The sequence below is a fragment of the Cyclopterus lumpus genome, chromosome 15 (assembly GCF_009769545.1).
Source record: "Cyclopterus lumpus isolate fCycLum1 chromosome 15, fCycLum1.pri, whole genome shotgun sequence".
Taxonomy (NCBI): Eukaryota; Metazoa; Chordata; class Actinopteri; order Perciformes; family Cyclopteridae; genus Cyclopterus; species Cyclopterus lumpus.
Window position 1 is genome coordinate 5,952,111 of NC_046980.1, and position 71,050 is coordinate 6,023,160.

A 71,050-nucleotide genomic window follows, 5' to 3' on the forward strand; every position below is an offset into this window, starting at 1 on the left:
GCTGCCAGTAGAGCATTATGTCATATTTCTATTCCAGAAAAGCACATGTGGCTCAGTGTCACACACACACACACATACGCACGCACACAGAGACACACACAGACACACACACACACACATACGCACGCACACACACACACACACACACACACACACACACACACACACACACACGCCTCTCAACATCTCAGATGATGTGATGGGAATATCTATTTTGGCTCGTAGCCATTTTTAGATCTAAATTACACGTATGTTTTTATTTCTGTCCACCGCTACTTTGGTCTTAAATTAAAACATTACGCATTTGTTGAAATAGTTGAATTGTATTTAACAGTCTTACAGATAAGCTCTCTTTAACGACTACTCTATTGTAAACTGTGTGTGCAGTACGTCACTACTCATAATGATGCACCTAAAAAAGAAAAAAGGACATCTGAAGGCAGCATTTGCATCTCTTTGCCTTGGAAAACCCAGGCTAAACAAATCATCTTAACCTGTGAGTGAAAGTCACATGAAACAAAACCAAAGTAACTTTGTGAAGAATAACAAATATGCTTGATTAAAAGTTGGGCAAAAAGGTAAACAAATGAAATCTCTCTTGAAGGCTCCGGCCCCAGTATCCAATCAGCAAGGACAGCTCCTTGTGGAATGTGGTTCTTTATTCACAATTCAAACTCCACGAGAGTGAGCGAGCCCCTCTTTCAACTCTAAATCATCCAGAAGCCCATTTTTTTTGCACAATTCATTTCGGACTCTCAGGACATGATAGCGCCTCCTCTGAGACAGTAAACACCAACAACTTATACCGTCGTGAGAGGACAAGTAGTTACCGAGCTCATGTGAAAGGGTTCCAGTTATTTGTTTCAGTTTACAGCCAGTTACCGAGAACCCTGACGAAGAGGGTGTCATCAGAGGAGAGACCATCACGGGCACGGAGAACAGCTGATCCAATCGTAGGTGGCAATTTTTTATTTTTTTCCTTTCTTTTTCTTTCGAAGGCACCTAATTATAGTTTTAAAGTCGACTCGTGAGCTCATGCTTACAGTTAAAGTGCTCATAGATGTCCTCCACCCACTCCATGAGTCACACATGCACTTAAATGTATCAAAAATCACACACACGGCAGGCTCTCTCTCTCTCTCTCTCTCTCTCTCGTGCACTTTATCGTCCGCCACCCTGTTAAATCTGAATGACCTCTGACCTGCATGCAGTCACTCCTCTGGCATCCTGGACCGCCGGCTACAAGTAGCTGGCTCCGTACACCTATCACGACATTCCCACAAATGGCCGCCGTTTGTTGAGCCACGTGCTGAGTCGACGGGCCCTGCTTGTCACCGCGATCGTAGCCGACGCTCTCCCGGTATGTCCTCGCGTACGGGAATAGGCAGAATGACGTCATGTCAGTTTTTAATGTAAGGAACTCAAGCTGTCAGAAATGCGACCGGGTAAATATTTCCACCAGACACAAAGTATTCTTAAGTGCAGTGCTTCAGGCCTGAGGAATGTGAGTGACTCTCTTCACCTCAGGTGTGAGCTGTGACATCAGAGAACCCCCCCCCCTCCCCCCTCTTCGAGGGTTGATTTCGGTGTCAGAATCAATTCCAGTTAACAAGCCAGTTAGCTGCAGCTCCGGGTCAGAGATGAAACGTGGAACGAACCCGAGTATGCCGGATCCGATTCTGGTGCATCATCTATCACGAGCCTGACATGTCTCTGGCAACCGTCCGAGTGCCAGATGTAGGCCATTCTCGTATTGGGCCATTTTGGCCATCGACGATTTATAACGAGGCATGTTATACATGCAAAAAGATAATAAAAATGTAAGTAGGTTTTTTTATTTGTAGCACCCAACCTCTTTAGTACCCTTAAACACACACACGAACATGCGTGTCTCGTAAATATGTTTGCACATAAACTGAAGCAGACGGTTTGACCTTAACTTACAGTCACACCTGGGTCTGCATGACACACATTCATCGGATACATATTGCAGCACTGGCACAGAATTACACATAATCACATGTACATCAAACACAAATGTCCAAAGTTAATCCTAAAATGCTCTCACGTCTAAAAATGTCCTCACGTTACAAAAATGTCCTCATCCACTTCAAATTGGACCTTAAATAGACAGAAGTACACACGCACACACACACACACACACACACATCTCCTGTATTGTCACTTGTGAAAATAACTTACATGTTCATCTTATAAATAGCACATGCCTCATCCCACCAGAATGATGTAGTCATCTTTTGTTTGACCTTCAATCAGAATCCACGATAGAATCATCTTTCATCATCCGTTGACGTTTATTTCACAATAGAAATGAATCTGAAATCAAAAGTGGATCAAAATGTACGACCTCTGGAGACGTCGGTTGTCTGTCACAAGTGCTACTGCAGAAGTCAAAGGCAAATATTTATAACACTCCCACTTAGGGATCAGCAGGCCCGGCCCGGGAATACACACTGCCGCTTGCAGAGACTTCCTGTGTTCTTATTTCTTGGTGGATTTTTGGACTTACAAGAAGAGAAATGAGAACATTTTCATAAAGAATACTCAGTAATTTGAAGATATTTTTTGCATGAAAAAATAAAATAAAATATGAATAATCAACACGGGTTCAATGCACTTTTCATTTCACTTTGTCTTTAATAGACCGTATTCTGCAGCGATCCAACCGACCAAGGTAATATTTAATCAGACAGCTGAATATTTCTTCAATCAGTTACAATATACATGTAACAGACATAACCATCACACAAGGAACGCTAGCTTAGGTCACGTGATACCTCCAACCTCAAGAACAAACCTCCTCAAATGTACAGTTCGTGCAATTAATTTACTACCTCATCATATATCTCATACACGTAATAATTTGTCATAATTGGGGCACCTTGGGGCATCAACCACTTGACATTAACTACTTGACATTTTCCATCACTTTTGTAGTCATCTGACCTTTCTCTGTATAAATTACTGACGTACTGCACACTATACATCGTAGTCCTCGACTGCACTTTATTTATTTGTTATTATTCTGTTTGTACTATTTTTTAACTGTTTGTTTCACGCCATGTTTTGCATGTTTGTGTGTATTACATGTTGTCCTTTCTGTGGCTCCTGGGAAGATTAGCGGCCGCTAAGGCGTCAGCTAACGGGGAACCAGTTAATAAACTAAACTAAACGCGGTGTGAACGTGCGCTCGCGATTCCTTCGCCGTCGCCCACGTCGCCGGCCCTCGCAGCGGGGTCCTGCCGGCTGCTGTTCGTCTAAGCGGACTCGGTGTCAGCTCCGCTCTGGCCGCGGGACGTCCCGTACCATCTGTTTGTTTCAACTCGGCCCGACCTTTCACGCGCGGCGGTATCCGTGTCGAGTGTCGATACCCAGCGGTGGGGATTGGTCTCAGGGTGAGGTAGCAACCGTGACACACACACTTCCTCTGATGTCACAGTGTGGGCAACGTCCCGACGATTGCTTGTTTTCCTAATGCTCCGAATGGAAATGTGATTAATATCAGTTGGGTCAGTAAGGCCCCGTCAGATTTTAATTATTCCAAGTGCAGTAATTAGTGAATTTGTTTTGGTGGACGAAGTGACTCATTTTTTTCCCCCTCAAGTTCCACTTTAATGAGCCTCAAATATGAACTGTTGAGCAATGGACCCTCATGCAGTGCATGTCGGCAGCTGAAGGGGCGTTCAACCAGACGTGTTAGCGACCATTAAACGTTCAGCTTGCTTACTGTTAACAGCATCAGAAGGTCTGGTTTTCTGCGTGTTCAGGCATCAATATTCCAACAGCGTGATGGCGATCGCTTTGGGGCAGCAGGTGTTTCAGTTTAACGAGTGACTGCGTTAGCCGGTGACTGTGTCTGCGGTTGCTATCGGTAGTTTAGCTAAACGGCCGCGACCGTTGGTGCTTAACGCCTTTGCATCAACCTTGCTAGACAATCTATTGTTGCACTTCCAACGCCAATGCATTTTGCCTACTGAACTCGTTATATAATCAATATTACTCTTACAAATAACTTGTGACTCTGTGTGCACATGTAGCTCGCTCTTTGTGAAACCGTTATCTGTGTCAACACTCTTTGCAGATTATGCTAAGCAGTGTGTCCCAAGGTCAAGAACGAACTTTAAATCCCGACTGACAAATGTGTTATTCAGCCTTACATTTATGGCAGAATCACACTGAGGATAATATATTCATGAGACTAAAAGGGACACGGCTGGATGCAAGGTTGAAGCTCGGATGTGGCTGCTGCTGCTGCTGCCGCCGGCGGTCCACCTGAGCTGCGGGGATGAGACAACGTCGCATCTCGTGCCAGACGCCGTTCGCCTTCAATATCACTGATGTCACGGGCATTGTTCCTCTTTTTCCGAGAGACTGGCGAGAGTCCAGAGCTGAAGGACTCAGAGGAGGCTTCGGCCTCCAGCGGGATGTGACAAAGGAAGTCTTTTAGAAACTGGACTGAGTTCAGTCGGAGGTATTCCTTCATCAGAACAGACCGGCGAGGTGGTGGTGGTCCAGAGATGACTCCTGTTCACATATTGGTTGTTTTAGTTGTTTAAAGTCAAATTTAGAAGCACTAACTTGGTCTTGAGTGAAGAAATGTGCATTATCTTCTGTTGCCTCCTACATTTAATATCATAAATGCAGTGTCCTTTTCTATATGGTTGCTTTTGTGTGCTCTGCATAGTAATTAAACATGATTTTATCATAGTAAAACAAACAAATATAAAAGTATATATTGTTGTATTTCAAGGGTGATGTGAAATTAGATATAATGTAACAAGCAGATCTTAACTTAAGGTCTACTTACTGGTTTTCTCCCACAGTCTTCATTAGTTATTTGAGTCAGTTGCATCCAATTATCACAAAGTAAGGAACATCTCCATGATAACTGGGAGAAATGTATGTGCTGGTGAAGACCATAACTGATGAAGACCATGATAACCGAGATAAATTCATGTGCTGATGAAGACCATAACTGATAAAGACCATGATAACTGATGAAGACCATGATAACTGATGAAGACCATGATAACTGATGAAGACTATGTTAACTGGTTTAAAGCTCTGGAAAAAGCGAGTGAATGAGTTACGTCAGGTTACAAAGTGTGTTTTCTGCTCCTTTTGAAGCCAGGTGGATTCTCAAAGATATATATATTATTATATCAATAATTCAATGAATCAATGTATTTATTCACGGCTGTCTTATATGTTTTGCGTCGATGTTGAGCTACAGCTCGGCTTACGGCTGAGTACTCGTGTGAACTGTCGTTTATCGATTCATTTCTCGTCAGTGCTTTGTTAGAAAATGGTGTCCGACCGCGTTTCTATACGTCATCGATACAAAGTGTCCGTTTCGGTTTTTCACCCAATTCCTTTGTTGTATTCCAACAGGAAGAAGTGAAACTCATGCAGCAGTTTCACTGAAGCAGACTGCGGGTGGTGTTCTGAGTGCGGGGACAGAAAGTCGTCCTCCAGACGGAAAAACCATTGCTTTGGTTGTTGTTACTTTCAGTATTAATAAAGCTCAGTATCACTCTCCACACACACACACACACACACACACACACACACACACATTCAGATAACATTACTCCAGCAGACACAGAGAAGTTCACACCCCCACACAAGGCCGACAGAATTGAAAATGAATCATTTCATTGTTTAAACGTAATTCAAATTTGATTACGATTTGTTTTTTAGGAAATTCCAAGCACTTTGAGTCATTCAGTAATTATAATTTTGGTTGGGTTTGGACTGTTGACGTGAGACCCAGCAATTTGTTGAATTTCATTGTTTCAGTACTTCACGTGTACTGTGCAATGGAAAGTTTAATTTAATCAAAAAAAGGTAGTATTGGCAGTGACAAAATCAACTGATGAAATGGACTCAAATGTACAGTAAATAACTGTAAACACATTTTAAAGACAAATTACGCAAAGAATACCTTTGTTTTATATTGTTTTTCTACATATTTATTTGTTTGCTTTGGTATCTGGAAAAGGGAATATGAAAAATAAAGTATAAACAAATAAATGATAAATAAGATTGCTGAGCGATTTGATAAAGAAAGTATTTATACTTAAGCACAACCCTAAATATTATTGTGTAGCCTCACAGGTGGAAAAGTGATCAATTCCATTGTCTGTATCATATTCTACATCAGTTACTTATTCATTTTATTGGAAGTGAGATATAAAACTAAAGACTTCACGTTTTTCATGGTTGCACCATTCTATCTGATAGAAATACTGTCGTGTGCTTCATTTTATACATTTTGGCCAAATTCAGCCTGGCATATTCTATATATTGTGGGACATTTTGGGAACTTGAGATGAAAGTCCTGTGGTCTAAATCCAGCTGCACAGCTGGAGTCTGGACTCATTGACTCCCCTGGTGGGTCCGTGTGGTTTATGGGTTCCAGAAGTTTCTACTTTTGCCTTCCATTCAACTTTCACACAACCCCAGTGGGTATTGCAACATCGAGGAACACTGATTCCTCTTCCTGTAAAGAACCGCAGGGACCTGTGGTCGACGCAACCGGCACGAAAAAAACAACAACAACTGCAAGGGCAAGACCAACAGCTGGAAGGACGAGTGTGTGTATGTGTGTATGTGTGTGTGTGTGTGTGCGTGTTTGAGCAAAGCTCAGATATGAGCCTGCCAAGGTGTGTGCAGTATGCATGCGTGTGAGTGTGCATTCGCAAAATTGTAGGTGTACATAACGGATGCTATGGTCTACTGCGGTGTATATATAGGTCGTCTTGAAGTGTGTGTGTGTGTGTGTGTGTGTGTTTGTGCGTGAAATTCAGACACCAACATATTTCACCTTGTGACTGTTTAGTGAGCAGACAGTGTGTCTAACCCTGCCCACTTAACACATGTTGTCTGTCTGTGTGTGTGTATGTGTGTGAGTGTGTCTGTGTGTGTGTATTTGCATTCATTCCAAGGTAAAAACTGTATTATTTTACTGTCGCTTTTACAAAATGACCTCACGCCTCTCGGTGAGAGCATAGACAGCTTAAAATAGGGACATAAATGATTTTTGGCCTTTTCAATGGAAAGAGATGCGCTGTCTGTCACTAAATAAATAAGGTCATTTATTGTGCAAGTGTTACAGCATCCGTATCAGTACTAGACGTGCGCCTTTTATTTGGACTTTCTTCTTCTTGAAATCTTTTAAATCATGGAGGAATACTGGTTAATAAATACGTTTGATGTGTTTGTTTTTTTAAGTTCCAAAAAATATATATTATATATTCGTTATCGTCCTTTTTATTTGCTTTTAAATGGCAGTGGTGCAATATCGTACAATAGCGTACAATATCTGCTATGCGGTGAGACTCTGCTCACATTTAGCCACATTTTTGAAATCATATACAGTATAGGTATTACGAAATACCTATTCCGACACCCGGCTTACCCTTACAGAAGGGTATGCTATGATATGACAAGCCCCGCCCACAATTTGACTGGATTGATTTCTTAGGGATGTGACTCATGACGCACTGGCTGGCTGACTGTTTCTAAGACTCATTAGTACTCTGCAGGGTGTAAAGGCACAACCATGGGGCTTATTTTCCTCATAATGTGATATAAAAAAACACCATATGGGCATATCAACAAGGTTAAAAACTGGATTTTCATTGGAGGGGGTGTCTTAGAAAAGATCTCGGATTGATATGATGTGTCAGATCCAGATACAGTTCAAGCTTTAGGCTGACAGCTTTAGTTTTATTATCCACACCTTCAGATAGTGAGAGTGAACAGGCATAAAAACAGCCGTCAACAGTAGAAAATCAACATTTATTCTACAGAGTTAGACAGGCAAAGTGAAGATATGGTCATACTTCATTTGATCTCGACAAGTTTTTAGGCACAGGGACAAACATTTAAAAATATCATATATAATAGCATATATTATTCTATGTAGCATAAAACCTCTTTACCATGACAACGTATGCACTTCATCATTGGCTGTACAAAAATACATTTAAATCTCTCTCTTTCTCTGCACATTGTGGGCATGTTTGCATTTGTGTAATGTTTTCTGTACTTGTTATGTATGTCTGAATATGTGTGTGTGTGTGTGCGTGTACATATATGTGTGTGTCTGTGTGTGTGTGTGTGTGGTCCTCTTCTTGCAGCTGTGGTTCAGCCAAAGTCGATTCGCGGGCGGTACTCAAGAACCATGGGGTGTGTCTGAGGGAGAGACAGAAAAACAACAACAAACTGTTTCAGAGAATAGAATCTGTCTTTTTGGTCTTCACACCGTAAAACGTTCACGACCGGTCTGCTGGGACGCTGAGGGGAAAAATGAAATATTAAAACACTAAAGCTAGAACATCCTGTAGTCCGGTTACCGTTTATTGAACAGGCTTTTTTATGAAATAACAGTTGTTACATCAGCAACATGTATGTTCAACCCAATTCCACATGACACAAGCACACACACACACACATACATACGCACGCAGACACACACACACACACAGCCAATAAAACCAGGTGACACCTGACGTCAAACTGCAGGTTTTCATGAATTCGAATAAGAGAGGAGCGAAGCCAAGTGTCTGATGCAGAGGAGTCATATATGAAAAAAAAATAAATGAAAAAAAATAAAAGTAATAAAAGGCTGCTGCTCGCTCTGCTGAAGCTCAATTGAAAAGTTTATCATTTCGATATCCGTGGCATACACAGGGCTTGTGTAACGAGCCACTCTTTCTATTTGGAGCATCTTTTCAAATCTGAATCCAGAAGCACGTGTATCACAATGTATTTAAGATTTAGAACTATATGTTTGCACATCAGTGCTTTTCATAAAAATACACAGTCTCCGATTTCTTAAGCGATTTAAATGGGCCTGTTGTTGTGCTTCAAAGTAACAGCTGTTTCTGTCAGCGGAAAAAGAAAGAAACGGTCGACCAATCAGAGCCTTGTTTGAGGGATTTAGAATGGGGACATCAATGTGATCAATGCCTGAGTCCTTGAATCAAAATCAGTCAATTAACATTAATTTATTTACCAAACTCTATAGCCACCTATGTCACAAATACCTCGCTCATTTACGGAATTCGGCAAGTTGAGAAATATTACCAACGCGGCTCGCATCAATAAAATGTTCACGAACATATTCGTATCATTATGTATGTAATTTCCTTAATGACATCGTGTTAATTCAACGCTTCCCTACCGACAAGGCAATGAGTAGAATGAGTGCAAACATGTCAACAAATAGCCCGATCTGCTCCCTGCTAACTTCCTACAGGCCAAACGCAACTCGTTCTGATGATGACGTCATCATCTGCCACGTCGTCATGCTGAAAAGTTCAGGTTGCGCCGTCACTTTTTTTCACAAAAGCGAACACTCTCTCTTCGTATTAATTCGACGGCTCGGCCCGGGAGGAGCCTCGACCTCGCAGCGCTTCATCCATTATTCTGGATGACTAACAGGGATGTCAAGGAGGGACTACTTGTACATCTCGCCTCCTTTGGTTGTGAAGCTCACTTGAGAGAGTGAAAAAGATGTGAGCCGTACCCCTTTTTATAAAAGCAGCAGCTGCAAAGCGAAGACCCCGTCTCCTGGTTTTTTTCGGAGCCCGTCTCGACTATTTCTGGCAGCTCCAGGCTGCTGCTGGTGCAGCGGAGCACAGCTGCTGCCGTCTCCTCCGGCTTTCTGCATTCTGCTGCATCATGACTCGGAAATAAAGAACAACACTGAGTCCAACCTGAGCTTGCGCCTTAGTGTCTGCGTCTCTTACACAATTTGAATCATACACGTTGTCCTCCTCAGCTGTCAGCGACTTTTAAGGGATTTTGTCCTCCGTGTCGACTGTTAAATGTAGAATTGTGCGGCGCCAGCAAAACACTGAAAATACTTAAAACCACATTTGCTGTCAAATATTTGTTTGGTGCAGCTAAAAATTACAGAATTAACTGACCCGTACTTTTCCATTGTCTATTTGCTACAGTAATATGTGGTTATTGGACTTAATGCAAATATATTCTACTTTAATGTGTCCCCTCTGGCGTCACACTTAATTCTAAAATCTAATTATATTCCACCTAACTATTCACAACAAATCAGTCTTTGCAATCTTTCCTTATGAACCAAAGTGAGGGTCAATGCTAAAAGAAAGGGGGTCGACACAATCCTTTGCAATCATCCTTTAGAGTCCTGAAGAGCAGCACTCCCCCTCCCGTGAGTTCAACGTGGACCTCGAGTCAGAGAAAGCAATGATTCACCGACTTAATGTGAGACTGATCTCATGTATCCTCTGTTCTTGGGAAGACACGGGACATGATTCAGGGGAAGGTTCTCATTCCAGTGAGGTGGCCTGTCGAGATGGTTTAACCAGAGTAGAAACAATGTAGGGGTTAAGGCCGGGGTCTTGGAGGAATATAAGGCTGCTCAAAGGTTCGTTATTCAAGAGTTAGAGAATGATGTCACCCGTCAGAGGGCTCGGTAGATTTATGACGACACAGCCCCGAACCCTTTTTAGTGTGCCGTGTTTGAGGTTCGGCTTTCTCTGGAGGGAGCATTCATGTTTCATAAGAAAGTCCTTCTCGTGAACAAATGGCGCCGACACATGAAACGGATTTGTGCTAACGAGGTGAGAAGCTAACGCTGCTCAATAAAAAACGACTTTAATAAGTGACTTTGTCTGATCTCAGAAACACCGTTGGAGGTTTAAAAACAACGTGAGTGCTTTCTAATCTAATCTGAGAGGGATTTGACCTTCGTCTGAACAGAGTAAACAGAGAGGGGCTATGTGGGACGGCTCTGCCCATCCAACACGACCATCTGACATTTAGACTTTCAGTATGTCGTCATCTGAACAACAAGTCGTCTATTGGATCATACGACAAGAGTTTGTGTAATTCTGAACTCCACAGATGAGCATCTTTGTCACTTATTGCGCAGTCCAAAATAATGTAATCAAAAAGGCCTCAACACACCGGGGGGGTGTGTGAAGAAGGAACGACACAAAAATACAAACTACTCAAACTACTATTACATATCTGGGGCTTTTATTGAAGAATAATAAAGACACTTAACCCCAAATTGCTCCCGCAAGCAGTGTATGAATGGTTAGTTAGAGTCCTGATGGGCAGGTGGCTCCTCCCATCAGTGTATGAATGGTTAGTTAGAGTCCTGATGGGCAGGTGGCTCCTCCCATCAGTGTATGAATGGTTAGTTAGAGTCCTGATGGGCAGGTGGCTCCTCCCATTAGCGTATGAATGGTTAGTTAGAGTCCTGATGGGCAGGTGGCTCCTCCCATTAGCGTATGAATGGTTAGTTAGAGTCCTGATGGGCAGGTGGCTCCTCCCATCAGTGTATGAATGGTTAGTTAGAGTCCTGATGGGCAGGTGGCTGCTCCCATTAGCGTATGAATGGTTAGTTAGAGTCCTGATGGGCAGGTGGCTCCTCCCATTAGCGTATGAATGGTTAGTTAGAGTCCTGATGGGCAGGTGGCTGCTCCCATTAGCGTATGAATGGTTAGTTAGAGTCCTGATGGGCAGGTGGCTCCTCCCATCAGTGTATGAATGGTTAGTTAGAGTCCTGATGGGCAGGTGGCTCCTCCCATTAGCGTATGAATGGTTAGTTAGAGTCCTGATGGGCAGGTGGCTCCTCTCTTAAGCGTATGAATGCATGTGAATGAGTGAATGATGACCTGTAGTGTTGAAGCACTTTGAGTGGTACCATCTGATACTGTCAGGGTCTCAGGTCTGGTCTTGAATCCTCGGGTGAAGACCTCTAGACCGGATAGCAATTAAGTTTTTACCCAAAACATATTTGCGTTTGAGTTGCTGAGGGCAAATGATTCAATGGTCGAATGTCTTGGTGATGCAATTTAAAAAAAAAATGAATGACAATTTATTTATCTAAATCACATTTCTGGGGACGAGCGATGACAGTTAATTTAAACAGAAATCAAACTGAACAAACATCAATATGAATAACTGCCAGTCAACAATAACAGGCATCAGGAATGTGTTCATTACCCAGTCAGCACAGACAACAGGACTTCCCACGCACACATTTTGAGCGAGTGTGCCTCGGCGTCGGAGGGAGAAAATCAAGTCAAGCTGCGTCAGTGACTCGTCTCTTCTTTCTCTCCCTCTTCTGTCTCCATTCCTGACTTTCATGCTTTTGAAATCTGTCTCTTTCACCCTCTCCCGTCACTCCTCTCTTTATCTTATCCTCAACCGGACAGGGCTTCTTGGTGTTTTTCCCTCTGACTCACCGGACATAAATAATTTCCGACGGACGGATTTCTGTCTGTTGTTTTGGAAGCGTTGAGAGTTGTGGGCAAAAGTGGGGATGGAGGAAAATACTGCGGGAAGGACAGATTGTGCTCATAAAGAAGCTGTATGATGACACACTTTTAATAACGTGTTTTTACGTCAAACAAGCCGTCTTCACGTATTTTAAATTCAGAGCCTTCACCTCGAGTGAATGTGATTCCTGCACAAACCATCAGGAGTTCCTCGTCCTCGTGGAGTATGACGGGCCACGTTTACACATCTAAACTAACTCATGAAGACTTATTTTTAGGTTACAACTGTGCTAAAGGTTTTTTTTAAAGGTTACATTATATCACACCTGTTTTTCCATGTAAAGCAACTCTTAGCTACACATTAGACCTATTTTTACCCAGATGCGTTTTAACAATTCTTACATTTTAGTCTATTTCACAATAGTCACTGTTGTAACACAATGTTTGCATAATGTGTGTCCACAGCTTTCCATATGGGATAAAGGTCCAGATGGAAAATGACATGACCTACAATTCTGACAATGTGTGTACACTGAGACAATCTGTATCTCATTATTACATAAGAAGGATGTCAGATCCAACTGGATTATTATAATTGTTTAGATCAGTGCAACACTTTATAAAATAGCAATTTGAAGTTTGTTGATTCATCTGCACGCACGCACGCAAATGAATCGATAAACAAGTCCCCATATGCAAGAATGAACGCACTGTTCCCGAGCAAGTACACACACACACAGTATACTGTAAATCCAGATGATGGTGACCACACAAACACACACACGCACACACATACACACACAGAATGGACCCAAAAGTCTGAGAACAGGACAACTCCTCCTGGTAGTGTGTGTGTGCTAAGTGTGTGTGTGTGTGAGAGAGTTATTGTGCTTCTATCTTTGTGAGGACCAATTAACATGTTAGACCTTGAACCACAGAGTGGACAAATGACCCTAAAGTCTGAGGACAGGACGACTCCTCCTGGACTTTCATTCTTACCAATAAATGAACCGGACTGCAACTTTAACCGCAAAGCTGATCTGTACTTCATATTCTAAAGATTCCTTTTTGTGGAGGCGAGTCCCAACAACAAGAAAATGCTTTCCTGCACACCAGTGCATCTACACACGAGCATGCAGACGCGCACACACAAACAGGAAGTGAAGGGCGACGGCCTTACATTCTCTCCGTGTAGCCTCCATCGGGTCATGTAGATGAACTCCAGAGTGTGATCTCTTCCCATGATCTCTCCGTTACACAGCACATCCAGCTGGACGCGGCAGAAGAAGAAAAATATGATCAGGAATAAATTCAATTAGGTGCCAAAACTTCAAAGGATGATGACACATGAATTGACAAAGGAAATGACATTTCTTCTTTCTTTAAAAAAAAAAAAAAATCTTAGTCCTAATGCAGAAAATGAAAGAAAAGGGGAAGTTCACTGCGGTAATGAGTGGGAGGCTGCACTGCACAAGTGACAGACTGTTTGAGATTCAGTACAAACTCAGTCTTAAGTAAATGTGGAAGCCATCAGTTTTTAATCCAAGCTGACAGATTTTTTTTTTTTCACTCTTTCGTTTAATTTCTCAAAGTGGGACATTTGTTGGTTATTTTACTTGAAATGAATTTTTTGTGTTATCTTAGAATTGACACGTATACTTATTGGATTTGCCGTTTCTTTGCTCTGTGTGGCAGCTTGATAACGTTTTGGGTCTTTTGGGGGTTTTTCGAGTCTGTAGCTAGCTAATAATAAAGCGCATAAATGTTCCTTATTGTGCTTTAAACTCACTTTGTTTAGGCAACGTTGCTGGTGCTCAAGTCACCCAGTCACTTAGCCATGTCTGACAATAATGGTCAATGCACTGGAGGCTGCATTAGACCAGTTCAATCATAGTATTTGATTAACAAACTCGGTGCATTTGCATCAGCCGTGTGACGACATCACCAGCAGGACTGCCCTAAACCGCAGTCGGCAAAACAACACGCTGTCTTTAGAGTGAACTTAGCAACTTTACATAGATGTTAATCACAATATGCCTTTGTAAAAGATTGAATGTATTATTTTCATACATTTGTTTTAGGTACATCCCATTTTAATTCTAGAGGTGCCTCTATTTAACTCTAACCATATAGAAGGTATGCCAGTAACTGACTTGACGTTACTCTTATGATCTGTGATGTTCTTAACTATAGATATATATATTTGTTTTAAATATTTTTGTCTATCATATATGTGCTTTTCTTAATAAACATGCAACATGACTGTGTTTTGTGTGGGTTGTATGAATCACCGGTAATATCATGTGATTGTGTATTTAAAGATGGCGCCTCTGTTGATATTATAAGTGTGAAGAAGAGCAATAGCTCGACATATCAGTGGTTTATGTGCTAATAGATTGCACTTAAGGGAGCAACAGTGTGCAGACCTTCATTTAAATGCTCATGGACTCTGTTCCTTACCTCATAGGAGCTGGGCAGCTTTAGTTTAAGACTGAGAAACTTCTTAATTGTTCCCACTGTGACTCGACTGGAGCAGCGGATGAACCTCTTCATCAAATCCTAAGCGGGCGAGAGACAAATCCCATTACACTAAACCTAATGAGAGAGGTAACTAAAAGATCGTTGTACATTTTTACAGGAAAAGAACCCAAAAACACATTCAAACCTTTGCGAGAGACACTTCTTGATGAAAAGGTTGCACATATATAAAACACACACACACACACACACACACACACACACCGTAACAGTGCTCTCCCCCGACTGTCCCGTGTTGCGTAGGCAGTCCAGACAGATGGCTATCTGAGGGTCACTCCTGTGGTAATCTTCATCGCCGCCATCGTCATCATCATCACCACCTCCACCGCCGCCACCACCACCATCATCATCATCATCATCATAATCGCCTCCAACATCAGGCAGCCCAAACCGCTGACACCGCACAGTTTCTGGTATGAGACGAGCATACACGCACACACGCGCACACACACACACACACACACACACACACGCACACACACGGGTTAATAAGTGAGATGTGATCCACTAAAATCTTTTTTTGAATAGGAAGTTTCAATTTAGGCAAACTTTAAATTATTAAAGTATCAAATCGCCATCATAATGATGCGATTAAAAGTTGATAAATGACAATACTGAATTATCGCCCTCTACAAAGCTTGTGTGGGTTGTAAATGAGCAGGAAATTCTCTGATGTCTCACATGTTGATGAATCACAAACTTCCCTCATCTATTGATTTTACTTCTGCCTACTCTAAGCATGAGAGGAAGAAGATAAAAACGGTGGCATGATACACAATATCTGACATTGTTACACATCGCAGGGGGTTCTCCTATTACTAACAGGCAAATAGTAACTGTATTAGTCAAAATAAAGTTCATAAAGGTTCAATTATATTCCCGGTCTAAGTGAGACAGCTTACCTTGGCCATTTGCTCTGGGTTGGTTCTTCTTCCAGAATTCCACTTCATGCTGTTCCTCTTCTGGTTCACATAAACAGATAAAATGAATGACAGGAAGAAAAAAAACAAGTGTTATAAAGCAGCATATAAAGAAGGAAGGGTGGATCTGATGTTGCATTAGCTCGACAGAGACCGTGTGTTTGAGTATTTGAGTTTCTGCTCATTGAACGGGAGTGTTCAATTCAAGTTCTTTGCAGTGTAATGGAAGAATTTGGGAAGGTTCATCATAATTATCGATGCATACGAGCTCCTTTGCACACCGCTCTAGAGGAAGAGACCCCAGACCAACGCAAGCTGAAAATAATGGCTTTCAGTATGGATTCTGTCCATAAATGAGTTATCTTATTTGAGTTACCTTCACTCATTCGACAATACAAAATATAAAGCACGGTCTAACGACCCCGGAAGCATATGGCTAATATCATTTGTGTTGTTGTTCATGTCTCTTGTGGTCAGTCACACGTCAATGTTGTGTTCATACTGATTTCCGTGAATACCATTAGTTGTATTTCCACACTCTGTATGAAGTATGTCCTCGCCTCTAAAGAACAATGAAAATTGAGTGGAAAGAAATCCTCTGCATGGACATGCCATGTGTGAGGTACAAAGAAAACAACAGTCTGCTCTTTAAAAAACATAAAACAGAATATGTATGTGATACAATTTTTTTTTTACGCGCCGAGCGCCATGAGCGCCACTAAAGCATGATACGTCTGTTCCATCAAGCAGCTGCCAGAGTGCTCCGTCACCGGAGGTGAAGTTATGGAGTCATAAAATTATATCGCCATCACAGCTTTAGTTAGACATGTTGGCTTGGCTTCTTGGTTCAAAACTGCAGAGCAGTGCCCAGGAGCTTGTTTTGCTCAAAGGCGCTTCAACAGGGTGTATGCTTTTCAGCCATGCGGGTTTGAACCCAGCTCTCCCTTTTGAGACTATTGGGTCATTATCTTCTATACTGTACAGTGTGAATATAAAATGAGGACAGGCATGTTGTGTTACTGCAATGTAATCCGGATATATACGTAGCGGTGTCCAGTACAGTTCCTGCCTTTTATGGAAGTAGAAAGAAAAAAATCTGTTTGAATATTAAACATAGAATGACAACACCAAAAGAAAAAAAGAAATAAGAACATAACCACGATGTTTTGCGTTCACAGCAAGTTTTTTTTTTGCTAAGAGGTTGCTCGGGCGTCACTTCGGTGGTGGCTGGGTTCACTTGGAGATTGTTGATGCTGCTTGGTTTCCATATGTTTGGGGGAGGGGAGGGGGGGGGGGGGGGGGGGGGGGGGGGGTAGGTGATTATGTGGTTGCTGAGGTGTTTCGGTCAGTTGCTAGGGTCTTGCTAAATTATTGCGAAGGCATTCTTTGTGATGGTGTTGCCCAGTGGTTGCTAAGATGTTCTTGGGGATTACTAAAGTGTTGCTAGGTGGTTGCTACTGTGTATGCATTGTAAAAAAAAAAAAATTAAATTAAAAACCGATGTAATGGGAGTACTGTTGTTTATTAAAATAAATGTCTACCCACCAATGAATAGTCATATAATCAAACATGGACTGATGAAACCATCCGGCAAACTTACTTTCTCTGAGTCCAGGCACCAGCTTGAAAATGATCTCCTCCAGGGTGTTGTCCAACCTGAGAATATGGAGAGAGGAGAGTGAGGAGCAGGTGGAGGGAGAGAACGGTGACAAGGAGGTGATTTAAAGTGACAGGAGTTTAAGGAGTGGAGGTAGAGGAGAGAGGGGTCAGGTGGGCGGAAAGCAAAGACAAGAAGTGAAGAGGGAATAAAAGATTTGGAGAAAAAAGGGAAGATACAAGAGAGAGAATGAGTTGGTGCAACAGATGAGTATCTGTGATATAAGACAAAACAGATGTCAAATCAGAATGAAACATGAATGAAGAACAGGTAGTAAATAAGATAAGAGACAAACAGAAGGATAAGAAGACCGAGATGCGTTAAAAAAGTAGAAAGACTAGAACATAGCAGGTGGACCAAGGGGGCCACTAATAAAATGGAGATGAATGGAATAAAATAAGCTTGTTCAAATAAAAAGAGAGGATGAAGTAAGAAGAAGACAAATGACATGTTACCTGAGCATCTCCAGTGGGTTGGTCTCATGGACCTGAATGCCACATTTAGGACAGTCATTACTGTCCTCAAAGTGCTGCACGATACAGCTCTTACAGACTGCAGGAGAAACAACATAGACATGATTTATTGAACTTAACTTACTATATCTAATGGCTACTCTTCGTCAAGACAGTTTGACGTCGTCCTGTTTAAGGACTCTGAAGAAAAGAAAGAAATGTGGCTGCTTTTAGCAGTTAAAAAAAAAATCATACGCTAGTTAGCTAGCTCTTTAGCAGGTTAGCTAATGTATAGATAGTTTGCTCATTCACAAGCTTGTTTGCTTGCTCGGTGATACTGTGTTCCCACAATGCACTGTGGGACGACTCTAAACAAACCACATCATGTTAAACTGTCTTGATGAACTTCTGCCATTTATTTCCACTCATAGAAATGTGTCGTGTCACAAAGAAACAGTGTTTCACTCACAGGTGTGCAGGCACTCGGTGACCGTGGTCGGTTTTATCAGGTAACCTCGACACAGGTAACAGGTGATGAAATGGTTAAAGTCCCTCACCATGTGCTTCCTTCCTGTGGCAGCCATGTTTGGAGTCCTTTTTTTTTTTTTTGCAACGCTACAGCAAGAGACTGACCAGGAGTCAGAGTTACAGTTTAAAGCTGAAGGGAAAGGTCACCTTCTAGATTTGGAAGAGTCAGACGTCCATTCACAACAATACGGAATGGAAAAGATTACAGTTGAATATTGGGTGTCACGGTTAGGTATCTTCTCCAACACTGGCTAATGTTAGTCCAGGCTAGTGCATACAAATGTTCACTATCCACAATTTATGAGAGAAATGAGAGCGCCTACTGTGTAAAATCCTGCTCCATGCTTGACCCAATTTCTATTTGGTAATCAGTTTTTCTTGAACAACATCTCCCACACAGATATTATTCCATCTTCACTGAACCATGTTAGTCCCATTGAAGAAGAATAAAACGACACCGGGGGACCAGTCTGTGCAATCCTGTTTCAAACAACCACGTTTGTTAAATTCCCAGAATTCCTGGAGAGTAAGATGTCATGCTTCCTTCCCCGTCTCAGCCAAAGTGCCATTTTGAATCCATGAGGGGTCAGAGGTCAGCCGACAACAGTGAGGCCGAAGACTTCTGCGTAGTCGGCCTCATCCCGGTCAGTTCGTTCATCATCATGGTGCTGCTGCCGTTGACGGCTACGTTCTTCTAGTAGCACATGGTGACATGGGCTTGTCTGATGACCTTTTAACCTCAAATGCAAGTGACCTAAAGAGAATAACAATCAAGCATCAGGAAGTGTGCAATGTGCAGAGTACCGAACTTAAGACACAATAAAAGAAACATTCAAAAGGAACATTTTACAAGCCTATAGAGTCCCTTATGACTGAACAACACTAACACAATTAAATAAATGAAACTATATCTTTATCGTGATTTCTAAAGAAATGACTGTTTGCTTGAGTAGAAAAAAAATATACAGAATTCATCAGCATTCAATAAGAACAGAAAGTTGTGTGCATGACATGTGATACTGCTTCAGCACCAGGAATATTAGAAACAACAAGAAAAGCTCCCAATGACGAGCCCTTTAAAGTGTCTGTGAACTGGCTCACAGACAGTTTAAAGGGCAGTGATTAAATCTCGACACTTATCAAAGTCACCTTCGACTTTTTGGTTTGTTCTCTCCTACCTGTTTTGTTGTGTAATTAATGTATTTATCAATAACAAACAATGAAATGAACATTCACAGGATTGTTGCAGCTCTGACCTACATGCGTCAGTCTCTGGATTACCATTACTATGAATAGCTAAAGTCTCCAACTTGGATCTATTCCATTCCCATTTTGATGGATTTGAATGAATTTTGGTTTCCCTACTTCAAATATATTAATATATAATGTTAAGCCTCATAGTGGTGGCTTCTATTCCATTCAGAAGTGTCATCTCTACGGTGCAAAGCCTTTTATTCAGATGCTGTGGTGTCAGCGCTGCAGTTCGAGTAAATGAAGTGAGGAAGCCATGTAAATGTTTCTGGATGTGGGATTAGTCACTGTTCTCAGGTCTGATTCATTTTCTATTAAAAATAAAACACACAGCAGCCTTAGAATGGATTACTATCAAATACTAATCATCATGCAGCTTACTGTAATAACAGTTACAGAATAAACTTTTTGTATTTATTGACCCCATCCAACACCTCATTTGAGTTTGACTCTTCTTACTCAATTGTTCCTATAAATGCTGTTGCAACAAATGCAACCGATAGGCAATTAATGTCAGAGTCTAAATGAGCTTCAGTGGGTTTACTTTTATTATATATGACCATCATTTAAATTAGATACATTTTTATACCAAAACCACAAATCTGCCTCGTTTCTTAATGGTAGGCGGATACCACAATATATGGTTGTGCCAGAAGTCAACACAATGAAGCAGGAACAACTTACCACTGCTTATCACAGACAAACTATAAGTTACTGTAGGAATATTATACAAAATAAAGTGTGTGATACTGCAGCTCCAGCATGTATATTGCATGTATAGGGCTCAAATAGCTGATGTAGAACATTACGGTCGACCATAACCAATATATCTGTCAATGTCTTTAGATATGTGCACAACAAGAAGAGACTAAGTAGTATTTTTGACTATATATGCAATAAGACTGTTTTCTATTGTCAATCTATATTTATGGAAAATATGCACTTGAAATTGAAACATAGTGCCAAACTTTACACAAAACACTTCCAATAAGCTCGATTCTAGAAAGTGCTTAAACTCTAAGAAGGCTGACTCTTAAATACTGAAAGACAACTATGGGATACATGTGCAAAAATTTTTTAAAGTTCCTGCAACCCCAACTAAAACTAGCTCGCCTGTCCCTTAAACCATGGTAACGTTCTAAGAAATTAAATATATCAAAATCTGCCAAAACAGACACCCAGTTGATTATTTCCTGGTACAGCGCTATTGAGATGAGGCTGGCAAAACAGAACTGCACGGTTACATCATTGATTCATAATTAGTCATCACTTATTTTAATTTGACTAATCATCTCAACTGAATAAAAGCAAATGTAGGTGTGAGTCCGTATTTGAGCCATTGGTTTGTTGTTGTAAAAGTGTAGCTCATTTTATATCCACCTGCAGTATGCCGCAAACACATTAGGCCCCAACAGTCATATTTCTATGGCTATACTTTTAATTAAGGGTGTACTTTATTCTCATGTGCAACTTCCGTCATTATGATTACGTCACACAAACCGCACGTTGACTTGCTGCCTCTGTACGTCAGCTGTGTGGACAGTGTTGAACCCACGCGGAGCTGGCTTCCTGCAGCTTTTTTGCAGAAACAAAACTACACACAGAGGAAAGGTTGTGTCCTCGACTCCACGCGCCCGCTTTCTTTTCAACGCGTGTCGCTTTTTTTTTTTTGTTGCTAGAAAAATCTCGAAGTGCGCAGCCCTGAAAATTCCCCTCTCAGTGTCCGTCAACGAGGCACAGTCGCGCGCGCACCGGCGTGCTATTTATTCACACGCAAGCGGATCTGCTTATCTCATCCTTAAGGCGCGTCACGGTCTACGTCACCTCTGTCAAAACAACATCAATGGACGACACACGCACCTTACAGTGACAATTCGCCTAAACACCATAGGCTACACGTTCAGACGCGCGCGCGAGCGAGCACATACGCGCGTGTCGCAGCTCTACCCATCTATCTACACACTCGAGCACACGCGTCGACACGCACGCGTCGACACGCACGCACGCACGCGCGCGCGCGAAGCACGTATCGACAGCAAAAGTTGCAAAGCTTTTCACGCCACGGCCTTTTTAACGACACCGACGGGAAGCGCACCGCACGCGGCTTATTCGCCGTTTGCGTGAACATACCGTAATCCCCGCATGTGAGTGTGCACGGCGACGCACTTTGCGTTACAGGAGAGCGAGAGCGCGAGCGATAGAGGGGGAGGGAGGGGGAGAGAGAGAGAGAGAGAGCGAGAGAGAGAGAGAGAGAGAGAGAGAGAGGAGGTCCAGCCAGCAGCGTCAAAGTTTGTCCGTAACGTCTCGCGACCGACGTCGACTGATGAATTCGTCATCCGCGCAGAAATAACAAGAAATAATAACACATTTCTCACCTCCGTCCACACTTTCGCTCTGCCCCCGGAGTTACGGATGCCGCGGCTGGGCAGGAATGTCCACCATGACACTGCCCGGTTCTCCTGCTCACTCTGGTCCGTGCACTGGGTGAGGAGAGAACGCGGAACTGGTCGGCTCGGATCTGCCCCAGTCCGCCCAGCAGTCGGGTAGGCAGGCAGTCAGGCAGGCAGGCAGCAGAGAGCAGCGGTGGGCGGGGAGCCACTAGGCAGGCAGGCACTAGGCAGGCAGGCAGGGCTCGGAAACTGAAAGCGGTTGTGTAACTGAGTGACTATTGGCCTACAACACACACACACACACACACGCACACACACTCACACGTGCGTAGTGATGAACAGGGATGGAGTGCAGGAAGCTTAAACAAGTTTGGTTTGGTTTGGTTTTATTTGCATGCAATACTATAATACACAATACATATTACTCACATAAATAAATTATATATATATATACATATACATACAAGCATATGTTATAACATATCACAGCTTAATGATGTTTAGGCCATATAAAATGATAAGTAAATTGTATGAGAAAGAATTAATGAAACCCAAAAAAACTACAGTATAGCCTTGATGCTGATCTAACTGATGGTCTCAGCCTTACAGTTTGCGAGAGCTCAGGTTACACCTGATAGCTCAGCTGGTTTGGTAGGTTTGTGTGGTTGGATCTAGTTGGGGACTTTTAATGAATGACGTGTCTCCTGTTCTCAAGTAAATACACATGCTGACAGTACGTCACACCTTTCCTGGTTCTCAAGTTGGATATGCATTTTACTATGAAAATGGTGGATCTCTTGGTAGAGAGATCAGTAGTACGGAAAGAAATGTTAAAAAGAAAACGAGAAGTTTGTCTTCTCACACGTTAATACACGCTCACACATTAATGCACACTCACATGTAGATGCACACTCACATGGTAATGCACACTCACATATAGATGCACGCTCACATGGTAATGCACACTCACATGTTAATGCACGCTCACATGGTAACGCACGCTCACATGTAGATGCACGCTCACATGGTAATGCACACTCACATATAGATGCACACTCACATGTAGATGAACGCTCACATGGTAATGCACACTCACATATAGATGCACGCTCACACTTTAATTCATGTTCACACGGTAATGCACGCTCACACGGTAATGCACGCTCACACGTTGATGCACGCTCACAGGTTAATGCACGCTCACAGGTTAATGCACGCTCACAGGTTAATGCACGCTCACAGGTTAATGCACGCTCACACGTTAATGCACGCTCACACGGTAATGCACGCTCACACGTTGATGCACGCTCACACGGTAATGCACGCTCACACGTTAATGCACGCTCACAGGTTAATGCACGCTCACAGGTTAATGCACGCTCACAGGTTAATGCACGCTCACACGTTAATGCACGCTCACAGGTTAATGCACGCTCACACGTTAATGCACGCTCACACGGTAATGCACACTCACACGTTAATGCACGCTCACACGGTAATGCACGCTCACACGTTAATGCACACTCACACGGTAATGCACGCTCACACATTGATGCACGCTCACACGGTAATGCACGCTCACACGTTAATGCACGCTCACAGGTTAATGCACGCTCACAGGTTAATGCACGCTCACACGGTAATGCACGCTCACACGGTAATGCACGCTCACACGTTAATGCACGCTCACAGGTTAATGCACGCTCACAGGTTAATGCACGCTCACACGTTAATGCACGCTCACAGGTTAATGCACGCTCACAGGTTAATGCACGCTCACACGTTAATGCACGCTCACACGGTAATGCACGCTCACAGGTTAATGCACGCTCACACGGTAATGCACGCTCACACGTTAATGCACGCTCACAGGTTAATGCACGCTCACAGGTTAATGCACGCTCACACGTTAATGCACGCTCACACGGTAATGCACGCTCACACGTTAATGCACGCTCACACGTATGCATCCTCACACGTATGCATGCTCACACGGTAATGCACGCTCACACGTTAATGCACGCTCACAGGTTAATGCACGCTCACACGTTAATGCACGCTCACACGTATGCACACTCACACGTTAATGCACGCTCACACGTATGCATCCTCACACGTATGCATGCTCACACGGTAATGCACGCTCACACGTTAATGCACGCTCACAGGTTAATGCACGCTCACACGGTAATGCACGCTCACACGTTAATGCACGCTCACAGGTTAATGCACGCTCACACGGTAATGCACGCTCACACGTTAATGCACGCTCACAGGTTAATGCACGCTCACACGGTAATGCACGCTCACACGTTAATGCACGCTCACACGTATGCACACTCACACGTTAATGCACGCTCACACGTATGCATCCTCACACGTATGCATGCTCACACGTATGCACACGCATACGAGCGTTCCACAGGATTCCTCAGGATTGGGGGACGATTATTTAAACGCTTAGCAAACCTACCTAGCAGATAGAATTATGTTTTGTGCCCCAAAATCCATCAAGACAGACTTTATTTGAGAACTGTATGATAACATCAGTAAACACAAGGATTGCACTGGTGTAATATACCATATGTACTGCTTGTTGATAAACATTTATGCTGACAAGTACATTATTATTAATATTTTTTAAATTAATATTATTAGACTATAATCGTTATTTTCACCATGTAAACCGGTACAATTTTGCGAGTAAAGGTTTGAGTATTTTACAGTTATTTGTCGGGACGCAGGACACCCAAAATGACTGACAAACCGGAGCCAGACTTTGAGTCTGCTGCCGTGTCGGCTCTGTGAGGCTGTGCTTACGTCTGGTTTATTGTTGGTGTTAGCATATAGCTCAAAGCACTGCTGTCCACTCTCCCAAAGCTGGTATGTGGCTGTATGAGGAGTCTCTTCTAGTTTGTTGTCAATCCACAGGCCTTACATCTTCATGGCAGGGCTGTTAAACATGGCTACATGTACCTGATGCCCCTTCTTATTGGCCTGGAATCAAGAGCACAAACCTCTTCTCCTTCTTGTTTGAGTTTCAATCAGGCATCTCTAAAAATGTTTTTTTTTTTTTTACTCTGCTTTTAGCAGAGTTGCCGGTGCAGCACCGACACACATACAGTGAGGGGCCACTGGAGGGATAACAAAGTCTTCAGTGACATCACCCTGTGGGATATGACCTCTTGTTATGGGAAGTGGAATGTATCACCACGGCAACGCAGTTCCCGGTCCCACAGTTGGACAGTTCTTGAGATTGTAAATTCCAAAATGACATTTTTGCCCTGCAACAACTTCAGTGAAGAAATTATTTTTTTTCTTTTTCTTTTCTCTTGAGGGGCAAGGTTCCGTATTGTTGAATGAATCCGTTCCCTGAGGTGCAGATAGTTCTCATTAAATTTGGCCCAGACAAGGTCATACATTATTTCCTACCAGATGAGTTGACGAAATGGAAACAACGTCTGTTTTCATCTATAAAGAGTGACTATGAATAACGCTGAATGATAGTTTGATCATGGACGTGAGATTCGGAGTGTGACAAGTGTAACTGCAGCACTTCCACTCGTTACGGACTCAGTGGTGTTGGTAAGAGGAGAGCTTTTATTTTGTGGATGATAGAGACCGGTCTGCATGGCGAGCAGAGGTAGGTTGAGAGGAAGCTTGGTGGTTACTGGGAGACAAGCAGGGAGGCAGTCATATATATATATATATATGTATATGTATATATATATTTATATGTATTTATTTATATATATATATATTTAGATATATTTATTATATTATTATTTATATAAATAAATAAAAAATAAATAAAAAAATATACACATAAGAATGTTGCCAACTTGGCAACATAAATATTCTAAATGGTTAAATGTATTTCCTCTTTGGGAAGTGAAGTAAACTTTGACCAAACTTCACAAAAGCATGGCAATGAAAAGGTCTATAATGTAGGTTGAAGAGCTGATGAGGGACAGGTGAGCTTGATGAGCTGATTGCAGACAGGTGAGCTTGATGAGCTGATTGCAGACAGGTGAGTATGATGTGCAGAGGTGGGAGCAAGGAGCCCAAGACAAAAATGTAGGGCAGTGGGTCTTACTAGGAAGTGTATGTAAATGTCAAAATTGTATTAAAATTCAAATGTGTGTTCCTTTTTGAAGTGTGACCACAGAAGTAAAACTATATATATATATATATATATATATATATATATATATATATTTTAATAATAATAATAATAATAATAGCAAAACTAGTTTTATAATAATAATTAAATACCTAAAATATATTAGTTTAATACCCATCGTTTAATGTTTATCGACTCTGACTGACCAGTGATGTCGGTGCCCTCATTAGATCAATTAGCGCCAACTGAGACGAGAGGTTACAACTGAGTGAGCACGACGGGGGGGGGGTCCACAGGTCAATTAGAAGTGAGAAGAGACACGTCGCAAAACATATAAATGAACCCAAAAGCCGGGAATGAGAGAGGTGGAAAGGGAACAGGGGAGCCAAATGGAAGTGAACGTGACAGGAGAGAAATGTTACATGTATATTTATGATAACGAGGGAAAAAATGAACCAGACAGAGGGGGAGAAATGTGGTGGAAGGATCAAGGGGCCGATCTGAGACGAAGAGGGACAAACAGAGAGTGATCAAGGAGGACAGACATGTGACAGGACACGTGTACTGAAGGTGGATATCACAGGAAGGCAGCTGTAAAGAAAGAGAAGATTCAAAAAGACGGTGTGTGTGTGTGTGTGTGTGTGTGTGTGTGTGTGTGTGTGTGTGTGTGTGTGTGTGTGTGTGTGTGTGTGAGTGAGAGTGAGAGAGAGAGACTCAGCTATCTTAGGATGCTTTATAACATGGCAACAGTTTAATCAGTGTTATTTTTATCTGTTTATTTAAATCACACAGCGTCATACTGTATTGTGCAACGTGCACGCTAGTCTACATAGATACAGAAGCTAAATACATGTCTTTTTTTATAGCTCTGTGTGTGTGTGTGTGTCTTAGAGAGAGAGAGAGTGCGTGTGTGTATATATTATTTTTTTATACATTTACTAAACATATACAATAGTTTAGGAGAAATTTCCCTTGTCAACCTCATGGTGGCGCTAAAAGGAAGAGCCTGGGGATCACCAAAGACCGTAGGATTCATTGCAATGGGATCATAAGCAGTTGAATATAATTGAATGACAATCCACTAAATGACTGTTGAGATATCTCCGTCTGAACCAAGCTGGTGGAGCGGGCGTCCAACAGACCCTGGAGACATGTCACTGACATGTCTGAAACTGTTTAATTCAGTTTCATTGTTCTAATTTAGTTTAATTTGTGAGGATGCGTTAGGATTAAAGCAGGCTGATAACTGATAGATTGGAGAGAAGAAGAAAAAAGACGCACACACTGAGACGCATCGATCTTCCTTAAAAGCAAATGTCAGTGATAAAAAAAAAAGAAGGTGACCAAGGAGAGAAGCATCTGTCCTCCTCATCTCTCTCGTCTCAGGGTGTCTCCGTGCCCTACATACGCTGCAGGCAGCCATTGCTCTATATCCTCACTCTACAGGAATGTGGATCGACTTCTGAACCCCCCAATTACAGACCACTGTTTCATGAATCCCCCTCTCCTTTCTTTCCCTGCCTTCGTTCTGATGCGCTTGGTTCTCCTCATTTTTCTCTCTTAGCCCATTCGGCCCTGAACTCTTTTTTTTCTCCTTCTCATTCTCGCCGCTATATTTTTCCCTCTATCGTCATCTCAGTCCTCCTGCTTCTTTTTCCCACTATTTTCCTCTTTCTTTTCCAATCTAAACCTCCATGTTCATGTAATTCCCCTCTGTTCTTTTCCATTTCTTTAATCAGCCCTCTTTATCCACCCATCCTCCTCCCCTCTCATCTTTATGTTCTGTCTCTGACTGACTCACCATCATTACACTTTGAATGACTCATTATTCTCTGTGCATGATTTACACCAGTCGCTTTCAGAGAAACACTTCCATATTTACAAGCAATGCGTTAAACACGGCACTAATTATACAGCAGATTGCTGCAGAGCTGCAGTTACAGTACAGCCATTGGTTTAGACTCAAAGCCACATGTCAAGCTTTTTATTTTGTATTTTCATTTGTCTTTAGATGGTGTTGTTCAACCAGTTGTTACAACCTGCTAAAAGTGTCCACATGTCTGCCTCCAAGGTTCGGTCAGACGCTCACGGACATGATGACAAAACACGTGTCACCATCAACCTCATGGCTACGTGGATACATATAGTATAATTCAAGAATAAGTCCAGTCGCTTTTGACGAAGTACTTCTATAAGCTACAGTATGACCTGGATCCTTTAGATATATTTATCATATTTATTCAATTTGAATGTGATTGTCATCTGTACGTAAGTAAGTAAGTATAAAGTTTATTCATATCTCACTTTTCACAGATAAAGGTCACAAAGTGCGAGTAGAAAAAAACAACGTCAATTAACACACAGTGACGGTAACAGGGGCCAACGCATTACGAGGGTTGAGAAAGCACAATACAATACACGATAAAAGAAGGCGCATTCAAATAAACAAGAAAATCAATAAAGAAAATCAATCAATAATCTGTGCATGCAACACAAATATAGTTTAACGATATGGTCCCCCTAGCCGAGGGCGAAGACTGGAAACAGCCACTTGATGACAACACAATGAAGACATTGTACGCTGGCACCTAAAATAAACCACTTTTACATTCAATTCAATTCAGTTTATTGTTGTATAGCCCAACATTACAAATTTGCCTCAGAGGGCTTTTTTTTCTTTCTTTCTCCATATTGAGAGCTGGACTTTTGAGCGTACCTTGTAGGTTCTGATCAACGTCATCGAAACCAAACCGTAGAAACGTTCACATTTTTTTTGTATTTGTAGCTCCTTGCCCCGCTTCATGGTTTCACTGAGCAGCAGCTTTTTCTCACAAACATTTACCACAGAATATTTGATCTACTTCGGGGAAGCCCAAAGACACAGATGGGATGCATCAACATTTCTTTATTAGCTATTTGGCAGAATCCATCATTTGCCCAACTTTTCTCAACACCGAAACGGGATCGAGAGGTCGTAAAAGAAGTAACGCAGGTAAGCGTAGATAACTTCTACATCTATTGGCCCTCCCCTGAATGTGCATAGATCAAATGAACAGGGACTTAAACCTCTGACCCTCAGGCTTAAAGTTCAATCAGCTGTTTTTACCAAATACATCAGAGGTCATACTATGGACTCCACTTGCAGACTGCATTATTGACGCTATTAAAGTCTACGGTCACTTCCTGCGTACATTGCATCATCAGAGGGAGTCTGGCTCTGCGTCTTCGTCCGTGCACCGACGATTTGTTGTCACCACAACAGGCCGTTTTTTTTCCAACAAGAAAATCCAGTCAAATAGCAACCAATATTTTCTAAAATATAAGTATTTTTTTCAAGTCACTCCTTTTGCCCCACACATTTATCGTGGTCATTCTGTTCCCCGCCCATTTAAATCAAAACCCCTGTTTTGGTATCAAATATTGACAAATGTTCAGGTCGGGTGCCCAACCCTCGAAATATAAAGCGAGCGGGCAGCTGAACAGCAGCTGAGTCATAACAAAAAAAACTGGAATTATTTTCAGGGTGTGATGGGCACCAGTGCATGGAGTTCCCTCAACACCGCAGCTCTGAATGCAGACCATGCTCCATGGGTCGACTACTCCCAAAACGGTATCCATGACGATTCTCACTGTGGGAGTTTTGTAAGAATAAACAATTCAATCTTGCTCATAGAATATCACAAATGTGATTTACAAAAAAAAAAAAAAGCACACCTTTTGTTCACTTGAATATAGAAAACTGCTTTTGCAGCGATACAATATTACATGATCTGGTGGCTTATGATGACAGAACTTTTCTGACTTTATGAACATTCTCTATTTATTTTATTCTGTTTTCTGCACTTCTTTTCTTGCATCCTCCCTCTCAGTCACGTTGCATAATGATAATGTCTTCAAAACAGCTGACTCGGGGGGAGGGGGGGGGGGAATTGAAGATGCTGTGTGGAGTTTTCTCTCAAACAAAAGTTATGATTGCATCCAGTGTTTTCCTGTGTGGATCCTTGAGGCCTAACACATGTGCTTCCTCATGAATTGTTTCCTGAAAAACTGAATTGTTTACATCTGTGTTTCGCTGTAACACAAATGGCATACGAAACAATGTAAATACACCAAAGTTTAAGCGGACCGTAGATATTCTTTCGCATGGTTATGGCGCTAACCCCGCTGCAGAGGCGTGTCACGTGACACCGTGGCAGTGTATTACATTATTAATCTGATTATTAGCTGTCCCCTCCGTCCCTCTCGTCTTTAACCTTGAACCTGGGGATCAGCACTGATCCCTCTGAAGCTGCCGTTTGGTGGTGGCGAGTCTTTCTTCACCACACGGCCTCTGACGGCGCGCTACTGCGCCCGTTCCACCTGTTCATGGCGAGCAGTTGGCGTTCTATGAAAACACACACACACACACGCACACAAATTCAGGCCACAGGATTGTTGCCTTTATGTCTGGCTTAGCATTGGTGTCTGTTCACAGCATGTAGAGCCACACCTTCTGTGTTTGTGGACTAGCTGCACCCAAAAAAAAAGAGAGCTTCACATTCTATCATATCTATCTTAATACAATCCTCACATGCCCAAATGTAGATTTAAAAAGTCCACAGCCCTCAGTATTATTAAATACAGACAAAAATCTGATATCTTGCCATGTACTGGGGGGGGGGGGGGGGGGGGGGGGGGTCATACTGAACCTATCAGTGCTAGCCTGGTGTAAAATAATAATAATGTATAAGCAATTTCACATCATTTTGAACCATTGTTATTTCTATAAATAATGCCCCAAAAAGCTTGAAGACTAAACTTGCTCAACACAAAACTCGGAGCATCTCTATTGCCTCCACGTGGCCCTCACCATGGCGACAGCCGAGCCGGCGGCTTGCAGCCAACGGCGCAAACATCGGCAGCAGCGCAGTCAGAGCTAACTGTGTTTACCTAAAGGGGGGGAAAGGAGTGTGAGTACCACACCTCAGCGTCGCCGCCGCCGTACGTCTTGATGCGCCACCTGGCTAAGAAAACGCCGTATTAGAGCCGGTGGAGCACGCTCACATGCACTAACATGCACTAACATGCACTGAAAGCATGCGCGGCTATGTCAACAAAGCACAGAGGGAGAGCGACCTCATTCTCTCTTCAGGTACTTTATTTATAGAAAATAGTTAATATTCTGAATATCGTAAGAAAACTTTGAGCAGTGTGTATATTTATATATAAATATATATATATATATATATATATATATATATATATATATATATATATATATATACATATATACAGATTTGATCTTATTTGATTATTTATTTTAGTTGTGGCCTGTATTTTCCTCCCCAGCTGGACTTCCCTTTGTTAATCTGCTCTGTGTTGTTGCAGAGTGGAACTTTGTTTGATGAGTGAAGTAGATTAGAGGAGGATTATGGATTGTTTATCATCAGAGTCGTCCAACAGAAATAACTTGTATAGGCTGTGTGTGTGTGTGTGTGTGTGGGTGGTCTGGTTACAGCAGGTGCTGTTTTGCTGCACTAGACCTTTGCCCCCACTTTTATGAGGATGATCACATGTACACACGTGAAACCACGCACACACACACACACACCCTGTGACCTTGGGCAGTGAATCTTCTTGATAGCAACTTGTATATGCTTGTGAATGCATATGCACATGTGTGTGTGTTTGTGTATAGTCTATGATCTCAAAACATTCTCACCATCTTAAATACTCGTAACTTCTATTAGAGCTCAAAGAAGATGTGTGTGTGTGTGTGTGTGTTTTTCATTTGTTTTAAGGGGGGGGGGGGTTATCCTCATTCTTACACTCGTAAACTGTAGCATTAATACAGTCTTCCCACTCACAGACACATTTATGATATATAAGTCCTTATCTTTTTACTCTAGGAGTATGACACTGAAGTTTTCTTTTTTTGTGCATTAAAGACCTCAGTATGATTTAAAATTGAACTTTAAAATTGAATTGGCAGCATCTCAAACCCCCTTACAGTGGAACCGAGAGGGTCTTCGTCCAACAAGATTTCCATTTTCCTTACCTTCCCTCTCGAGCACTCTTTTTCTTTCATTCTTCACGCAGCAACTAATGTCACTTTGAGTGTTTACGGCCGAGTGCAACATCATGAATGAGGAGAGACCGTTAGAAACATTATGGCCGTTTGAACGCTTTGGTCTGGTGAGGTTTCTTAGCTGCTGACAAATACCCTTTTGGAATTAATTCAAACTCTTGTAATGCCAGGTTCCCTGATATATATATATATATACATAAAATAACAGATGCGGTATCGTACACATCATCTGCTTCATCACTCCGTGTTCCCTAAGCCGCTGTAGTCATCCTACCATTTGTAAAATCATTGAGGACACGTGCTGCCATTTGTGTTCGGGTTTCATCTGAAAGATTCGATTCAAGTGGAAAAAGGACTGGAGTGCTCGGGAAGTTGTAATGAAGCCGCTCTCTTTTACTCCATCAGCTGATTGTAGGCTCACCAACCAGACCCTGGACCTTTTTTCACCTGAAGCCAATCACACCCCATTCCCCTCCAGTCTCTCCATCACGCATCCCGTACCCAGTCCTGCTCCTCGTCACCATCATTGGATCTTCAGCAACTCCCTTCATATTCCTGCTCTAACCACAGCTTCACAACCCCCTTTTTAATAAACTACGTCACGACGGAGTCCAATCGCCAGAGAATCTCTCCACTAATCGTCTCATCGTGCATGTGAAACAAATTATTATCACTGAAATACTCAGAATAGCAACTTGAGATGCACAAATTGGGTTTCGAGAGGCCGCTTCTACAATTTACGTTCAGTTTCCGAGCATATTTTTCCAGCCAATTAAAACGTTAATTAAAAGCCAAATCACAATTCATGTCAAGCGATGGATTTACAAGAATTCGCCCCTATGCATATATGTTTATGGACGTTACCGTTTAAGTTGATACGGCAAACCTATTAGCAGCAAACAGTTGTTTATTTAAACATCCAGCAGGTAGCAGAGCAACTTTATGATTCTTTTGGAGTCAGATTTGTGGAACGCATGATGAATGTATCTCCAGGAAACCCACCCCCCCCCCACCCCCCCTCTTTTAGCTCTGTGTCTTTTAGCTCTATATACCAACTCCACGGGGACGTTTCCTGTTCTTCCGCTGCTAAATGCTCCACTATGCAGTTCTCCACAGTTATTTCTCAGAATCCGGCTACCTCCTGCAGCCAAAAGCAACACGAGTGTAACATAAATGTGACTGTTTTTTTTTCTTCTACTCTCTGACACTGTGTAGCTCTTCTGTGGTACAATCAACCCTCTGATGGATATGGTAATAAGCGCGAGTCATGCAGGTTGAGAGAGAGAGAGAGAGGAGGAGGAGGAGGAGGAGGAGGAGGAGGAGGAGGAGGAACGGTGTGGTGAGGTGAGGTTGTTGACCGCGATGAAACTACAGCTGTGAATGTTTCAGCCGACGTTGGCGACTTATCAGATCATTTTTTTGCATTGTGGTTTACGGAGTTCGTGACTATTTTCCTTAACACCAAAAGAGCAATGATCATAAATTTCTTCCCCACACTAAAGACTTCAGTATTTTCCCAACGCATCCAATGAGATAATGTTGCTCGGCAACAATTAAGTTACTTTCCAGTAAACCGAGTTTCGTCCGACGCTGCTTAGCAACAAACATTTGTTTCCTCCACAGTTTTGTCCCGAGGGAACAAACCGGTCCTGCGGCATCATCGCTGTTGTCCTTTAAAGACTGATGCTGCTCTCTAAGTGGTTGCCGGGGGTTCGTTGAAGACCGCGAAAAAAAACCCAGAAAAACATTAAATAGGGTTATTTATATAGACGTATGGAGTGAACCACAAACCATACGAAGACGTAGGATTACGATCTAATGCCCGGGAGAGCAGCGCCTGGTGCCAGCTGCCAGCTGCCAGAACCCAACGTTTACTTTTCATAATGGCCATTTAATTATGAATATGTCATCTAGAAGTATGTTATACATGCTTTAGAAACACTTAATAAGCGTGTGCTCACGCACGCAGGAGAAACGGGTGACAAGGAGTCGCCATGCAGCCATTGTAAGCGTGGAGGATGGTGGGACTCCAGTTACACCCAAAACACCCAAAACAAAGTCAACTTTCGTCACAATTTCTAGGCACAACTCCAACCTGTGACCCTCTGTTCTTCACACAAGGTGTCTTTGTCGGCCTGTCAGGTAAGTTTTCCTCCTTTTGCACCTGTCAACAGCTACTACAATGATGGCAACACTGCTTTCCTTCTTCCTCAATTGGTGAGACTTTGTTTCCACCGTCGTGTTTCCTTTAGAAGCAATAGACACAATAAAAAGGTGACTGACTGCTTGATGACATGTGCTTCTCCTGCATCTCAGTGTTTAACACAGTGTGCCACCGCTTTCCCCCATCCGCTTATATGGTACCTGCTGACTCACATCCCCTCCATGGCGCGACAGCAGACGCATAAAAAACAAAAGCCAAAAGTTTACCCGGCCATGACATCTTTTGATTTCACTGGTGACCAACCGAAGAGCTCTCTCCGTGTACGGCGTTGCTATTCGTTGCTAGTTTCCAAGGTATTGTGATAAAAGTGTCCTTGGCCTTTGATATCCGCTGTCTGTTGTGTTGACAGCTCTTGACCAGCTCCTAGGGACCCAGGGAGGTCCTTTGGTGCACCGCTCCAAATATATATCAGCATTCATCACTGATCAACAGTCCGTTGAGGATAATGAAGATGAAGACCGCTGCTTCACGAGAACAGCTTTTATGTCATTTTGCGTGCCAGATTCCTGTGTGTGATGTGTGGCGCGCCACGTTGTCTGAGACCTTTTGAGAGCATGCTTGGTTCGGGATTCAGAGGATGAGCTTTTTTGGTGGTTTCCTTGCGTCGTGCATTCCATCGGCGTTGCAGCTATGCTGCTTCTTATTGGTGGATGATTGAGCGGATTGGTTTGAATCTTGGCGAACAAAATACCAAATTAGTATTTTGAACTTTTCCGGATTCAGTCTATCTGAAGGAGCTCTCCGGAGCTCCGTACATCAGAACCTCAGCTCTCTGTACTTCAAACACAGTAACTTGCTATTTGAATTTGGGAGAGGATCCCTTTGTATAATATATTTGTTGCTGTGCATTCATGTTTTTTATTTCATCCATGGGTGTTAATGGCTTCAACGGTTCTCAAAGTAGAAGCGACCCACAATCTCAGACACTCGGTTTTAAAAACGTGGGTATGAAATTAGTGTGCAGATGAAATAGCAAAAGCAATATTTACTCTGGCCACACACAAGATATAGCACCAAAAAAAAAGCCAAGTAGTTGTGTTGCCTCAACTGAACCAAGTAGTTTCAAGTTGCGATCGTTTCACAATGTCAAATGGAACGGTCGCGGCCGATTGGCCGATTCTGTCCTTCAGGCACGAGGACGTGTTGCACACTGAACGCTGCCATTGGGCGCCGAGCATGAGAAATTGTCCAATAGGAACCTCGTTCCTTAGAATAATCAGTTATTTAAATGAAAGCTGCCTGACACATATGCCACGACGCTGTATGCGAGCTCTATCTTTCATCCGACAAAAGTTTCACGTCACATTTTCTTTTTCCTTTTCTTTATCTCATCTCGTTTTCCCCCCCGGCGTTTGCCCTCACGTCTGCTCTGGAAAAAAAAATAGAAGAGAAGACGCGGCATCGGGCATGCGGCAGCGTAACAAATCACCTTTAAATTTCCTCCCTGTCAGAATTACAGCTCCTTCAGACAGATGGATAGAGGACGGTCAGGGGGTGGGGGGGGGGGGGGGATAGGCTGCAGGCGCTTGTCAGACACAGCGGTGTGAATTACGACCGGACGGTTTGTCTCTCTCAGTGAAGGATTATCTTCATACGGTGACACGCTCATAAACAGTGAGGAGGTGCTGCCATCGGTCTCGCCGATGGCAGCACCTCCTCAAATGAGGATACTGGGTGAGGGGAGGATTTACGCAGCTAATAATAGAGTAAACTATATCTATATTTCCAGAGAAGGAATTCAACTGCATGTGGACTATTTATAATTACCGGACCCTATGATACACACGCACACACACACACACACACTGTATAATAAGATAGTGTCATCTTGGTGACACTCTCCTTTAGACTGCTGACAAACATGAGAGAAGGATATGAGGTGTCCAAGAAGAAGGAGTAGGCACCTGAAATAGGCACAGGGGACTTTATGTTGATGACCAGCACCTTTTTTTTTGTCTCGCGGTTGGTGCAGAGCGCTCGTTGCAACCACGTGACATCGCTGCTCTCGATCGTATAGCCGTGAAGCTGTCAGCGTAAAACTGAATAAAAAGTTGTTTGTGCTTTTCACGCCAGTTCATACCTTCAAGGGGTCAGGGCGCTACTGTTATATTATATATATTAATAGACCGTAACATATACGGAGTTGATGTGATGTTGTGTTCCAATCAAATGAAACTGGATCATTGACACATGCACGGTATGTTTTAACATCAAACTATGAACCATCGGGTTGATGCTTCGTGCAATAACTTTCCCCATGTTTGTGGAACGAGAGGTTCGCAACTCACACCCAAACGGTGCTTTAACGCAGTCACGTTGACAACGTTGTTCTCATTGACACGTTCTTTTGTCTCTTTTTGTCAGAGGACAGAAGTTCGCAGCGTGTCGCCGAGCTGCATGCGCCGTCGATCCAATTATTTTGTACGCACACGACATCATCAGACACACGGAAAGAAAACTGACAGTGATCCCGAACGGAAGGTGTGATCGCAGAGAGCGTGAGTGAGAAGGTTGTCATTTAAAAGAAAAAAAAGAGAAGGTTCTGCTGGAGAACAGAAGCCCCACTTTGTTGAAACGCATGTTGTTGTGTGTTGTCAGATCTCTTTACTCAAACACATACATACATTTTTTTCATCTTCGTCCCTCTTTGGGTTGACAAACGACGGCGACTTTACAAGACAGACAACATCCAATGAGCAGTGAGACGGACACTTTCTGCTCTCAATCAATACATATATTTGTTTTAATACGGCCCAAACCATGAGTCCCACGACGTGTGGACCATTCGTCTAAAAATTTCAAGCTACAGACCTTTTCAAATGAATTCTCATGTACTGCGTCCTGTCTTCCTGCCTCAATCCACTGTTGACCTTTTTCAATATTGAACCCAAAAGTCATCCAAAATCCATGCCGGAGAACCGCAATTATCTCATTGTTTATTACACCCAGTCCTTGTCAATACCTGGTGTCTACGTTACCCACAATGCAACGTGACTGCCGACAGTTCATTCAGCGATTAGGGTGTTTTATTTGAGTAGGATGCTAATGTACACTAAATGTACACCTCCAGATCTTTCTACGTATATATTAAATTGTCACTGTGGAGACACAAAAGGCTTCACATATTCACATCAGCGCTAGATGCTCCCTGACGGGTCGTCTTTTTTAATTTTAAATTTTTTGCAATGGGACGGCTGCGCATTTACGCTACGCTACAAACCCCACACACGGTAACTGTTGCCTTAAGAACTGCTCACCTGGATACCTTAACTAAAGTCTGAATTTATAAGCTTGACAATGAACTCCTTTACTTGTGTCACAGCTGCAGGTTCAATCCAAGAGACCCCGTTCCTTCCTGCTGCTTCCTTAGTGCTCTTGAGCCGGACACGGCCGATACGTACACGGCTCGATGTGAAATAATTGTGCAGTAACCTTCAAGGTCTCCATCAGTTTCGCCTTTTACCGTCTATTTCAGTCACAAGGTCATTTTCAAATATAGCTTGCGGCTAAAAATTCACTTTAGGAAGTGACTGCTAACATCTGAGTGGCGGCTCAATTTTAAAGAAAAGCCAACGATTGTTCCTTGATCTTAACCTTTTGTATTAATATACACTGGCACTCTGCATAGGCCTTGAACTTCTTGAATGTTGTCAAATTAACGTTATTGTCCATTGTGTGTCTATTTCTGGTTGTTTTAAATACAAAGTTTTGTTGCAAAGATGAATGTGTTTGTGAAGTAGAAGTTGCTTTTCATGCATTCCACCTGACATCGTCACTCTCCGGTTCCTGATCGGTGAGCGCGGTGAGCTCGCGCAGCTCGTGACCGTCACATGTGTCATCACTGTCAGAGCGCGTGGACATCGCTCTGAGATGTGCAATATGCATTTTGACCACATTCAACAGCAGGAGCAAAAAAAATCCAAAAAATCATCTGACATGACGTTACCCGCTGCCAGCTGTCAATCAAACGCTCAGGCATCCTTGCTGACCTCTGACCTTGAGCTGTGAGGGGGCCGCAGTGCAGTGAGAGGATGTTTTGGAAGGGTGACTATTTATTTCTCCTCCACCATGAACCTGTCTCCTCACAGTGATATCACTGCATTTCTGTGGCCACATGCCGGGTGTGACGGGACGCTGCAGAGGACGGTCTATGTTTGAGAAGATGAATCACTCTGCAATTGAAAACCAAATAAAAATGGTTTTACTTAAGAAGGACTTTAACTATAAATACACATTCTTCTGATTACAGTCAAATTATCTAGTTGAGACAGTTGCTTGTAGTTCTAGTGATGAACACAATGCAGATGTAACAGAAGTAACAATCTGAAGCAAAACTATCCAAACTGTCCATTGGTATTGAGCGGTCGCCTGTGTGTATAACTGAGGAAGCTTTAAGTCAAAGGTGAACCAAAAAATATATTCTGACCTGTTGCATCACAGAGTTTCAAGTGACACTTTTAATTTCCACTTCCAAATAAGGGGGCTTAGAGCTTTTTAAAAACTTGCCCTCTTGCTCATGTCTAACGGCCCACAAATGTGAGGCAGAGTGACCCCTCTCACCTCACCACCGTCTTTGCATGGTGACATAGAGAAAGCCAGCAGCGGCCCCAAACTGGGCAGAGCTGGTGGTGGGAGGGACTGGGTACAGAGAAAGGGGAGGGGGGATGTTGGTATCACTGAGCGTGCCAAATGAGCACATGAAGACAGTAATGTGATCTGAGTTGAGTGACAGGACCCTTATTTTTTATTACAGAGGTTTGACAGGGCTATAAATGAGGCATGAGGCATGAGGCTGCAGGCAGGAGAGACAGACAGAGAGACACTGACCATCCCAGCAGAAGACCTGTGGACTTAACTCTATACCCCCAGCTACCCACAGTGAGAATAAACCACATATCAAGGAGAAGAATGGGACTGCACAGTGTTGAGGAACTGGTAAGATCGCCTGTGTGAATGTAAATTATATAGAAAGGAGATTGGTACCAACAATAATCATGTTTATAAGGGGAAATACATAAGAAAAATATAAGTTAAAGAGGTTTTTTTAATATTAAAATAAAAAGATTAAAATAAAAGTTCTTCACATGCTCTTTACATGCTATACAATATTGTTTGATAGTGTCCCGCGGCTGGAAACTGATTGTGCTCATAGCATGTCGACTGTTTTTAATCGTTTTGCGTGCGTGTCATTTCCCTTGATTGTCTTGATTTGTCTTACGATCACTTGACATCATGGAAAAGAAATACATAGTGTTGCGTGGGATAAAACTATAAGAAGACAGCCTACTAAATTACCTCGATAATCGCTTCTTATCTAAACTCATGGTTCATTAAATCCCCTCATTTCATTGCTTAACTACCCCTTATTTTGGAAGCTGAGGGGATGGGCTGCTTAATCACAACTTAACTTAGATAAAGGTAAGAATCTCATTAAAGTCTTTTCACCATCATTCTTTTTATTGCACATTTCATCGAGACATTTATTTTTCTTCTTAACTGTGGGGTTCTCTTCCATAATGACGAAGCGCTAAATAGAAAGAGTCACGGACCATAAGCAATAAGCAGTTTAAATGATTACATGAGTACATCAATAACTGGACATACAAACAGTAGTAACTCATTAAAGAGTGTGTGTGTGTGTGTGTGTGTCTGTCTGTCTGTGTGTGTGTGTGTTAACGTGTAGAATGTGAGAGCTTCTCACCCCTCATCATTTGGCTTTCCATACTCAAAATGCAAAAAAAGTTCACTGAACTTTCAAATAAACATGCTCAGTTTGGTAAAGTTATGGACAGAGATTTAATAGTTTTTTTTAAAATTTCCCATGAAAGCACAGAGCACTGTCACTCAGAGTAACACATTTGAGGTTTCGTTCATGTCTCCTGTCAAGTGTCATGACTCGGAGTGCACGTCATCTCCCATCTCTTCTCTCCCTGCAGGTGTCCGGGAAGAGGTCAGAGGGCAAAGAGGCGGACGACTTCCAAGGCGGCGTGTACGAGGCGGCTGTCAATCAAGAGAAGCAGGATGGGGGCGGAGGTCTGTCGGAGGAGAGCGACTGTGGCGGCGAACAGGAGCAAGTCAGCGTCGCAGCTCTCAACGTAAGAAACACACGGACACTAAAAAACATGCAGCTCCTTTGATAAAGTTATTTTGATAATTATCTTCCTTCCCCTTCTTCTTTTCCGGGAACTAATAAAGAGTCTAACATGACATTTTTTTTACCTCGTAAGTAACATTTAAAGAATGAAATGTACTCAAAGTACAACATATAAGGATCCATATTGTTACACTATTGGATCCATAGATGCATTATCAAGAAAGAAGTAGTATTATTATACAATGTCTGCTGCAGAGGGAGGAGGGAAGAGTCGTATCATTAAATACACATCGAGATAAGATAAGATAAGATAAAAATAATCCTTTATTAGTCCCTCAGTGGGGAAATTACAGGATTACGGCAGCATTGCTCACAGTAATAAGTAAAAAAAAACAAGTAGTATAATAAACAGTAAACAGAAATAAGATTAAAGAGTAAAAACAAGAAGAATATTATATATACAGACGGAGTAGAAATAGAATAAAGTGTATAAAATATAAATGAACGTGGTGTTTTTACAAGAGCCTCAAGTAAAGTACTTCAAAACTTTAATAAATGTATTCACCACTGGTAGTGTGTCTCTTGGTCCATGCTGCCACCTGAAGGCGTTGGGAGGGTAACTCAGGAGTACATTATAAACCTCATTGACATTGGTTTTTGACCTCAACGTTTATTGGACCTCGTAAATGTGACTTTCCAGTATATTTGCAGTGTGTATATTAAAAACACCACGTTCATTGCATCATATTTTGAATGTTACGCCCACAGGGTAGCCCGTCTGTGTGAATGCTAGTAATCATTCAGATGTGGATAAATGGATCACAACGGATACAACAACGAGTAGCATTTTAATATATATAATTTGCTATATCTCAAGGGGAAATATTGTACTTGTACTGTTCACAAGTTAACATACACAATGTAATAATTCACGCTCTGATATCTCTACTTATGTGTACTTCTTTCACTTGATTATTACTCAGTGAACACGAAGCAGAATAAAAGCTGCTTTCAAAATAAAAGCTCCTACTTTCTCTGTGGTTGAGTGCTGAACGCTTCTGTCTGCTCTCCCCCTCAGATGGATAGAAGCGGCAGGCTGAAGTTGGAGACGGTGGATGACCTGTTCAACATCCTGCAGCTGAGGAAGAGGAGGAGGGAGAGGAAGGCTCCCGTCCATAAGAAACAGCAGCCAGAGCCTGAGACAGTGGTACGATTGTGTTCTTCATTTCTCTGTTAGAGAGATCACCATAATTTTACTTTGCTCTCCATCAGAGGAACATACATATGTGCCCAGCATAATATGATTTCTTTGTTTAGATGGTTTTTCTGGAACTTCTTTCTTTCTTTTTTCATCCCTCAATTCTATATTGTAACTGAGGGTGACAGCCGATGAATGAAGAGAAAGTTAGAGCAACAAGTCACAACATACACATTATAAAAAATGTAAAATGTTTAAATCATTTTTAAAAAAAATTAAATGATTACAATTTTAAAGAAATTAAACATTTAAAGAAATTTAAAAAAAAACATTAAAAAAAAAAAAGCATAATAAATGAAAAGTGTATCCTAGTGCATCTAAGTGTATATAAAGTATGTTTACAATATATACAATCAAATAAAATATAAAAACTGGCAAAAACATAGATTTAACAGTTACAAATATTGGAGAATATATGGTGTACAAATATTATTTTTTGGGCTTGTAGTGCATTTGTTAAATGAAAAAAAAAACATCCAGTAATTTAAAGCTGTTTCTGAAGCTCCACACTACCAGAGAGCGAACCCTCTGTCTGAATGACCCCTGACCTTTTAACTGACCCAGGAACACTGTCCCTCCAGTTCACATGTTTGTTTTTGACTGTTCAGCCAGAGACTGTGGATGATCAGCTGTTTCTGACAGCAGCCATGGAGAACAAACTGCCTGTGGTGGAGAAGTACCTGACTGATGGAGGAAGCCCCAATGCAGCCGACAACGTGAGTGTCGCACAGTAATTAACGTCCGCGTCTGTAGAAACATGCCGACATGCCAAAAACATGCGAATCAACATGTAAAATGTCATCATACTTTCATGAAAGAAACACTTGCTCGTGATAATAATAGCGGTCTTTCAAATACTACCATTATTAGATGCATGAAGCTCTTTCAGGTGGAGTATTAATTATTAAATGTATACGCTTTTTAATTTTTTTTTATCTTTCATCCATTTAATGTCCAGTACCAGAGAACAGCTCTGCACAAAGCCTCGTTCAAAGGAAACGTGGAGGTCATGAAAAGACTCCTGGAGGCCGGAGCTTCCATCCAGAAGAAGGACAAGGTGAGAGATTTGAAACGCTGATATGCCGCGCGCACACACACACACACACACACACACACACACACACACACACACACACACACACACACACACACAAACACACACACACAAACAGTTCTGTGTGTGTGTGTGTGTCAGCTGGAGGCCACCGCAGTCCACTGGGCCTGCAGAGGAGGCAGCCTGCCGGCCCTGCAGCTCCTCCTCGACCAGGGAGCCAAGTTCACCGACAGAGACAAGGTTGGTACAAACACACCGGTTACGGAAACCCAGAACTTTGGCTCCACCCGCTGGTGGTAATGAAAAAGACAACCTGTACTTTTTTCCAGTACAATAATATTGGGAGTATTTTCTTGGCATTAATTGGTTGAAACCCAAACTCTTTCCTCAGTTGCACAGCACTCCTCTGCATGTTGCGGTGCGGACAGGACACTGCGAGTGTGCCGAGCATCTCATTCACTGCGGAGCAGACGTCAACGCCAAAGACAGAGTGAGTGACTCTTTAACACCACGCAGAGATCACCGGTCTTCTCACGACGAAAAAAAACATTCAATGCTGAACACTCTGTCCCCCCCCCCCCCCCCCCCCCCCCCCCCCCCCCCCCCCCCCAACTGAAGGACGGAGACACGCCCATGCACGATGCTGTGAGAATAAACAGATTCAAGATGATCAAGCTGTTGATGATGTACGGGGCCGGTCTCAACACAAAGAACTGTGTAAGTTCAGAGCAACTTGGCACATCTTTCCTAATTTACAATATATACAATACAATAAAATAAAAAAGCAGGGCAAGACATATTGCATTTAACAATTTAAATAATAATGGAAATGAAAAAAACATACAAAAAATAATAAAAATATTAACATTTTAAATATTTTTTGAATTTTTAAATGATTAAAATTGTAAAGAAATTAAACATTTAAAGAAATAACACAAAAGAAATAAAAATGAAATACATAAAAATAAATAAATGAAAGCGTATACAGTGTATATAAACTATGTTTACAATATATACAATCAAATATAATAGCAGGGCAGGACATTTAAGAGTTTAAATAATAAAGGAAATAAAAAAAAAAAAAAAAGGTTTATTGATGTTGTTCAATTTGAGAAGGATCTGGCCAGAGGTGATTCATTATAAAGTCGTATAGCAGTGGAATGTTCTCCTGGATCAGGAATGTTCTCCTGTATCTGGAATGTTCTCCTGTATCAGGAATGTTCTCCTGTATCCGTAATGTTCTCCTGTATCTGTCCTTGTGACAGCGGAGCTGAAGCAGTCTGTTGGAGAACGTGCTCCGCAATACGTCTCATGATCATCATTTACTATCCGGAACAGGTGGTGGAGAGGAGGACACTGAAGAAATGATCGTCCATATTGGAGAACCCGGATCACCTTCTCCACCACCTGTTCCGGATAGTAAATGTTGATCATGAGACGTACGAGTCGAGGACAAAGCGCCAACACCTGTAATTAGAGAAACAAGCTACAGGTGTGTCAGTTGGCACAAAGCCAACAATGCAGCCTCTCTGAGGAAAAGTACTGAGGCCTCACCTATCTAGGTGTGAATCTTGAGATGCTTCAGTTTCCCCCGTTTTGATTTGAAGTCCTGTGTGTTTTGTTTCTCCCGTGCAGGATGGTAAAACTCCACTGGAGACACTGAATTCGTGGCAGAACGGAGCCAAGAGCCTCCTGTGCAACTTCAGCCAGTAGGAACCAACACATTCCACGAAGAAGAAAGCAGGAATTCAACACTCGGCCTAAAGGATCTGCTGGCGTCTCAGGGAAACATTTCAAGTCCATTCTAGTCTATTCTAGTCCCACGTTTTGATTGGCAGGCGGTCGATGCCCTCTGGAAGTAACCGCATTATTAAATCTGAAGTTCACTCAGCTGGAATAATGGCAACTATCTTAACTAAGCCACAAGTTACTGCTCATCTTACAGCCACGCTGGGCAAGCAGGAACCTGAAGAAGCAACGACAATGTGAAGTGTAACCAGCTTGTTAATAATGCGATATAATTAGTAAGCGATAGATTAACCGTTTGCCACATATTGCTGGACAATGTCTCGGCTGACAAACATGAAGATGTTTTTATTCTTCTTTTTCTTAATTTTCACTTTAAGCTGAGGTCAGCGATGCCGCAATGAGAAGATGATGTATTTATTATTGATTAATGACGACTGTCAGCGATCAACCTGTTGGGTTTGACCTACACTTAACAACCACGTGACTGTCTAGAGTTGTACTGTAGTTTGAGTGTTTGAACCAATTATATATACACTTTATTTATTGATTTGTATTTATTAACTAATGGGAACTAGGAGGTAGTGTTTTTTTTTTCCAGATGTACATCTGGTTCACATTTTCCTCACAGTTCCATTAGATCAACAGTTTGTGGATCAATCCAAGTGTAAAACTGACGTTATTTATTTGTATAAAATAGTGTAAAACTCGAGCCTAACCTTATACTGGCAGATTGTGTGTGTTATACTTAAACATTCAGAGGAGTTTAACCAAGTTCTTTGGTCTTGTGAATTTTAAGATTGAGAGATGAGACGGGAAGAAGAAAGTTTTTGGGCTCAGAATGAGAAGAGCCTCTCCACTTCCACTTGCTTTATTGATGTTGGTGATTAGCAGTTATACACAGATACCGATACTGGCCTTTTTCTCCTGCAGCGACATCAGCTGCGAGTTAAAGAAACGTACTGCTGAGACATGCCCAGTCATTTGGAAGTTTAGTCTAGACGACCTTCAGACAAAAGTTTATCTTGTTTAGAGTTTCCCAGTGTTCTTCTACTGGAGCTGGGGCCCAGACACCTTATCGAAGGTCACCTCGGTGATACAAACGTTTCAACTTGCCCTAGCAGACATTCCAGCTGCTGGCCCATTTTGACACACGCGCACACACACGCACACACACACACGCACACACGCGCACACACACACACACACACACACACACACACACACACATACACATGCACACACACGCGCAGAGTGAGAGAGGGAAGAAGATGAAAAGTCAGAGTTGGTTCAGAGGAAGTTTGACAAGTGTTTTTAGAACAGGTCTTGATATGACTGGAAATAAGATTCATTTTTTTATTGTCAAAGATGTATGTGCATTTTGCCTTGTATTTGTGGATTGTTTGATTAAAACTGATTTTGAATTTAAGATTTCTTTATTGAGAGAGAGAGAGAGAGAGAGAGAGAGCATAACCGGGAGGTTTGATGGAGGCATAATGTGTGCTCTTGATTCAATATTGATTTAGAGCAAGAGAGCAAGAGACTGAGCCAATATTAGTTACTAATACTAATAATAAAGTATTTTGCGTGTCACTCTGAATGTCTTTATTTTTTCAAGATTACATTACGTTAAAAAAAAAAAAAAAAAGTTAGGTTTTGTCAACAAAACCACTTCATCATGTTTGGGCTTAATATCCCAACATACAGTTGTAGGTTTAGGCAACAACACCACAACCCAACCGGTGTTCGGTCCCCCACTCCCCGTCCAAAGTGCCAAAACCAATAGATTTGGCACTTTGTGACTATTTCGTGACCTACCATGATACTTACTGGTTTGGACGTTCTGTTTTACAATTGTTCTCAATAGATAAACCTTTATTTATTTTTATTTTATTATTTATTTAACCAGGTGAGTCCCCTCGAGATTAATAATCTCTTTTTCGAGGTCGACCATGGGAGAATTAAGACATTTCCATTTCAACCGGCGCATCTTTTCTCCCCTTTACGGCGCTCGTGCAGCGGTCCAGGAAACACACCTCCCTCGATGCCACTCGGTCAACCAATGTAGCGACCGGTCAGACGGGAGAGAGAGAGAGAGAGAGAGAGAGAGAGACAGCATACGGAAGAGCACGTGAGTCAGATATTAATTTCATATTCCTGCTCGATAAGGAGACCAGAGCCTTTAACTAGTGGACTCTCATATGTTTGTTATTGACATGGACAGTTCAAACCCAGCATGTCTCATATGTGCAGAGACCGTTGCAATTATTAAAAGACGCAATGTTAAACACCGATATTTTTGAGGAAACGTACAATACTCAAATTCAAAACGATGGTACATAAAAATAAACCTAAGAAAAGCAGTCCCATAATTCACTGCCAAGCTATCTGCTGTTAATGGAGAGGGAATAGAGCTGCAACAAGTGATTTTAATAACCACAGATAAAGTCCCTGCACAGAAACCTTTTTTTTTTTTTAGAAGATGAAAATAATATGGATATCCTTTTTGATTGACATCACTTCGGACCTGAATTTAAAGCTGCAGAGCGAACACAATTCAATTCAAATTTTTCTGAGATTTAGTATACTTTATTGTAACATTTTACAAAAGCTGTCTGTCTGATATGTATTTGTGTTGTTGTTAATGCAGCCCTGTTTAAACTTGAAATGAGAGAAGAACCTTGATTTATTAATACAGTATGGATTATTTTATAATTCATCCAGTGCAATTTGAAATCTGACAATAAATAATGTTTAGATATTATTCAATAGAACTTTTGTTATTTCATGTCACAGTCAGTTGTTGATTACATATACATTAATACAACTGCTAGGGTACTTCAATATGTATATATATATATATATATATATATATATATATATATATATGTAAATATATATAAATCATAGCGCAAGTTAGACATTATTGTAATTCTCTCTAACTGGATTTTAATTGAATGCCCCTGATTCTTGATATTGGCGAAGCAGAATGATTTAAAAAGAGCTAATCTTTGGAATTTCTTGCTAAAATCCTTTTTCAGTTGATCTAGTAGTTTAGTCTGCACAACATTTGTATTGACAGCTTTCAAAAGGAGAGCGAAGCCAACTGACAACCAACCAACCAAACCAGAAAGGTTGGATGTTAATGTATTTCGAGGGGCGAGGCGGTAGACAAAAAGGCAATGTTTATTCACTGGCAATACCATTTGACTCTGTTACATCTTGACTCTATCAAACAACCGTCAGGTTCAACATGGCTGCCAGCGTCCCAGGTGTAATAGCAATGGTTGTGTTCTACCTGCTGATCTTTGGAGTCGGTATCTGGGCCTCTTTCAAGTCCAAAAAGGAAAAGAATAAATGTCCGGCTGACAGCATGGAGACGGCTCTGCTGGGAAACCGAAGCATCAGTAGAGTTGTGGGGATCTTCACCACTGCAGGTGGGTTCACCTTATATTGCAGCCCAGTATCATGACAGTGATACTGGGCAAGAATTGTCCATTTTTGTTGTGTTGCTTGGTACAAAAACTAGGAAAATGCAAAGCCAATAGGGATCCTTCTTCATGGTGGGCGGACAATTTAAATGCATCCGTGTGACGATGCAACGGTCAGAGGTCGTGATGTGGTGTTGGGTATCGACAAAGCCCACTAACGGTGTGTTGGAGGGGAGGGGGATGGATCCAACAAACACAGGACTCCTAACCATGAGACTGGTGTTCAATACTGCGTGTCCCACAGTGCTGCTGTGAAGAGACGGATAGATTGCATTTTGTGACTAATTCTGAAACTGCTGTGGACTGTGTTGTGTATTGTGAATGTTGGCAGTCAGAGATCACGGCTCAGAGAGCTCTCTTAGCAAACGTCATGTCGCTGCTTTAGTTTAAACATCTTCAAAACAGCTTGTATGATGACATCCAGGCCCCAAAAGAACCTTAAAACACATCAAAATGTGAAATATTTTGCATTGTTTATTATTATTATTTTTTTGAACACTGCGAATATACTCCCCTGAAATGATTATAAAAAACGTTGTAACTTCCAAATTCTAAATTTTACTGATGAAAAGTTTTCTTTAAAAGTATTAAAACACATTTCCGTGTACAATTTAACGTTAGCTAATTCCATTTGAATAATGTTGACCTCAATGGGGAACACATCACACCTATAATACATTTCTATTGTTCCCTTTGCCTGAGGGTGATAGAATAAAAATGATTAATGTTCCTCTATCCCAGTGGTTCCCAAACTTTTTCTGTCAAGACCCCCTTTGATGATATAGGAACATTGGACGACCCCCCCCCCCCCCCGCAACCCGACCCCAAATTTTTCTTGGTTTTTAATGAATTGCATTATAATGCATGAACTGTATAAAATATTTATATATATTTGTATAAAACGACCATCATCTTTTCAATAAGCTGCTCTTCCATGTCTGCAGAGAGGTCACCGATACGCCTTGAAATAGTGTTGTTTGACAATGGAATAGTTTTCAGTTTATTGGCAGTTGCTTCATCAATAACTGTTGAAACCATGTCAATGGCTGCAGGTAGTATTAACTCCTCCGCTATTGTGTGAGCCTTTTTGCATTGGGCAACTCTGTAGGCTACTTTGTAGGAAGCGAGTTGTGCTTTAACGGGGACAGATGCAGCTTTTTCAAAGTGACTCTGCTGGGCATGACAGTTTTCCAATTGTTTTTGGAAAAACTCAAGGTGCTTGTTAATATGTTCGGGGTGGTGGGTTTTCAGGTGTCTTTTTAATTTAGTGGGCTTCATGCTCTCTGCCGCCAGTATTTTAAGACACAAAACACACTGGGGTCTCTCATCCTGACCGACAATAGTGAAGCCCAGAGACAGATATGCCTCGCTATATTTCCTTGCCTTTACCTTAGTTTGAGGCGTTGTCGAGGTGGTCGCGTCGCCTGTTGCGGCTGTAACAGAAGTTCCATCGGATTTGCGCTTTAGACCAGTCACAAATCTGTCCATCTTTGTACATACTTCCTTCTCTTATCTTTATCTTTCTCTGTCGCTCCGTATCTTTCTCGCTCTGTGTCGCTGTGTGTCTCTCTCTCGCTCTCGCTGGTTTTGCCACAGTCGGTCTGTGACATGAGCCGCTCTGGTGGCGTGGTTGGAACACAGTGCATGTCACGTCGGTTATTTTATATTGTTTTACCGGTGTATGTGTGCGTCTGTGTGTGTGGGTTGGTGATGAAGCCGCGACCCCCCTGTAGTACCACCGCGCCCCCCCTAGGGGTCGCGACCCCCACTTTGGGAACCACTGCTCTATCCTGTCGTCAACTGTTTTTTTTGGCAAAAGCTATTGGCTCAAAATTGCTATTGTTCCCATGCATTTGCAGTCCTATGGAAATGTGTTCTCTAATCAATGTCAAGCAGACCTGCTTATATGTGTGTGTGTGTGTGTGTGTGTGTGTGTGTGTGTGTGTTTTCATATACGTGTGTTCCCTTTTCAGCGACGTGGATTGGAGGAGGCTTCATTATTGGAACGTCAGAAATGGTGTACAACCCGTCTATGGGCCTTGTCTGGGTTTCCAGCTATATTTTAGGAGAAATACTAAGCTTGATTATTGGTAAGTCTGTTTTCAACTACCAAAGTGTAGTGTGTTTTATTTGTTTTACCAGACGCAACTAACAATGTTGAAGTTGCACAACTGTGTTATGTGTCAGACACCAACCCCTCACTATACAAGATTAATTTCTTCCCGGACGAATGGAATCGCAGATAATTTCCATATTAGCAAACGTTGCAAAATTGCCACTGAATGTATTTTATTGGAGTAAGTTCTTCTTTATGTTCTCTACATGTCTTGTTTGTTTAGAACTGTTAGTCCGGTCCCAAAATGTTAACGTTCAGCATTGCATTGGGTACGTCGTACGATCGCGGGTGGTAAGGCGGTAAAATGGTTACCAGGGTGACCGCTGCCGCCTCACAGTAAGTGGGTTCTGCATGTTCTCCGTATGTGTTACTGAAAGATGGTCCTTGTCTCATTAATTAGGTGGTCTGTTCTTTGCTGTGCCAATGAGAGAAGGAAGATATGTGACCATGATGGATCCTTTCCTGATCAAGTATGGAAAAGTACCAATGTCTCTTTTTGCTGTGGCCACACTGGTGACGGACATTTTGTGGGTGACATCAACACTCATTAGTTTAGGTATGTAAGCCATGACAGTTTAAATTATTACATTAAAAAAATGAGATGTATACATGTGTTGCATATATGACGGAAGTAATCCCAATCTAAAGGAACTAGCACTGTTTGCAAATGAATGTAATTTGTACAACAATGAATGATTGCCACCGGTGTGTTTTCACAGGTTCAACCATGAGTGTGATTCTGAATTTACCATTCACCGTATGCATCTGGATCTCTGCTGCGGTGGCTATCATCTACACGCTAATGGGAGGTCTCTACTCTGTGGCCTACAGATGTCATACAGCTTGTCCTCATGTTCATCAGCTTGGTACGTTTTCTCACATCCTGGTTTTTCTCAAGAAAGTATTTGAAAGTGGTTTTATGGCTTCTCATAAGACGAGTCTGAGTGATGGGTGTTGACGGACAAACACGTATCAGCATGCGAGAGGATTCTTTGGCTAATGAAGCTCAAATGTCCAATGTCTGGAATGCACAGTTTGTTAGCTAATTATCATTTGTTTAGTTCATACAACCAAAACACAGGTTCAAGTCGGAGAAAAAAAGTTTTAAAAGACAGTGTATTGTCAGTGTCAACTTCTTTAATTAATTTTAATTCAGAGGCTAAACTATGGAAAATTCTAGACTGAAAACAGTCATATTTGTGTTGCTGACAAAGGATGCGGTCCATTAGAAGCATCAGATCCCTTTCATGTACTGTTCTTGAGATCCTTGTGGGTGTCTCAGTATTCTGACGCTTGTCTCTGCAGTGGTTCTGTGTCCCCTTTATCATGATGAGCCCCACCTCCTCTGACATCACTCAGACAGCCCTGAACAACACCTATCAGGCTCCCTGGCTGGGTAAACTAGAAGCAGACAAAGTTTGGAGATGGATCGACATTTTTTTTGTTATGGTAAGTGGAAGATCACATCATTGTTCATAAAGAGCCATAACCCTTATGTCTAAGCCTTGTCCAATGTCTTAAGTGTTGCACTCCTATACTCTCAATTGGGAAACAAGGTTGTGATTTCTATGGCGTGTTAAATTGACGTTGCTTTTCTTCGAAGGCTCTGGGTTGCCTGGGCTATCAGGAGTTCCATCAGAGGACGTTGTCTGCTACTTCCTCGGCCACGGCTAAAATCAACTGTTTTGCTGCTGCTGCAATTCTTCTTATTTTTGCAATTCCCCCAGTCCTGATTGGTGCAGTGGCCGCATCAACTGGTAATTCATTCCCAATCAAAACTCTTTTTTTCGTACTCTTAAAACATGCAAACTTCCCTTTGGACCACTTGGTGTGTCTCAACGCGTGTACTGTGTGTAATCTGTCCATGACTTAGACTGGAATCTGACTTCTTATGGTTCTCCATCTCCATTTGAACGCGGGGAGGATACTCTTGTAATGCCCATTGTCTTGCACTACCTCACTCCAACCTACGTCTCCATTGTCGGCATTGGATGTATCGCTGCCGCGGTGATGTCATCGACTGATTCTGGCTTGCTGGCTGCAGCTTCCATCTTCACCTCCAACATCTATAAGAGCCTCCTGAGGACCCAGGTCACAACCTTACAGTTGTTCTCATAATCGACTGGCTTTGGCAAGAGTTCGATTGACAGATGGTTCTTCCAATCTCCTGCCCTGTGCTTTGTAAAAGGATCCTCAGATGGTTCTGTGTAGGATAAGTAACTCATCATGCCATCTTTTCTCTATTTCTCCTTTCCTAGGCATCAGAGAGAGAGATCCGGTGGGTGATTCGTATCTGTGTGGTGGTAGCAGGCTTGATCAGTACATCTCTCACCAGTTTTGAAATTAAGATACATGTGTTATGGTTTCTTAGCACAGTGATATCCTACATAGTTATCTTCCCTCAACTGTTCTGTGTTCTCTTCTTCAAAATCTCCAACGGCTACGGGGCTGTTATGGGCATGTTGGTTGGGCTGCTGTTAAGACTGTTGTTTGGAGAGCCGTTGATCGGGCTACCGACCATCCTCCATTTGCCAGGATGCACCCTTGAAGACGGTGTTTACGTCCAACGCTCTCCAGTGAATACCATCTCCATGTTGGCCGTCGTGGCTGGCAATCTCTTGTTTTCCTACTTGTTCTCTCTGCTCATCCAGAAAAACCTGCTTCCGGAGAAGTGGGATGTGTTGAACATGAAAGTCAAACAGTTGCCAAAACAACGGACGCCAACAGACAGCGTCAAAGACCCCAATGACAAAATATGTGACACTGACGTTTCAGAGCCTATGATGAGTACAGGGTGTTAAAAAAAAAAAGGCAAAACCTCTGAAGCAAGTTTTTCGGGGCATGGGGGGCCTTTTTACATGAACTTCGACAGTGAAGAGGCAGACAGGAGAGAGAGAGAGAGAGAGAGAGAGAGATGTATGCAAATGCAAGTTTTTGCCAGCTGGAATCAGTTTGGGTCTTTTTTTTCTTCTCTTCGTGTCTGTTATTTTTCTGTAAAAATACAAGTGTGACAAAATAAATATAATACTCCTAAAATCTAAATTGTGTAGATGTCACTTCTGGTCAATAAACTGGTTCTCCAGCATCTCCAAAAACAACATCCCAGCCAGAGCCAACAGATCCACAGGAGACACCTTCACTGCCCTCCACTCAGCCCTCACACATCTTGAACATAACAACACCTACATCAGAATGCTGTGGTTTGATTTCAGCGTATAGCATTCGATAAAAACCGGTTATTAAAATTCCTCTCCAACAAGCGAACCCCAGGCAGTTGGCATTAGCAAGCATACCTTCTCCTCTTTAGTGTTGCACATCGGAGACCCCTAGGGCTGAGTGCCCCTCCCCCTCATCTTCCATACGGAGATCCACGTCTGCAGGCACAGTCATGGAGAGAACTGTCGAGAAGTTGTCTGAGGACACCGTCATCGGCCTCATTATTTGAGACTTAAGAGAGGAAATCAACCATCTTGCAAGGTGGTGCTCAGAGATCCTTCTACTGCTCAATATCGGTGATCAGAAAAGGATATTCATAATCAATACTCATCCCAGCCACAAGCTGTCCGTCCTGCGGTAACTCTGTATTCCTTTCATTGACTCCAGCTGTCTACAGCCGGAGACGAAACAAGCATATTGCTTGAGTTCTGTCAATAAGATAACTGTGAACCTTTTTACTCTGTATTTCTTAAAGAGAGATTATAGTTTATATGCTAAATAAATAAATAAGGGGCAGGAACAGCATAATAGTGTGAGATCACTTTGAAACGAATCCTAAAGAAAAGCAACATGTTTAAAGTTTCTCTTAAGATTAATATGTGGTGGAATTTTGTTTTGCGTTTTGGCCTAGACTCAATATACTAAAGTTGGAAGAGTGCACGCGCTCATACCGGCCTTGCGCACAGGATCCGACCCGCCCGCAGACGGCGCGCGTCAAAGCGCGGACACGCTGCCATAACCAGGTGGAATATAGCGCATCACGTCTTTCGGTCCTCGATTCAAATAATAATAATTATTGTTGCAGCCGCTGACGAGCACTTTGGAAGTGTGTTTATTGTCTCACACTCAGGACACGAACACGGTAAGTAGATAACACGAAACCAAGCTGTCCAAAATATATTTAATGTATATCTGTACAATTACAACGCAGTTATTTTGGTTTTGTGTGCGGGTTTTCATATTCTTAATTGTGCAATTATATGACAATTCCAGTCTAACGAGGCCCGTGCACGCTCTACAGCGACGGAATGATCCTTATTTGTATCAGATATAAACAGTCCATTTTTTTTTCTACCAAGCTTTCCAGATATGGAGAAAATACCAGACCTCAGTCATAAGAAGTATATCTAAAGTAGGATTAGTAGAAGACTGCTGTCACTCTCTAAGCTGCTAATAATACAACGTGTGTGATTTAATAGAATCAACAATTTAGCAAGTGAATGAGCACCAAGCCATAAGCCTGGTGGACGTGATCCAGGAAGTTGACACATTATTTTAGGATTTTATTTTTCAACATTCATACAGTGATACTGGTTCAACCGGTCTTCAGGGTCGACATGTCTGCAAACGTTCCCGGAGTGATAGCAATGCTGCTCTTCTACCTGCTGGTGCTCGGAGTCGGCATCTGGGCCTCCATCAAGTCCAAGAAGGAGGAGAACAAAAGTGCTGCCGACAAAATTGAGATGGCGCTGCTGGGAAACCGAAGCATAACAAAGCTGGTGGGGATCTTCACAATGACAGGTGAAGCATTACATCCTGGAAGTACAGGATACAGTTAAATTATTTAGAACAAAATCAAAATAAGAGCGCCCCAGGCAGACAATAGAGATTAGTGATTGGTAACTAGGTAACTAGCAGCCTATTCACGACTAATTTGCAACAACAAACACGTTTTGCAATTTACGTCTATTGCAAATCACAGAATTTTGACATGCAATTCATGCATATACTTTTCTCTATACTTGTTTCTCCTGTGAACTAATCTCTGTGTTTGTCTGTGCCTGTCCATCCTGTAGCCACGTGGGTTGGAGGCTGCTTGATGATGGGCTTAACTGAGATGATATACACCCCCTCTATGGGACTAGTGTCAGCGGTACTCCTCTTAGCAGCTTTATCTTTTTCGTTTATTTTGGGTAAGTATTTATTTAATTACAATCAATTGCAATTAAGGCTTTCTTGTTCCTCTGCAATTTTGGGCCCACATAGTCCTTCTTTGGATGAATTTTTTAACTTCCTCTTCTCTGGTGTTTCAAAAGACCTCAGGAATGAATGACATTTGTGACATTTATTCATCTTATAAATATAATTTTACAGCCATCTCTTTTGTAATGACTGTATGTCATCATCATGTGATCCCATGGGCATATTAAGAGAGCTGGACACACCACTGCCACAGAGGCCTGATTGATCTGCCTCTTATTGAAAGGTGTAAATGCAAGGCTCATAATCAGATGTTTATGTCATGTTCAAGTAGATCAGATGTTCATATAACGTATCCAGACAAAACAACTGCATGCGAGTACCAGGCAGTTGACGTATGTTTTTGCCGTTTTGAATGTGTGCATCGTGCATTTGCTGAATCCAGACGTCTTGTTTTATTGTCCAGGTGGCCTTGTGTTCATCAAGCCAATGAGAGACCACAAATATGTGACCATGTTGGACCCTTTCCAGATCAAGTATGGAAAAGCATACACAGCCGTTCAGTCACTGGGCGCACTTCTAAGCGATATTTTGTGGCTGGCTGGAACACTAATCAGCTTAGGTACAGTATATAAGCACTTTACCTACAACTTCTTTGTAGTTTCTATTTCACCTATCAGAGTTGTAGTCAAGACCAGATGAATTGAGTCCACGATGAAGCACAGTTGAGTCCAAGTGAAGAATGAGTCTAAAACCCAGGGTTGCAAGAGAAACCAGAAGTCATGAAAGGCCTGAGCGCCATTAAAGGGATAGTACAGGTGTTTTGAAATGGGGTTGTATGAGGTACTTGTCCACACTTAGTGTGTTTCCTACTGGCGGTCGGTGTTGGTGTTGGATCACCGAGACAAAAGCAAAGCAATGTACAGCTGTGGACAAGGGCACAAAACACATATTTTTGTCAAAAAACAGTATAGATAAGTTTCACCTTGAATTGATATTGATTTTTTTGGGGCGGGTCTTTCTTTTATGTGGCTAAAGTACATAAAGTACTCCCATCTGCCTCTCCAAACTGGGGGAGCACCAACCACCATCTACTGTTAGTAATACACTGACTATAGATAAGGACCTTACACAATCCCACTTCAAAATACCCAAACTATTCATTCACGCATACCTCCTAACATTGGGTAATCACAATGACATTTAGGGTTAGGCTTAGTCCAACAATGGTGGCTGGCGCTTGTTGGGTAGAGATGGTCGTCCTGCCACCACAAGGTTTGTGGTTGGATTCCTGGCTCCAACTTTACGTGACGTCAAATGTCCTGTTTGTTTCTCATGATTTTTAAGCTGTCCATGACATTTTACTGCAAGGGTATGTTTGTCGTTTAGGGTTTAAAAGAAAAATATCCAGATTATTATGTGGTATGGGGCCAGGCATGTTCAATTAAGTCCGTGCGATGTCTTCTCAAGTTCCAACGGCAGGCGTGTGTGTGTGTGTTACAGGTGCCACCATGAATGTGATTTTGGATTTGCCTTACTCTGTGAGCATCTGGATCTCCACTGCCGTGGTGATTGTGTACACACTGCTGGGCGGTTTCTACTCTGTGGCGTACACAGACATCATACAGGTCATCCTCATTTTCATCACCATGGTGAGGATGCTGTACTTTTATGCGTGTGACTAATCATTCATTGCAAAAAAATTAAATTAAATTGTAAAGGAAACAAACTTTCTTATGAAATCTGATACAGCAGTTGTGCAGTTAATACAAAATCCTACTGTTTGAGGTATTGTTTGCATTGGAATGCAGGTGTGCCCTAGTCGATGTGTCCTTGAGCAAGACACTCAACCCTGAATTCCTCCCCGTAGCTGTGTCTATGGCATTTGAGATTGTAAGTCGCTTCGGATAAAAGCTTCAGCTAAATGACATGTAATATAATGTGTACCTGTCATACCGATATTAGACGTTTGTGTTTAGGAAGGAATGAGCTTATGGGAATAAGTGTTTTTACTTCCGTTGCTGTCATGTGTTCTTTGTCTTTGCAGTGTGTCTGCGTACCGTTTATCCTGATGAGCCCCACCTCTGTGGACATTACTCAGACGGCCCTGAACAACACTTTTCAGGCGCCCTGGATTGGTAAACTGGAGAGAAAGTTTGCTTGGACAACGATCGATACCTTCTTATATCTGGTGAGCTCAAGGCGATTTACAAACTCGGTTTGCTCCGGTGTAAAAAGATCAGCCTCCATATATTGTTGCACTCGGTTACATATAAATGGCTACATGTATCGATTTGTATAATGTTGGCGTACCATTTTTTTTGTTTGTCATGAAAACTGACGGGAATATGATTGAAATTGTGTCATCGTCATTTGAGTCAAATTGTCACTTTCAAGTTGCAATCAATTTGCTGATGAAATATTAAAGGAACGGAAGGTTTACTGTTTATGTTACTTCAGACCTTCTCCACCTTGAATAACAACATCCAGAGGGAAACGAAGTATAGGCCAAATAAACATCAGAAAGTTCAGGGAACCGACACGGTGCTAGATCGGTCGATTGGGTACTAATTACATTGGGAGATATGAGTTTCATTCTTTCTTTCTTCTGTTTATTAAACTTGCAGCCCAACTAGATCAATTTCTAACCATATGCACTAAGAAATCCACATTTGTTACCCATTACAATACTTTTCTTTTTCTATGTGAAGGACCCTAGAAGATTGCCAGTGCTGATGCATGAAGAGCGTTCAGTTCGATTGTTATCTAATGGTTATCTGAATTAAAAAAACTTGACTGACTATCTACATTTTTACAGATTCAATAAAGCGTAACAATGAATATGACTGTTTCACTTCCAAGGCAATGGGAGGCCTGGGATGCCAAGCTTTCCACCAGAGGACCTTGTCGGCTACTTCCACATCGGCAGCTAGGGTCACATGCTTCGTGGCGGCTTTCACTATCTTGCTATTTGGAATCCCTCCTATACTGATCGGGGCAGTGGCTGTATCCACAGGTAATAGGAGCTTCTATAGACACAAACAGATCTTTTATTGAAAACATAGATGATAACCTAAGTACAAGTATATACATACAGTTTAACATACAGTTAAATGCTGGGCTTCTCAACGTTTGATGTGCAGATTGGATCAGACAACATTTTTAAGACAAAATACGAATAGTCATCCATATGAGAATTTAATATGGACACTAAAGTCTTTGCAGCTAAAGAAAGAGAAATAAACTACAGATGCATGCAAAAGTAAAGTCTTCCGGACTGAACTTTAGTCCAGAGGTTCATTTGGATGACACAATTATATATAAAGCTCATGGAAAGACAGGATTAGGTGCAGATTCGCCCCAAATTATCTAAATTTGAGCAACCGATCTGTGCGAATTCCCCAGGCTTTATGAATCCGCCTCATTAACGCGCAGAGATTATTGTGAAGAGGGAGCGAGACTGGAGACAAATAGGAGAAGGACGAGGAGCTCCTGGTGCGATCATTTAGAGGCTGAGCTGAACTCAAACACACAAACAATGTAGAACTGTTACATTCCTGTGAACAAAGCTGGTCGAAAAAATGTGCCTCATTCTCTCTTTGTTGCCAGACTGGAACCTCACGTCTTATGGTTCTCCGTCTCCGTTGGAACGTGGGAATGGAGCTATGATCCTGCCGATCGCCCTCAACCACCTCACCCCGACCTTCGTCTCCATCACTGGCACCGGAGCTATTTCTGCTGCCGTCATGTCCTCGGCCGACTCTGCTCTGATCTCCATCGCCTCCATTTTCACTTGTAACATCTACAAGTCGATCCTGAGGCCTCAGGTGAGGACATTGCTACATCACCCCCCAAAAAAACAAAGGGTACACAAAACTTCCTTACCCCCTTTTTTTTTTTAAAGATTTGAAATAGGGGCATTGTGGAGAAAAAGAGCAGACGATAAAGTAGAAGAGTAGAATGAGGAAAGATTGAGAGAATGTAAAAACCTTAGCTCCTTTACTTCACTGAAACCAATTTCTTTTTTTTTGCCATTTCCATCTTCATTCAGGCATCACAGAGAGAGATCCAGTGGGTGATCCGTGCGACTGTGGTCGTGGCGGGCTTGATCGGTACATCACTCACCAACATCAAAAACAGTATCATTCTGTTGGTGTTCCTTTGTTACGAAGTGTCCTACATCTTGATCTTCTCTCAGCTCGTCTGCGCCCTCTTCTTCAAAATGTCCAACTTCTACGGGGCCGCCGCGGGCTGGCTGATCGGGTTGGTGCTGAGGCTGCTCAGCGGAGAGCCGGCACTGGGGTTAGCGCCGGTCATACACTTCCCGGGATGCACTCTGGAGGATGGCTCTTATGTCCAGTACTATCCAGTGAAGACCATCTGCATGCTCTCTGCCATGGCCGCCAACCCGTTGTTCTCCTACCTGGCCGCCGTGCTTTTCAACAAAGGGTTGCTTCCTGAGAAGTGGGATGTGTTCAAATTGAAAGCCCAGGACTCCGCTGACGCCAAGAGATGCGATGAGAAGGAGGCGCTCGATGAAACTGAATCTCCCCGAGATATTTTGGAGCCGATGATCACCACCACATGTTAACTTTTTTCTGTAATTATTATTATTATTATTATTATCAACATGCAGCCGGTTTCTTTTGGAGTACTTAAGATAGTGTTTGGGTTTTTTTCATAAACGGGATGAAGGCTCATCCTGTGAGGATGAGGAGGACTCGAACAAAGAACCGGACCAGGGACGCTCACATTGCTTGTGGTATGGATGAGGGGACGTAGCCAGACCCTGAGAGAAGGCATTGTCAACATTTTTAAAATTGTTTATTTGTTTAGTTTTTTTGACGAGAGGTTTTCTAATTTGACAACAATGACATTTAATCAAAAAACAAATTGCATTCATTTAGTCCACAGGAGCATTTACACTGTTATTATTATTATGAGGAACAATTTTAGAAAGAAAGACATTAAATATTGACTTTGACTATGATGATGATGATGGTGATGGTGATGGTGATGGTGATGGTGATGATGGTGATGATGATGGTGATGGTGATGATGGTGATGATGATGATGGTGATGATGATGATGGTGATGATGATGGTGATGGTGATGATGGTGATGATGATGATGGTGATGATGATGATGGTGATGGTGATGATGGTGATGGTGATGGTGATGATGATGATGGTGATGGTGATGGTGATGATGGTGATGGTGATGGTGATGGTGATGGTGATGATGGTGATGGTGATGGTGATGGTGATGGTGATGGTGATGGTGATGATGGTGATGATGATGATGGTGATGATGATAGTGAAGGTGATGGTGATGAGCTGAGAGAATGATGAGTTGATGCAGCTGATGGATCCGCGAAGACTGGGCAGTAGAGCGACAGTCATATTTAAATGAGGCAGCAGTAAGATGATAGGCTAATAACCATGTTACTGTTTCCTTGTGCTTATTGGATGGAGGAGACCAGCTGATCTGCACAGCTGGTGTCATGATTGACTGCGCAGAACGATGACAGCGAGTAAACAACGAGTGAGCATGTGTGAGAAATGATTGGCAGACGTATGAGGAATAAACGGCGGGCTGAGGGGTATGGCCTTCCTGTCTGAATTTGTGCTAAAGCTTAATTTCTATGTGCTTTTAAATATATTCTTAATTCATCCTCATGAACACTACAATAGAACATTTATTTTTATATTTTTATTTTCAGATAGATAGATAGATAGTTACTTTATTTATCCCGCAAGGGGAAATTGTTTCGCTACAGCATAATTTATACATACTGTTACTGCTAACATGCAACACTTTAAGGTAAAGTTAGCCAATTTTTAAGTGGATGTTCATTGTCCAATCGGTGCCGATGGTAAATGCAGGTCATCGAAGAAACTAATTCCCCAGTTCTTGCCATATTGACGTTGGCTGCTGCACCCTAAAGCTCTCCCTGTCTGAATACGTCTGAGTGTCAGAGTCGGCCAAAATCCCCCCAAAAAATTGTTTTTAAAAGTATCTAATGTTGGGTGGAACCAGATGTTTGTGACGCTGTCAAATAGATTAAATGAAGGTTCATGGAAGACATCTTATCTCAAAACCACACTCTTTGTTTTCTAGATTCAGTGTATTAGTACAATATAATAGAATACTTGACGTGATGTGGCAGACAGTCAATGTCCTCTGAAATCATATTTATCACTCTATAACTTATGCTAGGAAAGTAGAATATTATGAATATTAGGCATGGTCTGAAGTATAACATACTTGATATTAGTATGTTTGGTAGACATTATACTTACATACAGGCTACTCTACTATTCAAAAACTCTACTATTCAAAAACAGCTACAACAATATCCAAAGAAAAAAATTGTTTACAATGCTTCATTCAGTTCAATTTATATTTCGATTGAAGTATGTAATAGTTGTCAACTGATTGACACTCCAGACCAGTTGGTGGCGGTATTGTACCTTAACGTTGTTTGCCAACCGCCATATTAAAAGAAGAAGAACAACGAAGGGACGCATGCGCAGTTTCTGCTTGAATCCGATTGGTCCGTTTCAAACTCACACGGCGGCTATGTTGTGTTGTTGTCTTTAGTTAGCTAACACACAAAAGAGTATCGTTTTTTTCTCTCAACCAATGTCCCACACATAACTGCCAGGTACGTGTGTTTGAGTAATTTTCCAGTTGTGGCGTTGTCGTTTAGTTACTTCCTTTTCAGAAAAGTAAACGGACATTTTTAAAATATGTTACAATCAACGTTAACCAGTTGACAGGTGCGGGTTTTACAGCTAAACGGCTAAGATTTAGCCGTTTACTGCGTCGGTGAACACGGTTTGTAACGATTAAATCTTGTGCAAAGAAACCTTCAAAATGTTTATAAACCGTCAGACACATAACACGTTAACAAAGCGCCACCGTAATGAGCATTTGGGTGGAAGTCAGCCGTAACACCGACACCACCTTACATTCTTCTCTGAAGCGTTGACGTCACCCTCCTGTTATTCGATGCGAACCAACTGTTATTCGACTTAGCTAACGCTAGCTAGCTAACTGGTTGAAAAACTGTTGGTCAATAACATGTAGGGTGAATTAAATGTAAACCCAAAAGCGTGGCAAGTGCAACATTAAGTGCCAGACTTTTGAAGGGCGTGACTTATCTTACTTACCGTTACTGTCCGATTATGTTGTCTTGGTGTCGGGCAACGTTTTTAAAGTTAGCTAGCATGTGGCTTTTTTTATTGTTGTTGCATTTTTCTTACTTCAAAGTCCTTGTTTATTCGTTGCAGGATGATGGAATCATGCCTGAACAACGATGTTGACAGACGGGTTCAGATAGAGGTCGATGATTTGAAGAGAGATCTCTCATCCGAATTCAGCACCTTGCCAGACCCACAGGTAAACCTGGACACGTCAGGGTAATTCACAATGATGCTATTAATATAATCTGCATATTAGAGGTATGTTCTACCCATTGTCACGTGTATTTTACATATGATTGTCATGTATATATTACATATGGTGTATATACTTTTGCTCAGAACAGGACTGTGTGTTTTGCTTCACATCCATCACTTACATTGAAAGTTAGCATTATGAAAGGATCTTAAAATGCCCTGTATGAACAACATAAATCATTACAGCAAGCAACGCAGAGAATGTGAACTTATGCTTTCAAGATTAGAGCTTTTAGCCCAAATGTATACTTTCACTTTTCCTCCTGCTGTTTTTTGATTACATCCTGATGTGTTGTGCAGCATTCCAGCATTGAGGAGAAAGAGCACCTTCAGGTCTACCTCCGTATCCGACCCTTCAGCGCAGCAGAGACTAATAATGGAGAGTCACAGGTAAAAATGAATAATATTCACAAACGAAAGCCAGTGTCCTTGGTAGCTGCTTTGGTTTTGTGGTTGTCAAAACTCTGCTCATGGTATTTACTCGGATCAGTTTATTTGCAGCTGCAGACCATTTAAAGAAATGTAACAACAAACTGAATAATCCTGAAATACATTTTTGACTCCCTCTTTTTTGTTTTTAACAGGGATGTGTTACCATAGAGCACCCTGACACAATTCTGCTGAAACCCCCCAGTTTGTCCCTCTCGGCGAGGCTTAGCGCTGATAAATCACTTCCACAGACTGGACAGCGTTTTCAGTTCTCTCAGGTTGGTGTTTTCTGGAAGATGAGTTTCTTAATGTGTATTAACATTTGCTAATTTTATTTTGATCATGAATTAGATTATAATATATCGTCGTACATGCAATACATTTTGGTCGACAGATATTCATTTTCTAGACCTAAAAACAGGTTGAGAAATCCTCATATATATATATATATATATATATATATATATATATATATATATATATATATATATATATATAAGATATTGTTTTTTATTAAGTTTCTACTCATTTTAATAGGTGTATGGTCCTGAGACGATGCAGAGAGAGCTCTTTCAAGGCACGGTAAAGGATTTGGTGAAAGATGTTCTCGAAGGGGGGAACTCTCTGGTTTTCACTTATGGAGTCACCAACGCTGGGAAGACCTTCACATTCTTAGGTGGGTTCCTCTTTGTTATTGTAGATCCTGCTTTGTTTGGTTTATTTCTAGCTGTCACAAGACTTTTGTCAATAAGTGAGTGAACTCTGAATTTCTGCTCTGCTTTTTGCTGAAACTGAAAATTATTTAAGTAAAATGTCCTCTATGTAGTTGAAGCAACTGGGAGGAATAATACATAGCAATGTTAAAGCATTTAGTGCATGTTAGTTCACGTTAACTTTCCCCTGGGTGTAAAAAAGGCTAAGATGTTGTCAGCAAAGATAGATGATTTAATGTTCCAAAGCTCTGACCTCACCAAATCTAGCAAACCAACTTTAAAGGTGCATACCACCACCTAGTGTGTAGATGCTGCACTTGTTAAGACAATGAAAGAAATGTGGCTTGTATTATCAGCCAATAATTTATTGCATAAAATGTCATTATTATAATAGTGCATAGCAACATAAATTTCCCATTTTCTGCTGATAATTTATCAAGGCTGATTTATATCTTGCATCCCTAAAAGTACATCATCTAATTATCCGCTCTTGTCACTCCAGGTCCAGATGCTGATGCTGGTATCCTGCCCAGGTCTCTCAATGTCATTTTTAGCAGTATTGAGGAACAGGTTTTCACTGGGATGAGCATCAAACCTCAACGCTGCCGCGAGTTCACAAAGCTCACCAGGGAGCAGCAGGCTGAGGAAGTGACGTTCAAGAGAAACTTCTTAAGTCAATTTAAACAGGTAACCCGTCTGGCCAAGGCTGCTGTAGTGTTAGCAGAGCGGCAGTTCCACCCCTCAGTCATTGTCTACACAGGGTTTCAGGCACAGTGCCAGCGTAAACCCCTATTCATTTAAATTAAAGATTTCTGGTGTACCGATTTACTATTACATAGCTGAATAACAATTCAGCAAATGTATATTTATGTATTTATTTGTTTTACAAAGTTAGGAAAAGCAATGTTTAAGTCAAGCCTGATTTTGCCTACACAAATGATCCCAGTCACTTCCACCCAGTGAGGCATACAGCTTATTCGATACCAGTGTTATTACTTAATACGTAACACTGGTATCGAATTGGTACTTTGCATCGGCCGATACCCAAAGCCCAGGTATCGCCATTGGTATTAGGACTGAAAAAGACGGAATGGTTCATTCCTAAGACGCACATGGGAGAAGTTTGCCTTCAGGGCTTTCTGCCAGAAAACCAAACATCCTCTTAGGTTTAGTTAACAAACCTACTTGGTTAGGTTTAGGAAGTGGTTTGGGTTTAAATAAACCCTTTCTGGCAGAAAGCCCTCTGGCATACTCCCATGTGCAGTGGGGTTTGTGCTCAGACCTTTTAGAGGACTGTAAGTTGTTGGTCCTTCTTTCTTTTATTAAAAGCAAATGTCTTGGAATGCTTTAAAAAAGCAGCTCTGAGCTTTTTTTGATTGGCTTAAAATGTATTTATTTATATTTGTTTTTAGTAATTGTGTCTTTGCTGCATTTTTAACATTTTTATCTTTTACTTCACCTTTTTAGAGCGAGAAGAGCAGCCTGTTGAACTTGACCAACAAGACTCTCTTTGAAGGCAAGATTTAGATTTTTCTTTTAATTTATTATTGGTTTGTTTTTCTGCATTTCTTTCTCACCTGCGCTCTGTGTTCATGTTGTAATATTGCTGATTGACAGGACCATCAGGCTTTGAGTTTATTTTAACCTTATTCTTAACCTGAGGACAGGAAAGCCAAAAATGTCATTGCGTTCTGTGATACAGAAAAGTGACGGACAAAATGACTACTGCAAGAACGGTGGGGCGTGTTACTACAGGTCAATGATTTTGATTGTTTGCCTCTGTTGCAGGTTCCTCCATGCTGGACACCACCGTAGCAGCGGAGGACAAAATCAGTCTGGCCGTGGAAGCCCACACAAAGTTCTCTGTTTGGGTTTCTTTCTGTGAAATCTACAACGAGAACATCCACGACCTCCTTGAGGTGATACCCAGCGGGGCGCCAAGGAGGACCGCACTGCGCCTGTCACAGGACGTCAAGGGCAACTCCTTTGTCAGAGGTCTGAAGGGTTTTATATTAAAACAATGCAGACAATTTAAGCATCAATTTCTGGAAAGATAAAATACTTTTAATAGTCTTTTAAGATGAGTTCAATTTCTCCCTGCACTGTATTAATGGGTTGGTGTACTTTGCTTTCTTTGGCCGAATGAACCCTCTATATTTTCTTAAAAATTCAGTAATTTAGGACCTTTCCCATATAATGTTGATAAATAAGCATATGAAATACCATGTTGCTCAAACTAAGTTATCAAAAATACTTCTTATTTTTTCTTTACACGGCACGTGTCAAAGGTCACTTTTTTTTCTTTTCTTGTTAGTTTCATACGAATCTCCTGTTTTATCACATTTGTATTTAGATCTGCGATGGATTCAGGTAAATGGTGCAGAAGAGGCGTACAAGGTGATGAAGCTGGGCAAGAAGAACCAGAGCTTCTCCTCCACCCGACTCAACCAGCTCTCCAGTAGGAGGTGAGCATGCCGGCCAGGAGCATACACAGATACTCAGCTCAGTCTTTTCTCTGAAGCATTATATTTGCCCATGTTATAACTGTTTTGTATGCATTTTATTTCTTTTGTTTTTGTGCTTATTTCCTGTGATAATTTCTCTCTTAGGATCCTGTGTATTCCATCTTATTACAAAGTTACTGAAATGTATGCTCCATTTTTTATTATTTTTATTTCTGCAGCCACAGTATTTTCTCCATTCGCATATTGAGGATTGAAGATATTGGGACTCCGAAGGTCCACGCCGTCAGCGAGTGAGTGACAGTTTGTTTAGACACGGCACATATAAAACTGGTTTTAGGCAGTATTGAAAATGTGTACAAAATAAGTAGTTTAGTAAAGCGTGAAGTGTTGAACGTGGATGTACACCATCTGCTCTTTGTGGTATCATATCCTTTATGTGGATAAATGTGTGTGTCATCAGGTTGTGTTTATGTGACCTGGCTGGCTCTGAGCGATGCGCCAAGACCCAGAATAAAGGAGAGCGCCTCAAAGAAGCCGGAAACATCAACACCTCGTTGCTCATCCTGGGAAAATGCATCAACGGACTTCGACACAATCAGCAGGCCAAGTGAGATTTATTTTTTAAACCTGTTCGTCATTCTCTCCTCATCTCCAATTGATAATCAATCAATAGACTTTATGGAATATCAACGGGCCCCTCCATAGTGCTAAAATCACAAAACGTTAACGCTCCACCTTTTTTTCCCCCAATGTATTTTCTTTAGCCTCCTTATAGCACTTTTGCTTTTTGAGTTGGTGGGGACCGAACCAGCGCTAAAAGGAGAATGAATATTGAACCTTTATGCACCAAGTGGACACAAACCCAATGTCGATAGGATGATTAAATTACATAGTGTACAATGTAATAAGCTGGCAATATGTGGTGGCTTCTTGTTTTTCTTCTTCTACCCCCTGCTAGTCAAACAATGATTAAGAAATGCTCCACAAGTTACACATCAATTCAGGGTGTCTCAGTACAACTGGTCAGCATGCACAGATATCAACGCCAACTCCGCTGTTCCGTCCCTCAGGCTGCTTCAGCATGTTCCCTTCAGGGAAAGCAAGCTGACCCACTACCTGCAGGGCTTCTTCCGGGGTCGAGGTAAAGCCTGCATGATCGTCAACATCAACCAGTGTGCCTCCATGTACGATGAGACTCTCAACGTCCTCAAATTCTCTGCTGTGGCGCAGAAGGTGCACACTTATTTTTCATTTTCTCTCTTATTGTGCTTTTGCTCACTGAGAAGTGTATACTTGTTATATTTCATACATTTGTATTATCTTTTGATGCTTTATCTTTGTATTTCCTGTCTGTTTCCAGGTGGTTGTTCTGTCCACCAGGCCCCCTCCCATCATCATCATACCCAAGAGGTCCGCCGGTGACATATCCTTCATCATCAACAATGCTGAGAGAAAGTCTCTGCAGAGCAGCAGGAGGACCTCCCTGATTGGCTGGGATACAAGCCTGGAAGATGTACAGGTTAGGTGGACGCGGGGTCACGAGGCTCTTGATTTCCTTTTTTACAGTTGATACTATATTTTAGTGCTGCAGTTTGAATCTATACTTGGATTATCCCGTGAAATAGTTTGCCAACATTGTGTGTACATCTTTTTTTTCCCAGGAGGATGAGGATGATGAGTATGAGGAAGAAATGAGCCAGATGGAGGGCACAATGGATCAGACAGGCAATGACGAAGACACCAATACAAGTGATGATTCACTTCTCATCGGTGAACAGACGCACCAGGTCAGTCCCTTCCCCATGTTGGCAGAGAGAGAGACTTCCTCTGTTTACAGTCCGATTAGTAACTTGAGATGCCAGTGTAGCCAGTGTAGCAGATACATTTAAACCATTACGAGAAAAATCATCGCCTGACGATAGCTGATGGCATTGCTCCTTTTGCTTTTGCTCTCCAAACAGATTGGTAATCTGGATTCAACCAAAAATTCAGACGACAGATGGAAATGTGTCCTGTTTTCTAGAGATTAGTCCTCAAGGATTTTATCTGTTGAAGTTTTTTTTTAAATAAATAGAACACATACTTAAAATATTCAGAAGTCTTACATATTAAAAAAAACATTTATTTTTCAATTTGAAAAGTCTTTATTGTTTGATACTATTCTGTGTCCCGTTCCTCAGCGGCAGTTGAAACAGCTGCAGCTCCAGCTGAAGAAGGAGCGAGCAGAGAGCCTCCTCATGGAGGCGCGACTCAGAGAGGAAATCAGCAGAGAGTTCTCCGAGATCTTCTCCGAGATGCAGATTGATTATAAGTGAGAATTATTTATATATATATATATATATATATATATATATGTGTGTTGTTACCAGGAATGTTTTGGGTATGATGATGAAGTCGTACAAATGCGTGTCTCTGTGTGTGTTTATGTTTCAGTAACCGCCTGGCGAGGGAGAGTGAGATCTTAGAGGAGCGAGCAGAAAGGAGGTTGGAGATCTTCAAGAACCTCATGAACAAAATGGCCACCCCTGAATCCAGTCAAGACGCACAATCCATGGTAACACAATCTCCTCTTCTTGGAGCCCACTTCATGTATCGTGTGGTTTGTTTACTTATTGTTTGGGTAAACGTCACGAATGCTAAAATAAGATTTTAATGATTAAAACATTAATGAAAAGGTAATTATGTGGATGCTGTATTGGATGCATAGCTTATATATTTTGTTATCTTGGTGACAAGATTCTCATGCAGCACTCTCACTTAAGATATTCATGATTTCAAAGTTTCTGACAACTTTGAAATTAACTTTGCTCGTTCCAACCAAAATCATGAATATCTTAGGCAAGTTATTTGGTCTCTTTTTGACAGCGGCAATTTGTAAAGTATTTACTTACTCCTAGCAATTATTATTTTAAGTACCCGGCTCCAGGATAGCCGTGACAGGTGTGTGATGGACTGGCACCATACCTGCATGTTATAATTGTGGGGATTTGCTCACTAATCTCCCGGACTGATTCGTGTGATGTTTCCTACCTCCCTCAGGACACGTCTCTGGACTCCCACTCCGCTGAGGCTGCCCATGCATGTCTGGGCTCAGTCCAATCAGGGGCTCAGGAAGACGAGGGGGAAGCTGGAGAGGAGCCGGAGAGGAAGACGTTGGAACTGAGTGAGCACCAGCTGAAAGGGCAGATGCCTCGCAAACGCAATGGTGAAAATGAATGCATCAGTGTCTTAATCTGTCTGAATGGCAAGTAGAGGAGGAAGCTTTGTAGCTTTGCTGCGTTCACTCATAGTTTGGGGGTGGGGGTGGGGGGGTCTAGAGGACTGATGCTCAGATCATTTTACATTATTTAAAAAAAAAAGTTATTTTTAAAAGTACAAGAGATGCTTTTCAGTTTAATAGCCTATTTAGACTTGGTGCCTTTTGGTGTTTGGATAGTCTTTCTTTTTGTTCAGTAAGGAGAAAAATATGACTCCATCACTAGGATCATAATTCTTTGGTAATGTTTTATTTGATACTTTTTTAAATGCATTAATTGGTGAGTTTGCCAGAGACATTTGTTAGATATTTTGTGGGTCTTTGTCACCCTTTTTTTCACCCCTGAAAAGCTGATGAGCCCGATGAGTATTAGTAGCCATCCATTTAACAGTGCATCTCAAGTGATAAATGTATTTTTCCTTAAATTGTTGGATATCAGAGTGTCACTTCTGGCCTACATTTCACATTCTGTTTTTCTATCTTGATTTTTGTTGTTATTTCCTAGGTGAAGCCAGTGGATTGGAGGATACAGCGAAAAGGAGGCTTCTCTCTCATCCCCAGGAGAAGTTATCAGGGATTGCCCGACTGGAGAAACAAGTGAAAGACCTGCAGAAGACGAGAGGGCTTCTCAATGAGGGGAGTTCTCGTGAGAGAAAGCAGCTGCAGGTAAGACCCATGGGGAAAGGAGCACACACGGAAAGAACCAGGAGGGTGAAAGCCTTTTTTCAGTGGTACCTTGACAGCAGGAGAGAACAATGTTTGTTTCACTTTGTGCACTCACATATTCATAGATTCATGGAGTCAGTGACCTGTTTTCAAGCTAGTTTTTCTAACCCCCAGGCTGTTACTGGCCTACATGGTATTAATCTGATTATGGTATGCCGTGCATGTACCGTATGTCAAGGGCGTACTCGTAGAGCTCACAAATAGGTTGGATTGTAAAATGTTGCTCATTCATGAGGAATAAATCAACTGATCTCATATTGTGAATTTTGGCACATTTATATACATGTGCCTTCACCACCTCACACACACACACACACACACACACACACACACACACACGCATATACACACACACACACTCACACACATAAAGAAGTCTTTGACAAAGACAAAACGCTCGGAGGAGTCGTGGAACAACATAAAAAACATTTGGAACAATTAACTTAATCAGACACTTATTATATTGTAATTTATTCTTATGCATGCTGCTCCGAGTAGTCGCAGTGACCGGCTCGTCTGCTGACAGCATGGGGTCCCTCCATAGCGAAGCCCTGCTTATAGGGTTACATTAACGGAGGTTGCATTAACTTTTATCGAGATGCGTTCAAGAAATGTGGAATCTGCAAAAACAGGAATTAGCAGGTCAGACTTTTG

At 41.9% G+C, this 71,050-nt stretch overlaps 5 protein-coding genes across 15 annotated transcripts in view; 4 read left to right on the forward strand and 1 right to left on the reverse strand.

Annotated features, from left to right (window-relative positions):
- Positions 1-7,719: 7,719 nt before the first annotated feature.
- pcgf5b (polycomb group ring finger 5b) lies at positions 7,720-22,332 on the reverse strand. Of its 2 annotated transcripts, none has more exons than XM_034551892.1 (9): positions 22,021-22,327; positions 18,336-19,148; positions 17,870-17,966; positions 17,358-17,413; positions 15,740-15,799; positions 15,042-15,247; positions 14,760-14,858; positions 13,480-13,569; positions 7,720-8,220 (listed from the first exon to the last, which is right to left on the reverse strand). In XM_034551892.1, exons 2-9 carry the CDS (start codon positions 18,448-18,450, stop codon positions 8,173-8,175), a joined length of 771 nt encoding a protein of 256 aa, XP_034407783.1. In that variant the 5' UTR covers positions 18,451-19,148; positions 22,021-22,327; the 3' UTR covers positions 7,720-8,172. The 2 variants fall into 2 exon arrangements, with proteins under 2 accessions (XP_034407783.1, XP_034407782.1); XM_034551891.1 differs by lacking the exon at positions 7,720-8,220 and adding an exon at positions 11,300-12,356 and having other exon boundaries at positions 22,021-22,332.
- A 16,785-nt stretch (positions 22,333-39,117) lies between these two features.
- ankrd1a (ankyrin repeat domain 1a (cardiac muscle)) lies at positions 39,118-46,030 on the forward strand. Of its 2 annotated transcripts, XM_034552036.1 has the most exons (9): positions 39,118-39,384; positions 40,386-40,544; positions 41,622-41,750; positions 42,410-42,517; positions 42,760-42,858; positions 42,997-43,095; positions 43,247-43,345; positions 43,474-43,572; positions 44,491-46,030. In XM_034552036.1, the coding sequence occupies exons 1-9, from the start codon at positions 39,229-39,231 to the stop codon at positions 44,566-44,568; spliced, it is 1,026 nt and encodes a 341-aa protein (XP_034407927.1). In that variant the 5' UTR covers positions 39,118-39,228; the 3' UTR covers positions 44,569-46,030. The 2 variants fall into 2 exon arrangements, with proteins under 2 accessions (XP_034407927.1, XP_034407928.1); XM_034552037.1 differs by lacking the exon at positions 43,474-43,572.
- Positions 46,031-47,854: 1,824 nt separating this feature from the next.
- LOC117744284 (high affinity choline transporter 1-like) lies at positions 47,855-53,009 on the forward strand. The gene is given in 9 exon segments (XM_034552478.1): positions 47,855-48,038; positions 50,066-50,182; positions 50,609-50,764; positions 50,928-51,036; positions 51,038-51,074; positions 51,514-51,657; positions 51,812-51,965; positions 52,082-52,299; positions 52,467-53,009. Coding segments are annotated over 9 exon segments (1,662 nt in total).
- A 1,204-nt stretch (positions 53,010-54,213) lies between these two features.
- LOC117744285 (high-affinity choline transporter 1-like) lies at positions 54,214-59,935 on the forward strand. Its single transcript, XM_034552479.1, has 9 exons — positions 54,214-54,286; positions 54,755-54,945; positions 55,221-55,337; positions 55,811-55,966; positions 56,848-56,996; positions 57,392-57,535; positions 58,207-58,360; positions 58,954-59,171; positions 59,396-59,935. Exons 2-9 carry the CDS (start codon positions 54,762-54,764, stop codon positions 59,933-59,935), a joined length of 1,662 nt encoding a protein of 553 aa, XP_034408370.1. The 5' UTR covers positions 54,214-54,286; positions 54,755-54,761.
- A 1,937-nt stretch (positions 59,936-61,872) lies between these two features.
- The window catches only part of LOC117743812 (kinesin-like protein KIF20B), a 41,418-nt gene continuing 32,240 nt past the window's right edge, over positions 61,873-71,050 (forward strand). For 4 of the 9 annotated variants that reach the window (XM_034551672.1, XM_034551674.1, XM_034551677.1 and 1 more), the window contains exons 1-18: positions 61,893-62,011; positions 62,640-62,748; positions 63,108-63,197; positions 63,392-63,514; positions 63,774-63,912; positions 64,452-64,636; positions 65,417-65,465; positions 65,738-65,944; positions 66,303-66,414; positions 66,633-66,704; positions 66,875-67,021; positions 67,485-67,647; positions 67,775-67,933; positions 68,076-68,201; positions 68,595-68,725; positions 68,848-68,968; positions 69,454-69,658; positions 70,176-70,336. In XM_034551672.1, the coding sequence (XP_034407563.1) occupies positions 62,641-62,748; positions 63,108-63,197; positions 63,392-63,514; positions 63,774-63,912; positions 64,452-64,636; positions 65,417-65,465; positions 65,738-65,944; positions 66,303-66,414; positions 66,633-66,704; positions 66,875-67,021; positions 67,485-67,647; positions 67,775-67,933; positions 68,076-68,201; positions 68,595-68,725; positions 68,848-68,968; positions 69,454-69,658; positions 70,176-70,336 (2,298 nt within the window). In that variant the 5' untranslated portion in view covers positions 61,893-62,011; position 62,640. Of the gene's footprint in view, positions 62,012-62,639; positions 62,749-63,107; positions 63,198-63,391; positions 63,515-63,773; positions 63,913-64,451; positions 64,637-65,416; positions 65,466-65,737; positions 65,945-66,302; positions 66,415-66,632; positions 66,705-66,874; positions 67,022-67,484; positions 67,648-67,774; positions 67,934-68,075; positions 68,202-68,594; positions 68,726-68,847; positions 68,969-69,453; positions 69,659-70,175; positions 70,337-71,050 lie in introns of all 9 variants that reach the window. The other 5 variants (XM_034551673.1, XM_034551680.1, XM_034551678.1 and 2 more) reach the window with 4 other exon arrangements.

Coding starts and splice junctions, on each gene's coding strand:
- pcgf5b (XM_034551891.1), bottom strand. CDS start 18,450: ATGGCTGCCACAGGAAGGAAGCACATGGTGAGGGACTTTAACCATTTC. Junction 17,414..17,869: donor AACCCACTGGAGATGCTCAG/GTAACATGTCAT, acceptor CCATATTCTCAG/GTTGGACAACACCCTGGAGG. Junction 15,248..15,739: donor ACCCAGAGCAAATGGCCAAG/GTAAGCTGTCTC, acceptor GTCTCATACCAG/AAACTGTGCGGTGTCAGCGG.
- ankrd1a (XM_034552036.1), top strand. CDS start 39,229: ATGAGGCATGAGGCTGCAGGCAGGAGAGACAGACAGAGAGACACTGAC. Junction 43,346..43,473: donor ACGTCAACGCCAAAGACAGA/GTGAGTGACTCT, acceptor CCCCAACTGAAG/GACGGAGACACGCCCATGCA. Junction 43,573..44,490: donor GTCTCAACACAAAGAACTGT/GTAAGTTCAGAG, acceptor TCTCCCGTGCAG/GATGGTAAAACTCCACTGGA.
- LOC117744285 (XM_034552479.1), top strand. CDS start 54,762: ATGTCTGCAAACGTTCCCGGAGTGATAGCAATGCTGCTCTTCTACCTG. Junction 56,997..57,391: donor TCCTCATTTTCATCACCATG/GTGAGGATGCTG, acceptor TTGTCTTTGCAG/TGTGTCTGCGTACCGTTTAT. Junction 57,536..58,206: donor TCGATACCTTCTTATATCTG/GTGAGCTCAAGG, acceptor TTCACTTCCAAG/GCAATGGGAGGCCTGGGATG.